Consider the following 72089-nt stretch of genomic DNA (forward strand, 5'->3'; position numbering starts at 1 on the left):
GTTAATATTCTCATCTAACTTGCAGTGAGGTGGAAATTAACCAATTTTATGGTATTTCCTACAGACTCCTGAACTCAAAAGGCAATATGGAGGAAAACATGAACATAATTATTGAATGCTTTTGCTTGGGAGTTGTCCTGCTGGACATTGCTTGTAGAAGAAAAGGATAAGCAGTAAATAGACCATTAAATGGTGGTAGTAGTAATTCTCAGTAGTAGTAATTCCCTCTAGTCTGACTTGGAGAGCCCTGAGACTTGGGTTTGCTCCAACCAGATTAACAAAAGCTTCTGAAAGTTACTGCCCTGTGGCTGGATTTTGGAAAATCTTGGGGAGATATCGTTCAGATCTTTGCATCTTCAGCTGGATTTATTCTATGCTATGCAATTATTTGTGTGCTGACTGGATATGCTATGAAAGAAATACTAAAGTGGATCAGTCTAAAGTCAACAATCGTAACAGTATTCAAGTGATCAAAACAGTAATGTTTACTGTCTCTGTTCACAGGCTAAAAAATAATAACAGGCTATTTTCCTAGACTTCTCTCTCTCTCTCTCCAGAGCTTATAATTAAAAATCAGTTTTCCATGCAGTTTCTACAGTTATTAAATCTTATTCTAAATAAAGGTAGCAAGCAAACAGCCAGTTGCTTTTGTTTGCCTCCACCTCTTTCTTTATCCAGTCTCCCCAGCCTTATATTCCTCCTTTCCTTCCTTTCCCTCTGTGGGTCTCTTTCTTTTCCTCTCCTCTGCCTTGGCACTGGGGCAGGGTCTGATGAGCTGAGATTGCTGGTTCAGCTGGAGTCAATCTGCTCAGGGCGAGCAGACTCTATGGAGATGTCACCTCCCTATGGTCTGACAAATCTCCTTGAGACACTTCCTGAGATTTTTCAAAAGCTTTCAACACTGCACCATTTGGGGGAATTTCCATGTGAGCAGTGCTCTTGTAGTTCAAAGTGATTCTGTTCCGAAGAATATGAAGTCTTTCTGCTAAGATGCATTAGTGCCAGAGGGCCTCAGAAGGAAGACAAGGCAAAACCAAATTCCTAATCTTGTTCTTTGAAGTGGCTGAATGCTTTTCTTTGATGCCAATTTATCTCAAAATCATTAAGCTAAAGGCTGAAAGTTAACATGAAGGAAAAAAAAAAAACAAACCAGATCCAGTATTAAAAGTGTCTGAAAACTGAGAAATAGTGTCTCAGAGAGGACAATGGTCGAGCGACTCTACCTGCTGCAACAGCAGCCTATTAAAGGCTGATTTTAAAACATCTGGGAACAGACCTCCACTGGGGACTATGGGAAGGGACAGGGAAGATTTTCTTTGCTTGTTGTAGAGGGAGATCATTCATTTTTCTCCAGGAATTGCTGCTGATAATTTTTTGTTGGCTGCTGTGGGCAAGCCAGGTGGGGCGCGAACTTGCACTTTATTTTGCTGAACTTGGTGATTTGGCAAAGTGGCTTAATCCTGCCAACTAGCTGTAGCCATCAAAGTAATCGGGGACATTTTGCAATGGAAGCATACTTTTTCAATGTTTATTCTGTTCTTCCAGTGTTCAATGGAAGCATATGTAGGCCAGGGTAGGTTGAATATGCTTTTAAAATATTATTCATTCTGGAAGTGTTCTCCTTGCTAGCCAGGCATTGTCTGTCTTTTGTGAGTTTGACGATTTTTAATTACTGACAATTTACTTTACATGAAAAGGGGAATGATATGGTTGGTAAAACTGTATGAAACTCTCAGAAGATATTTAATGTCACCTATCAGTGTTTTTTTTTCTGTACAACTGTATTTATGCTGCCTAAATGAAATACTGGATGGGTGTAGACAAATTTTTTTATTGAGGAAGAGTAGCTAAGTTTATCAGGTTAGGACAAATTTGATACTCCAGAAGGTAAAAAGTCCAAATTTGAACTAGGGAAGCTATTAATCTACCTTATTTCATACTGCATCTTCTACACATGTCTATATCTGAAAAGGCAAATACGTATATAGTGGAAATTAAGTTTGGATCTCATGGTGAAGAGATTAGTAGCTATATGTTCATAATTTAGTTGCAGCAGGATTGATTGAAAAGAAAATATTTCATTTCTGCTGAGTGTAAAATGAAGAAAGACAAAAGAAAAAACTTGCTTAAAAAATAAGAATAGGGAGGATTTAATACCAGTGCAGTCTGGGGAGATGATCATAGGAAGAAGAATATATCCGCCTGTAGTATTTTAGAAGCAAAAATATGTGCATCTCCTATGGTAGAAAGAGACCTATGGAGCCAACTATTTAACAGTGAATAAATTACTTTGGAGCCATTTTTAAATTCTGGTTTAATATCTGATAGATTTTTAAAGACCCCAGGTTTGTACCTTTACTAAGAAGAGTAATTTATTATTTGGAAGTTGTATTTCATATCTATGGTGGTTGCACCTTACAGATATATCATTGTCAGAATTAAATATGTTATCCTTTCTTATTTTCTTGTTTTCTTATTTCTTGGTTGCACTGAAAAGGTCATAAGGCTAAATCACTTTGAAGATTTCCTCTCGCATGTGTCAATTCTTACTTCCTATGAGACCTTTTTCAAACCACAAAGATGTACAAAGTCTCGCTTAGGTTTGATAAGATTACGTGCAATTCATTTACCTTCTGGGAAGTAAAATGAAAACTAGAAAGGCAAATAGCATATTTTTGTTTTTTATATTTGTAATTAATCGTTGCTTATATCTTTCAAAGGAGCATAGCAATGCAAGTGCTAATTATCAATTATATGTGTACTGAGTATATTTTTTATTTGTGGAAACAGGTTTGGTTTTTTAAGACTGGTAGCTGAGGCTTTGGTTAGCTGCTTGCACTGTTGTTGCTGTTTCTGAAATTATTCTCGTGCACGCTAATTAATAATTCCTTCTGTTATAAAGTTACAGCTCCAACAGGATATGGCTTTTATAATAGTAAAACTCCTGTTGGTCTGGAGTTGAATGGCTCACATAATCCCTTTCCTTCTCCTGCATGGTAAGGAGCCTTATTGAGACTATGAGAGAGACTAATTTCCTTAATATACAGGTGGTGTGAAATACTAAGTATAGATGTTTCCACATGGTGTTAGGCATGCTTTTATTTTCTGTCCTTCTTATTGATCTGGAATCAGAGAAAAATAATCCACTGTTTTAAAAGACCTGTCCTATGGGGCCTTACTAACAGGGCTGATTGGACCAAGTCCTGCCAGCCTCTAGTAGATAGTTTTTGATAGAGATGGACTCACAGAGGGCTGACAGGTCTGATGCATAATTATCCAGTGCTGTTAACACAGGGAAAAGGTTTAAGAGGAATGTCAAGGAAGCTTGCAGAAAAGCCAGATACATGATCTTGTAAAGGAGAGGAAAAAAGAAAGAACTTCTGAGTCTGATTCTGGCCCTCTTATCGATTCCTTCTGTATGTCTGGAAGCACAGTACAACCTTTATGTGTTTTCTCTATGCTACTGATGGTAGGCCTTTTTACTGTATTTGCCTCACAGCAGTATTGCAGTGCGTAAGCCGTTTGTAAAACACCGTGTTAGAATTAATCAGAACACACAAAATGCAGAAAGTTCCCATCAGCAATGGCATTTTCCTTCTTCCTCCATGCAGGGCTGGTTCAGATAATTTTGCTGGCAGAATTTATTTAATCATGTCCACAAAACAACAGGGAAATAAAAGAAGAGTTGGGGGATTTAAAAATTCTCTATCTACCTGGACACAAAATTATGATGAAAATCGTTTTAGTGGAGTGTACCCCCAAATCCATTTAGTGCATTACTATAAAGCAACATGGGGCAATCACAGAGGGAAAGCAGTATTTGTGTGTATATATGGTACATTTGTTCAAAAATGTTGAACCTGGATCCTTTCCCAGACCGGCCTTCAATTTGTTGAAATAAGTTGCTGCAGAAATGGTGTCTGTAGAAAGCTCACATTATATAGATAAGATTAACATGTCACCTGATTATCACTATCTTATTACCTTAGGTGTGCAGAAATTGTTGAGTTACAACAGTTCATCGTTAAATATTTATTTTATTTCTTTATGATTTTTTTTTCCTTAATATATAGTTGTTTGGTATAACGTACTAACCTATAGGGGTAAACTAGCAGCTATGGAGTAGGAATTACAGGGAGAATGGGTGACCAGGAAACCCAGCAGTTTGAAGGGAGGGCTAACAAGTCAAGGCAAACCACAGGCACATAATACTAGTGTCAACTGAAACACACGGCAGGTCTTCACATTAATCACAGTGCCAAGGGACTGTAGGCTTTTTGAGCTGAACCGCCAGCTGGTAATTGCACAGTAAAGGCTTATCAGAGCTGAGTTACTAAGAAGCTTCCATGGCAACATCTGCAAAAGAGGACCTTCATCTAAAAACCTGGAGTGCCTGCGTGAAGCACTTCCAGGGGTGGTGCGACTGATCTTGCCTTCGGGGCTGGGCTGAACAGCCAGGATGACCATGAACTCTGAAGATTCCTGGTTATTTTGTTGCCATAGACACACAAAAGAAGAGAAAATCTAATTATAAGAACAGCTTATCTGCTTTTTTCCCCCCAAGACACTTATAGAAACCCAGGAATGTAACTCTCACAGCAGTGTTGGGCTCATTCAATCTTTTTATTTCAGAGGCAACAAAGATACAAGAGCAAAGCCCTCTGTTTGATTTTGTCTACTTTCAAATGGTTCATTCTTGTATTGTCCAGACTATATACAAAATTTAGAGTGTCACCTCTCCTGTAGAAGAATAGGTCTTCCCTGTTCTTTCATCCTGTTTGGTTCCTAAACCTGTATTTTTGGTATTTCTAAAAATGGAGGGAAAGTTAATGACAAGAAGTCTCCTGCATTGTTCTGAAAACTGTAAAGAACACCTCATTATGACCCTTTGCACTCAGTAGACCTGTCTATAGAACCCAGACTCTCATTTCCTTGGAACCAGGACTCATTCCTGTGAACATCTAAGATGATCTCTGAAACTCCTTTCTGAGATAACGTGTATGTTGTTATTTCTGATACAATATTGTTTGGGTCACTGCCATGCAGTATGAGAAGGATATAGATTTTGCAATGGTGCAATAAATGCCGTAATCCTGTTACACTCGCCTGACTATTCCTGAAGAGTAGGATATAACTTGTCTTAAATAAGTTTTTCTTTAGAACTTTTAGCCTCTTCCATATAATTTTTAACATCATAAATAATAAACCTATCTTGCTAAAGGACTCATAATTGTGCCTGAATTTATTGCTGACTGCTAACACTATAAATTTAATCTGAATAGTTTTTGAGAGTTTCCTATCTCTTAATCAGTTTAAGAAGTGTAATAGGCATTCTACAAGCATCATGTGGCTTTAAACTATACAACATCCTATAAACACTTGGTAAAATTCAAGGTAATTATAATTCAAAATCTACAGTCAAAACTTCAGATTTGAATGATGGGAGTAAGACACTCAGATTCACACCTAAAAATATAGTGAGATGATTTTATAATTTCTGTTGAAATATTTAAGTTTTATTACTAGAATTTAAAGGTTAAATTGTTATTGACAATTTAAATGTGAATGATCTGGGTGAAACTAAACACATTACTGATGGAACCCAGTAAGGATAGGCTCACTTGGCCAGCATGTGGCAGATCAAGACAGTTATTGTTATTATACTTGGTTTGGAGCAAGGAGGTGAGCCTTGGCTTTCTACATGTCTAGCAAGAGTTTTGGCTACTAGGCTAGAAAGCAATCTGTCTTTGAATATTTGTTTATCTGCATTGGACTGGCTCCAAGAGGAAAAGCTAAAGCCTAACAATGGGTTGTTTCTGTAACCCTAACCGCTGACCCATTTGCCAGCCTCAGCTGCTGGAGCTCCCTCTCGCTCTCTCCTTCTCCGTGTAGGTGTATATATGCATCCATCTTCCATCTTTGGCAGTAATAAAGCGCCATTGAAATAGATAATTTCTACAAAAACTGTGTTCAGGAATGGGTATTTGCAGATCTTGAGCTTTTGTGGCTTAAGGGGAACCTGCTATACAAGACAGTCTGTTTGCCAGCTGATCACAGCACAGGCTCGAGGAATTTGTCTTTGTTGTGCAAAATTACTTAAAGCCATTGGATGGCACACCTATAAAAAGCATTTACATTCTGGTTACATGTAAGTAAATTTTAGGAGTAACATCATCTTTAGCTATGATGCAGATTATCTTAGAAATTGCATAGCTGCATAAGGAGCTGGTTGCTGGCCTCAGTCCCTCTAAGGTGTATTTTAGGAGAGTTTCCTTCTGTAGGCTGTCAATGAGCCAAAGGGTTACACGTTGTCAGGGACATTGCAGTCTCTATGCATGTCTCACATTTTCTGAAGCTAATCAGTGATTTCTTTGCACCATATGAAATAAGCACTTCTATGTGTGTTTAATGCCTTGTCCTTTAGTAGCCTGTGTGGATAAAACCCAGATTGTTCCATCTTTAGCAGCCAGCAGTGTAAAATACTTGACTGGCCAACTCTCCCTGCTGGTAGAAAGCAGCAGTTTCCTCCACTTTGCATGACAGAGCAAGTAAGAAGTTACAGGCAGTAAAGAGACACTGGTGTCTTCACTTAAAGCATGCTATTGAAACAATAAAAATAAAACCATTGGGCACTAAAATACTTTCTATTCTTGAGGTTTCAAAGGATCTTTGCAGTCACTAAAAAGATCCTTCAGTACACAGAGCAATTAGTAACCTAAAGCAATTAGTAATCTTCTTTCACCGCAATTGAAAAGTACTTCGGAAAATTAGCTGGTGTGGGATTCTAATTTATTCAAATAAAAAGGAACTGCCTTGATGCCATTTACATTATGAATATGCTGATAATTTGTAATAATAGGCAGTTATATTAACAGTAAAAGAGGTGGAATCAGAAAAAAGGTGAAGACAACCCAATCACGGGGTATACTTCAGTGTAATGTCTGAGCCTTCGATGATTTGCTTCGTTCCCCTGACAAAGTCTTAATTTACACTTGATGTTTCTTTTTTGTACCACTTGCTCACACAAATGATACCCAGTCAACACTTTCTCCTTCTGCAGGTTTTGTTCAGCTTGGGTGGTTCTTGCAATTTTCTGTGTTATACTTCCAGTAATATTTTTTTCTTTCCCTCCTCCTTGTGTTTCAGAAATGAAATTTTTAGCCTGATATTTTTACTCCATGAGCAGTGTTACTGAATTTAGTGGCACTAGACACAGTAAGTAATGGCAATAAAATTGGACTCTGGCATTTTATCTGACCCACTTTAGTATCCTTCTAAGTGAAGCATGAATTTTCCAGTTTGATACCCAACTTGGCTGGAAGCATTGACAAATTGATCCCAGGCTCATTTTCTTCTTGCATCGCTCATTTAAACCAATGCCTCAAAAGGCGCACTTCCATACACTGCAAAACACAGGCACGAGTTTTCAGACACATTTTCACACTAAGTAATCTGCAATTTAGTAACAGTGTCAAACAATACAGTGTAAAATGCCTGTTTGTCCTCGCTGTGACATTTTATACATAAGCCTAAGTGTCTTCTTGCCTGTATCTTCCAACAGATGTTGCTATTTCATACGCTGAAGCAAATGGCTGCAAAAGGCTCAAAGTCTGCAAAAGCCTTTCTGTTACTTGGTGCCACTGAGTCGTTACAAATATAACCAGGGGAAAAAATGTATACGGGTAGATGGCAGTGCATTTGGGGCTTCTCCCCCAACCCTTGAGTTTGAATAATCGCTTGCCAGTTCTTAACCCTTTGTTTGGTGGGGCTCAGATAAACCCAAACAACCTCAAGTAATTCAGGGTTTGTTTTGTAAGTAGCAGTGGTACATGTATATTTAAGTAATCCCTCTTTCGCTTCACTTCACTGCTGCTCCTGCACTGGGGAAAGCTTTGTCCACCTGATTTCTCTTGATTCTCTTCACTTTCAGCATCACTATTAATACACTGTTCACTCCTGCAGCTCAAGCAGGTTCTCTGCGTTATTGGCTGAGCAACTAATAGGCCTTGATTAGTGGAGGAAAGGGAAGGGGGAATGGCTAAGGGGGCTTTAGCCTTCCCCACTCTATCCTGGAGTCAGCAGAAACTGGCTTAGTCAGCTGGTGCAGGCACAACCATTTATTCAAAGAGCTAAAATCACCCCTGTTTTATCACAACACTGTTGTGTGCAAGCAATTAATTATGTATGAATGAAGGTGCCAAAATCAGGAGGCAGAGCAGGTCGGAGGGGAGAGGTATAGGGGTTGTGTATGTAAAATTTTCTTTTCTCAAGCTCCAGCTACACCATTTGTTTTTGCTCTGATTCTTACTTCTGTCGGGCATCAGAACAAAATGAACAAACAATTCTATGTCTGAAGCAAAGAAGATTAAGATTTGGGTATCATTGGCATATTATCAACACAGTTCTCACCTCCTGAAAATGAATCATCCTTCTTTTCTTGTCAAAAAGGTAAAGAGAAGGCTCTTCAGGAGCTTGAGCTCTTTGGGAAGAAGTCAGTACTTATCCCACAAAATCTGCTGGGATCATCCCAAAAAGAAACAACCGGGCTAATCTTAAAATTAGTTTTATTTATTGTCATAAAACTTATCAATGGTGTCAACAGCATCTCATGTCTCAGAGCTGGAGCTGGGTGGAAGTTTGGGTTGTGTTAGCTGATCTCCGTTCCCTCCCTGGAGCAGAGTACCGGCTACCAGCAGAACTGTGCCTCTACGTGCTGGGAAGCCAACTTGCTGTGAAAGATGATTAACTGATTGTGCCCCATAGGAGAAGCAATTTTAAATAACAATTAAAAAGACTTTGTTTTGTTGGGTTTTGTCTTGTTTTTTAGTTAAAAAAACCCGACTGTATCAGATGATCTGGTCTGTAAACCAGGTATCTGTATCTCTTCTACAGATATCTGAGGAAGACTACAATTTTATCTTTTAAAGAGAGGCACTAAAAGTTGTTCAGCCCATGTTCAGCTGCTCTCAGCATCCTTGCATCTCCTCTAGGAGCCACAGCTGCAGCCTGCTCCAGAAAAGTGGGAAGATATAAAACTTTCATCTGGGGACCTTGACGAAATGAAACGGAGTCAAGATGGCACAGTGGTGACCTGCAATGACAACTCTGCCCCGGCTCAGAGGTGCTGGCCTGTGGGCTACAGCCAGCTGTGGTGGTAGTGCTGCAGGGGGGAGGCAGGGCGACAGCAGAGCAGAGCAGATGGCCTCCTGTTATGGCCTGCTGAATTCCTTAATCCCAGCCACTGGCCTCCTCGCTGCCGGTTAGCTCCTGTCTGTACGACACCCTTCCTTTTTCAAGTCCTAGGGTGAGAAACCTTTCAACACCCACCCAGTGCCTCCCTGCAGTTGGCAGTTTGAGGGTGGCTGGTCTTGCCCTACCCTCCCAAGAACTTCCTGTGGAAGATGGACATGTCTTGAGACAGGCCACAGAGGCTGTCCTGATGATCAGGGTGTCATTGGGCTGGTTTCTGAAGGTAACAATGGAGATCTGTTCCAGTAACTTCTTTTAAAATATGATACAAACTTCTGCCATCTACAAGTAAACAACAAAGCACAAGTCTTATGTTGTATATTTACAGTCTGCTATGACCAAAATATGTGCACAAAAACTGTTGAGGAAGCAGTATTACATATACTTTCCTGCCTCTGTTTTTCCCCTTCCTCTTCCTTGCTGGTCTTCAAAGAGGATAAAATACACCATTTCCTGAGATCTGTGTTCACACAGAGAGCTAACATTTCTGGATGCAGAGAGACAGGAGAACTTTGTTTCCCTGGCAACTGGAGCCACCAGAAAGCATTTCCAGCATCTCCTCCCTTTACTCAGGTTCACTATTATTGTAGCCTTTGGTCAATCAGGTAGTAAAAACAATTATGAACTAAAAAAATCATCCTGATAGCCTGCTCCGCTTAACTTATCTGGCCTCCCTCCCAGCCTCTAGAATAAAAAGTGACTTTGCAAATGATCCCATATCAAAGTATCCAGTGTTACAATTCATGGCTGAACTCCAAGATCTGCCCTATCCTGCACATTTAACTTAAATGTAGAAAGTGTCACGGTCTTCTGGGAAACAATGGCAGCAACTAAGCAGTTTTCACGCAAAATCTGCATGTGCTGGAGTGATGGAGCTGGGTCTCTGCTGCAGCAGGGTGAGCGGGTGCTTCACAGAGTCGTGCCAGTGATTCAGTGCAGTTCATTCTTACCTCTGAGTCAGGGTTGAATTAATGTCCTGGCACATTGTTAAGGTTTTGAAGCAATGTGCTGCTGGGGGAAGCTCTTTACTTTAGTTTTTGGTAATAAAAAAGGCAACGCTGAAGCCCTTCCCAGCTGCTATTGTTAAATATCACATGTCTCCCTCCCCCCGTGTTCCTTATTCATTCAAAGAAATTCACTAGGGTTGCAAATGAAAACAATTTACAGATACAAAATTCCCAATTTAGGGTTGTCCTTTCACTTAAATGTTGCAATACTGTGTAGCTGATCTGTGAATGAGACAGAGACGCTGGGGAAAAAAACTGGTGTGTAAATGCACATGTTTTGTAGTGCCTAGGTGTTGGACAGCTGAGTGTGGTATTTCTTTACTTTTGAAGGCTGCTATTCACAGCTTAAACCATGTTCCCTAACTACAGAATTTGGTATATGGGTTTGCATTCTAATGAAAAAAAGTGCAGGTGATTTCTGTTGTGTCTCCCAAATTCCAGTGAGGTGAACACTGACTACAGCGGTGTAGTGAAAAAATCCAGGGGCATGTTAGCCATAGGTTTGAAACCACAGCGCTGGAGGAAAGTTGTAGCTGAGTGGTGAGACTGTGCTTTTGTGCCATCTGTCTTCCCTAAATCTTTCCTTCCTTTCCCTTGAAAGAACAGGGCCTTTTTTCTAATGCAATCCCTCAGAGGGAACAGGGACATCTGGCATCGGTGTGTTGACAGATCAGGTTAGGTCACTGGCAAACCCTTTCTTTCTCTTCCCTCATGACTTCAGAAGATTCCTGTCCTTTTCTGCAGGACTATTGGGAAGGGCACAGAGGTACCGAGCAGTTACATGTTGAAGAAGAGAAAGATGGTGATGAAGCACTATGAATTACCTTCCTCTGCCCTTGTTTTTTCTGTTGATATCATGCAGGTGGTTCCAGTACCTGCGGTAAGACCAGTTACTGCTGATAATCCAGATATTAAAGTTTTGCTCAAGGAAGCAAGCACAAGAAAGGAAACGATTATTTTTAACAGTTTATATGAATTTGACTTGACTTTCAGAAGAAAAGGCATTTCTCTAGCCCATGTGTTTTCTTTCTACTGAATTGCAAAGGCCTGCAGCTACCAAGAGCAAGAGCTGAGCCTCCAATGTGGAGCACCCACAGACAGAAAGCACGAGGCAACTTAAATGTTGCCTCTGGCTCACCCTAGAATTTGCAGTGTTGTGGTCCAACTCCACCTCATTCCAGTCCCATGTAGTTGAAATGCACACTCCATTAAGGGTCAGTGACCGTAGCCATGAGCTCTTCTTTTTTGTGCTAACTGTGAGATCACTGGAGAGTTTCAGCACAGAATTTAACTAGAGAAAAAGTAGCTTACTGTCCAACCACTGGTGCTTGAAAAAGCTTTGAGTCTGCTATTAATCTTACTGATTTTTTACATTATCTGTGCTTTAGATTTAGGCAGAGCGATGATAGACTTTTCTTCCCCATATAGGAGTTTCTGGTCCACCTGCAGCAATTGCAGTGTGACAAACTGTTGTTTCTTTCTCCTTCACTTCAGCCTAACCTTTAGGACCCATTTAACTGAATATTTTGTGGCTGTATATGCCCATATTTAAGGTACTTATACAAGCAAAATAATTGCTTATAAGAGATAAATTATCAATGGATGTCAAAATATTGCTATCGTAAAGCTTTCCTGTATATTTTAGTTCCAGAATGTAGAAACGTCCGGGAAAGATGTGAACAAGAAGCTGAAAATTGCCAAGTAAAACTATGTATGAGAAGATATGGACAGAGTCTGGATGAAGGCCTCTAACTGGTAGTGTTCCCCTGGGGGTCTGTGCTGGGTCTGGTACTGCTTAATATATTAAACAGTATGGATATTGGGACAGAGTGTAACCTCAGCAAGTTTGCTGATGATACCAAGCTGGGAGGAGTGGCTGATACACCACAAGGCTGTGCTGCCATCCAGTGAGACCTGGACAGGCTGGAGAGCTGGGCCCAGGGGAACCTCATGAAATTCAACAAGAGCAAGTGCAAGGTCCTGCACCTGGGGAGGAACAACCCCATGCACCAGTACAGGCTGGGGGCTGAACTACTGGAAAGTGGCTCTGTTGAGAAGGACCTGGCAGTGCTGGTGGACAAGTTGACCATGAGCCAGCACTGTGCCCTTGTGGCCAAGAAGGACAACGGTATCCTGGGGTGCATTAAAAGGAGTGTGGCCAGCAGGTCAAGGGAGGTTATCCTCCCCCTCTACTCTGCCCTAGTGAGGCCACATTTGGAGTACTGTGGCCAGTTTTGGGCCCCACAGTTGAAGAAGGACAGGGAACTGCTTGAGCAAGTCCAGCAGAGAGCTACCAAGATGATCAGAGGACTGGAGCATCTCCCTTATGAGAAAAGGCTGAGAGACCTGGGTTTGTTCAGCCTGGAGAGGAGATGACTGAGGGGGGATTTCATAAATACCTATAAATATCTAAAGGCTGGGTGTCAGGATGATGGGACTAAGCTCTTTTCAGTGGTGCCCAACGACAGGACAAGGGTCAATGGGCACAGGTTGGAACACAGGAAGTTCCACCTCAATATGAGAAGAAAACTTCTTTCCTGTGAGGGTGACAGAGCAGTGGCACAGGCTGCCCAGGGAGGTTGTGGAGTCTCCTTCCCTGGAGACACTCAAAGCCCACCTGGACGTGTTCCTGTGCCCCCTGCCCTGGGTGTCCCTGCTCAAGCAGGGGGGTTGGACAAGATGATCTCCAGAGGTCCCTTCATTCTGTGATTCTGTGATACAGCAGTAGTAATTCCCTTAAGTACATCTGGAAGATCCCATGGATTTCAGAGGAAAAAAACAAGTTTGGGGTACATTTCATGTTAAGATCTCACTTTATCTTCCAAAAAATTATTATTTTGCTACGTCTGTGTGCCACCCTTAAAATGTATTTGGCTGAGGGGTGTTTTTGTCATGTGTTTGCTAAATTTTGCATTTTTATCCATATTCATTAAGGATGAAACTTTTAGACAGCTCTATACAGATGATAGTGAGCAGATGCTATTGTTCTGGAGCAAGGAGTGACTGCAGTCAAAGGCATCTCCATGTCTGCAGAGCCTCTAAGAGGTGGGATTCTGTACATTTTAAACCTCTTACATGACTTTTAACCCTACGGCTGACATAATTTCTCCTCTTAATTGTAGGTTTAGAAAAAAAAAGTTGTTTTAGAAACAGAAACTGCAGCCTGATCACAGGCACTCAGCAAGAGGAGTGCAAAGTAAAGTTTCAACATTAGAAAAGGATGAAGGAAACCCACAGCCCCTTTCCTAGCCATCTAAGATTCACCAAGTGCTCAGAGAGGGAAGACAGTCTGCTATTCCCTACAGAGACCTGCTTTCCTGCTGCACGCTTTCAGATGCAGCCAGCCTGGCTGCTCCCTACCTCTTTCAAGGGAGTGGGAGCAAGTCAGGGTCTTGCCTCACCTCTCACAGTTTGCCATTTAGAGGGACAAGGGACTCCTGGTGGGGATTTCAAGGTCTGTGTGCAAATTATGGGATATTCTGAACGCAGCTTGGAGTGCTCTCAGCCCCTGCTTGCTGGAGTATATTAGGGATAAGCTCTGAGGGCTGTGATTTCTGCACACACCATCTCACCAACTCGTGATTGCAGCTGGAGCCTGAGGAGAGCTGAGCTCCAGCAGTATTACAGGGAATTCTTGCTTCTCACACCATGTGAGAAGCCAGGAATTCAAATGGGCCAGCTTGAATAAACTAAGGATAGTAATAGGGGTGCCTTTCTCTGCTTTGGTAGCCAGCTTGTGACTTCCCTCCAAGTTGCAGGTGTAAAGGAACAGGGGCACAGCCACCCAGCAAGAACTGTTTTGGATGCATAACTGTGAAGCTGAGGCATGAAAGAGCTGATGGACCAGGCAAGGCATCTAAACTAAAAATTCCTGTTTTATTCAACATCTACTATTCTGTAAAAGCATGTGGGATTCAATAAGGCAGAGAGGATCATTGCTTGAGGCCTGGGAGTGCAGGGGGAATGAGGAAAGTAAACTCGGAAAAGTGTATTAAAAATAAGCATTCATTCATTGCAGAACTAATTTTTTGCTTTTCTGTTAATTTGTCTGCCTCTCATTGTTTAGACAGAAGTCATGTGAGCTTCTGAGCTGCAGGGACAGAGACAGAGGAGAACGTGTGCATCAGTGCAGAGTGCTGCCGGAGCCTTGGCAGAGTGAGAGGGAGGCAGAGGGAGCCTGAGAGGGAAAAGGCGAAGTGGTGGGAGCTGGAACAGCAGCAACTGCTACTACCACATCACAGCTCATGCCTGGGAATCGGCTCCATTGCCAGCACGCCTCTCCGAAGGTGCAGGTGCCTCAGGTTCAAAAGTCCTAAAGGTCGGTGGTACTTCCATGAGCCAAGCTGCTGCTTTTTTTTTTTTTTTCTTTCTTTCTTTTCCTGCAAAGAACATCTGTTTGAGGACTCCGCTCTTTTTCCCGGACTGAAAGAGGTATTTTCTGTCATTAATCTTTATCTTCTTTGAAAGCAGGTATGGGATTTGGAAAAAAATAACTCAGAGCAGGATGTCAAAGCAGATGTGCAGAGACATGGTAGGTTTCTCTCTCTCTCCCCCCTTTAGAGTAGAGCTTAGGCAGTAAGGAGCACCTGTCATTAGGATACTGTTTGATTTAAAATATGGAGGATGGGAGAGACAGAGTTAAAGTATGGGGGTGGATCTCAGCTGTTTCCCATCTGATTTGTTTCTCTGTGCATTCTCTGAAAGTGAAGGAAAACTTTCCTTGTGCGTCTGGAAGAGCAACACTTACCCCTTACATAGTGAGATGTAAAACTTGCAATTATTTAATATGAGTGTGGTTTGCTTAAATCTCTGCTTGGTGAATTACAGTTCCCATCACAGCAGAGCTCCACTTAACATATAAAAATTTGGGAGGTCTTAAAGTCCAGCAGCGGTGATAGCACTTCTGTTTCCTTCCCTCTCTTCCCTCTTTCCAGTGTACTTGCCTCCTGCTGTTTGCACCCTCCTCCCAGTCTCCCTCCTGCCCCTGGGGGCTGTGCCCCTATGGATGCCCCCGTACAGATTTTCCGTGAGGAGCCAGACTCCACCTGCTCCCCGGGGCCCTGTCGTCCCCCCAGCACGAGCAGCAGCTGGCTCCTGGGCTGGGCAGACTATGACAGCAATGCCACTGGGGCCTTCGGGGATACCCAGCACAACCACACCAGCATCTCCCCCGCCATCCCCATCATCATCACTGCTGTCTACTCGGTGGTCTTCGTTGTCGGCTTGGTGGGAAACTCTCTGGTCATGTTTGTCATCATAAGGTAAGGGGCTTTGGGGTACCTGTTGGAAGAGGTGCAAATGGCCATCCCTAAATTTGACAGTGGAGGGAGTGGGCTGGTTTATGGAAGTTCTCTGGGAGTGCTTACATGAGGAGCTGGAATAAAGTAACTGAAATGACCCAAACCTTTTCAGTCCCGGTGGTTTGCCCGGACATGCAGTTTAGAGACACAAGGGAGAAGCTGTTTAAAAGTGATAAATCCTGCAGCCTGCGAGAAAAGCTCTCTGTGCCCTGGAGCCACGTTCTTCAGGTGCCCTCTAGGGATGAGAGGCTGCTCATATACAGGGGAGAACTCCAGTGGAGGAAAGAAACTTCTGCATGGCAGCATTTTTCCCCTGTGAGGTGTCCCCAAGAGATGGCTTCTGTGCCTAGTTGTGTGGATGCATTGCTGCCTTGTCACCTAGTGGCCCATTTAAGAAGGTGGGGGAAAAAGGAGACGATAAAGATATGTGGAAATGCTTAATGTAAAGCAAGGGATGTTTTTTCTCTGTCTAATTGTGTTTAACTCTGGTTTTTGGTGTTGGATTGAAGAAAGCAAAGCAGATGATGAAACACTTTTCCTATTGTTTTTTCAGGAGACAGGAGAGAGCTGTGTATCTGTGTTTGTTAGTTTTACATATTAAACCACTTAGTGAAATGCACCAATACTTACACTTGCACTTATACTTGTGTACTGGTGTATGTATTAGCTTGCACTATGACTTCTTTTTTTGTCCTCTGCATTTGCAATTTAGTAAAATGTTTGGACAGTGCAGATCAGCAGGATGATAACGAGCAACCAAGGGGACTTAAATCATGCAACTTTTTGGACTCTTGCTTCACAGTCCATTTGAATCCTGCAAAAAATTCTGAAGAAAAATTGTGGAATATTCATTGCTCAGATGAAATCTGTTTGTACACAGAAAGAAAAATGGAGCTTTTGGAAGGGATCTTGTAAGTAAAGCATGCATGATAAGGGTCAAGCAATTGCAGGATGGTGAAATAACTGTCAGACTTGATATAAGGGGGAGTTAACTAGAAGCAGTGAAGTTGTTGATGAGGTACATCAAGAAGGATGAGTTCTAACTAGGTGAGTACTCTTGAATAATGGAAATAAAATCTCCTTTAATAGGCAGTGCAATAAATTAAGATGCTTGTGATCAATGTGGGGAAACTGGTTTCCTCCAGCTTTGTGATGCTGTAATTTTTATACCCTGTATGCCCTTTCACTCTTCATTCAGAGTAGAGATTTAATTCCTTTTTGTATTTCTCTTGCAAGAAGAGAGACTCCATACTTGATACACACAGAGTTGCAAAGGCAGAGATTTTCTAAGCCATCAGTCACTGACATTGATAGCTGATTAACTGGCATGGGCAGTGGAAATAAATTCAAACTTAGCTAGAGCCCTGAAAGTTAGCATGTATGGATTATAAAAATACATAGGTATTTCTTTTTTTTTTCTCTCCATTACCATCCTAAGATTATTTTTGTGAGGGTCTAGCTAGATATGGCTTGCTCTCCTACCAGTTCCTACATTAGCTTTTACTTCAGTTTCCTCTTGATCCATCTCTGATTACAACATCAAAAAAGTAAGTAAGTATGACAAAACACCTGTTGGGTTTTTTCTTCTTTTATTTTGTTTTCTGTATCCCCCATCCTAAGTTTTATCTGTGGTAAATGCTTTAAACACGTCTAGAATCATTAGCTGAAGTGCATGTATACACAAACCTACAGTTTCAAATATTTCTTATGATCTTGAAATATTCCAAATACTTGTGCAAGAGGTGTATTTTCTTCATTTTTGTCCTAACCTCTCATGTCCCTCTCTTTCCCTCACATCCACTCTGCTTAATTGCATCTCAAGATGGGTTTTCATGACCCATTGAAAAATGTAGCCTGCAGTGACATCCTTTTGTGTGGAAAGTCAAGGCCTGTGGGAAGTTTGTGAAAGAATGTGGCAAGGGAACGGGGAATTATGTCCCTTAGCCATCCCACATTGTGTCTCCTCCAGCTGCCACAACTGTAAAGGAGGATGGAGACAGACTGTGGCTCTTCTTTACCTTCCAGCAGAGCACAAGGTTTGTGTGAGGCCCCTCACTGCCATTTCTCATCTCTCTGAATTCCAGATCTGCTCTTCTCCTCCTAAGACTCTCTGGACCAGCAGGCAAGGCAGGCATGTCTCCTCCTCCCTTTGCTCTTTTAAACAACATCTGATATTTTACAGCTGGAAGGTACCTACAATGATCATCTAGTCCAACTGCTGACCACTTCAGGGCTGATGCTGAGTCACCTTTTGGTGACACAAACACGATCCCTTATGTTCTGAGACTTTCAGTGAACCTGTTGATGTGTCAATGCTGTGGCAGATTCAGGAGACTCCAAATAGTCCTGAGATGCCTCAGAACAGAATTCAGCCATAAACTGTGGCGTAGGCAGGCCTTGGCCTGTTCCTTGCTTTAATACCCCCTTGGGGAAGTTTTGATGCTTCTGCACAAGGGCTGCTGAAGAAGCTTATGGAGACTAGAGAGTCAGCACCTCAGCAGCCTGCGTGGAGAGCACTGGGTGTCTGAAATCTCCGTCAGGTGTGGTGGGGTGTGTTACCATTGAGAGAGAAAACCCTCTCAGAGTTCCCTCAGAGGGAAAAATAACAGGACAATGGCACTTTGACAACACGTACAAGCTCCTGAAAGAAAAGTTGCTGAGTGTGGTACAGCTCCCATAAATAGAGATTTGTGTTGAAGAAAGAGTGGGAATGATACTTTAGCACAGTGGTGGCAGCATGGCCTGTTAAACTATGTCTTAGGAGACCTGGATTCTTCTTGTGGTTTTGTTACCAGGCTTCAACACTTTGTCCTGTCCTGAGAAGGTAATTTCAAGGCCCTGTGACTTGGTTTTCTCATGTGTAAAATGGAGATACTGGTATTCACTCTCTTTAAACACACAGAAACTGATAGATTTAAAAGCCAAAGCCCAGTCACCAAAAGTCCTAACAGACCAAGGCCAGGATGATTGTAAGCACCCCAGACTCCTTGGGCAAATTGAAAATGGTTATTTTTAATGTGCAGAAAGATATCTGTATTGAGTATGCAGTGCAACCTGCACTCTTTGCATGCCCATTGCTGTTGGGTCTCATGGTGTGGGTGGTTTGCAGGAACGCTACCCATATTTGGATCAGCTGTGAGGCACATGTCCCAGCCCCAAGGGATCTGCTGTCAGGCCAGCAGCTGGCCAAGTGGGCTGACAGTGCCTTGCTTATACCAAGCCATGACACATGGCATGTAACACTCTCCTGTGGCTGCTGTTTTTCCTTGGGAGAGAGTAAGAGGGAAAGAGGGCACCACATTGCCTCTTGTACTGGTGGGAAATGCAGATATGGTGTGGGAAGCACAGTCCTTCCTTATGAAGGAGGAGAGGAGGCATGAAATGGGTTTGTAGAAAGAAGGTGAAATTATCTGACCTCACCAGAGTAAAGATATATAGCTATGTGTGTCTTGGCATGATCAGAAACTATCTCAACCCCAAAACTTTTCTTCTGAGATTAGCTTTACCTCTGAGGTCTTCAAAGCTACTTCTGGAGGTGAAATAGTTGGCTGAGGTTGATAAATAAAATTACTTGTCCTTGGAAGCAAAAAGTCTTTTTCCACTTCTCCTCCTCCCTCCTGACTTTATTTCTCTAAAATTTAGTGCTGGCTTTAAAGAAAATGGTGCTTTCTTGTGGCAGCTGGAATGGAAAAAAAATCTCCTGACTAAAGTTACAATTTTAACTATGGATTGCCCTTATCAAAGCCATAAACATACTCTCATAAAAAGTCTGAGAGATGCTACCTCTTACCCACTCCAGACTCACTTTTTCGATATATGTGCTGTACCCTCATTGTGCTGAAGTCATTTATTGAGAGCAGCTGCTATCATCAGGATCCTAAACAGCCAACCCTTTATTTCTTTTAAAATTATATTTCAAGCTTCCAGTGAACTGGATAATTTTCTACATTCAAAAACAGTTTTAACAAGAGGCTGTGTCACAGATATGTAGATTCATTCCTAAGGGAAAAGAGAAAGCTTGTATTTCTCTGCTTAGTGTAATGTTGAAGAAAAAGTATAACTAGTAATACACTTTTGTTCTTATATTCATCAAACCTAGTGACATCTTATGTAACAGGAAGAGTCTATTAAGAAATGTCATATAAAATCGACTCCTTTCCAGATTGTTTTTAAATATTCTTCCTCATTCATTCCAAACAAGAATGAAAAATAAAAAAAAAAGTATAAAAAATGAAATTAATTCAATATATTGGTTTAAATTAATAGTAGATTTTGATAACATCAAAATCTTACTTGTTAATTTGCTTTAAAATACTGTTCTAATTTTGTTAAATTATATTTGGAAAGAATATTGTTCTGAAATGAAAAATAACGCTCCAAAAGAGTCAACCTAACTGAATCACCTGTTACCTATTACTTGCAGTTTGTCTGATTTAATTGTTTTATGAAATCAAGGGTTTGGCTACTAAAAGTAAAGGCCAAGCTGTACTATACTTTGTGAAGTTTATGGCTTCTTGTCTTTTTTAACATGATCAAACCTTTTATGCCTTACTATTATCAATATAGAGGTATCAAATGGATTGATAGTAATTAATCACAGGACCTCAAAAAGCATCTGGCCTTACCTCACTGAATGGAGGTATTCTTGGTAAGTTCTGCAGGGTTTGGCCAAACTTGGCATAATTTTCATCACAACTCTGAAGTCTGATCATTATCAACAGCTTTTACAGATGGTACAAAGACCAGGGTAACAGGAAACATGGAAAAGGACAGGTTTAAAAACCAGTATTGGTAGTTTGACAAACACAGCTCATTTAAACAAAATTTGAATGTTTCTAATACTTTTAATACCCTGCTAGACAATGACTAAGTGAGACCCGGGGTTTATGAGCTGACAAGAAACTCGAGTTCCCAGTATGATGCTATGATAAGAAGACATTGAAAAAGCAGAGAGAGCAGAGGAACGGAATATATACTAGAGATAGTATTAGAGAGAGGCTATAGCTTATAATGAGTAATCAGTTTGGCTTCTGAAAAGTAATTTGGTATCCATCCAGACACTTCTGCTGGGCTAGCAGCCAGCTAGTCATTTATTTCAGAGAAAGGCGTAACTGGAATCAATGTCTGGAAGCAAGACAAATTACAGGGAGCCCTTTTCAACTGGCAGAAAGTGAAAACTTATAAGAACTTTCCAGTTTGGCTCCTGGAAAGGCAGAAAGCTTAAGACAGCTTGCCTGTTCTCAGCCAGGAGAGTGGTGGGGAAGCTCATGCTCCTGGCTGAAGCATGGGGAGGAAGCATGGCATTGAGATGGTGTTTTGGTGGTTGGGGGGGTGGAGGGACAGACTGGCTGGCTAAGCCCCTCTGGTGTGGGGGCAGAGTAAAGGAACAGTGGGGACCTTTCGTTTGGTTTTTCCCAACAGATAATTTTGAATTTGCTGAAAGGGTGTTGTGGCAGGTCTTAACTTGGTGACTTTGGATGCCCTGGGATGTGCTAAGAGCAAGGGAGGATAATCTTCCCGGCTTGCCTACTCTCACTGGGGAAGTGAAAGTACCTAGACAAACTGTGATTAGTTTTTCCCTTAAGTGAAATCCTCTGAAACAGATGAGTCCCCAGGGAGAGTTTTCATATCAGTTACATATTGCTTTCTAAAGGAAAAGCATCCAGAAAAAAACTTTGATAAAATCTACTGCTAGGAAGTTTATTTCATGCCTCTGTTTTTGTCCTCCCATCTGTAAGAATCAGGTAATTCTTGCAAAGTGGGAACCCTGTGCTGTTCTTCTTAAGGAAGACTTTGTGATTTGTTTATTTTTAGTCTCTTTTGTGGAGTTTGAGAGGCATGAGGAAACAGCAGTATGAATGTCATTTTGTGCACAGATGTGCGCACAAATTGAATTAGCTCTGGGGAAGGGCTGTGTACAGATGGAACGAGGACATGGAAAGAGGAGTGTCCCACCATGCCGGCATTCTGCAAAATGTAAAAATAATATAAATAAAGAATATGTAAAGGTGCATAGCATTTCCATGGTCCTATTGGGAAGTCTGCATGCTAGCCTGTGTATCATATTTGAAATATTTGTTTCTCCTGAAGCCAGAGGGTTCAGATCTCATTAGATTCACCTTCTAATCCCTAGGGCAGTGAAAATTTATTCTAGGCAGTTTGCTGTTTTCAGTTTTGAGACATTATTTACAATGAAACCTCTGTCTTCTCTGCATGAGTATGAAAGCCTAACATGATTTACTTCAGTGCATGAGTTTCCACTAATACCTGGCAAGAATACGTGCAGAATGTTTCTGTTTTCTCAGCTCCTCACACCAATCCACCTGTGCAACACATAGCGCTCTGCCTGGCTGCTCGTCTCTGCTCCAAAAGTCAGTGCATTATGAGTGAATAGCTAGGGTTCCCAATGTTAGCTATCATGCACCTGGAAGACAAAGGATTTTATATTTGCTGACTGACTATGTAGCTAAATCCGCATTGTAGGCAGCCTGGCCACTGTGGCTACTGTAGGACAACTGGGAAAGGTCTCCTTGAGTAGCGACAGATGGGAATCTGCATGGCAGGATTAGTTTGGAGAAGCTATTCAGTTCACACCCAGAAATTTTTTCTTTGCCACACTGCTGGCTAACAGACAGCATCAGGACTTTTACACATGCCTTTCAGAATGACTGTCTTGTTGAAGTGTGCAGGAGAAGAATATTTTTGCCAAGGAAGCTATCAGCTATGCTGTTCAATTGGCTGTGTCTTAAAGTTTTCTGCATTTCACTTGTATCATCTCCTTTGGGAAAGCATGTGCTTAGTTGCTCTGTGCTTCTCTGAGGCAGGTGAGTAAAACAGATGAATGTGGAGAGTCCAGAGAAAGGCTCCCAGCTGCCTCCTATGAGGGACTGATGACTTTTACAAGAACTTGCTCACAACTGATATATGCATTTGTTGCCTTACCACATAATCCTATACTTGTTATAGAATGAGGTCCCTTGTCTCCCATTCAACTTTATTTCAGGAGTGCTGACCAGAGATTCAGGTCTCCACACATCCAAGTGTGTAGTTGTCCTATAAAACACACCCAGCAGTGGCAGTTGTTATTCATCCCTGTGGCAAATTGAGACCAGGTGCCCTGTTATGAGAACAAGAGTGATACCCACACCCCAGACCCCTGCATGAGAGACTTATGAATTCTTTTCTCATTTCTCTCCTTCAGAAACCTCTAGGGGAAGCAAATGTTCAATAGTACTTGGCTGCTTCCAACCAACTTCTGCATACATAGTTACCTATGGAGATCAGAGCCTCTCCAGAAAATAAGAAGGAAAGTAAGACCCTGAAAAACCTTCTGCTGGGGCTGCTATCCCTGTCTCCTTGAGCAAAGAGATTTGTTCTCTTTGCCAGGCAATCTCTGACCTACTCACATACCTCTCCCACAAACACATAGGAAGAATTTTGCTCTGCTAAGGGAGCTCATGTTCTTCATTAAAAAAAAAAAATCCTTCCAAGAGAGAAGAATAATGGGAAAGGTGGATATTACCAGAGACAGAGACTCAGCACTCACCAGGGCAATGTACCTGTGGCAAGTAAGAAGTATTAGGGTGGGCTGTGTAACACCCTGGGGAGTCCCTGTAGCATGACTGGTCACTGGAAAACATCTGCAGCAGCATAGTTTCTCAAGAGACAGAGTCAGCTGCTTGACAAGGTCTAGATTCATCTTACTTACCAACAGAGGTCAAAAAATCAGGTACATAGTCTAAGCTAATTGTCTAGGCTCCCTAATAATAATAATAATAGACATACTGGTTTTGGATAAAATTCTTCATTCTCACTATTTCAGTTTTAGCCACAGTAAATCACAGCACCTTGACATTTCTCTGAGCTCCCCAAGCAAAATATTAGAAGCACAAATTTCACACTATTGTTATTTCTAACGTTAAGCATATTTCTTCAAAAAGAGGCTTTTAAGCTCACATAAAAATATTAAAAGTCCTTATCATAAAAGGAGGAAAAAAAGTTCATTTTTGCAAAGCTGTGTGAATTTTTCTTCATTTTGACCAGGATATATGTAGTCTTGAACTCCTCTTGTATAATTCATAAGCTGGTTGTTTAGCTCAAGAAGGAAAGCTTCAACATCTAATCTAAATCTGCAAGATCTTGAGCACGCTCAGTTTATGGCTAGTTCAGAGGAGTAATGGTAGTGGTAAATTGTAAGGATTTTAATGATACCTTCTGACATTCAAGCAGATTATGCTTCCCAAGGGGAGAATAAAAGACAAGATCATGCTTTTCTTCTTTAAGCTGGTTAAAAATAGGTACCTACAAGTGCTTATTAATGAAGAGAATTCCACTTTAGGATATTATTCTTTAGGCAGCATGTACAATTTTTTGTAGCCTCCTAACTATTTTGATGTTAAAGACAGGCAGCCTTTAAATATCTGCAGAAACAATGTTTGTCTTTAAATAAAGTGCTTTCTGAGGTCCTATGCCCTGCTAAATTCTGGCTGTCATTCAAAATGTGGTAATAACATATAACCCAATATGAACATGGAAACTCCAGCATATTGATTTTTACATTCTTTAAATGACCTCAGACTTAGTTTCATATTGGCATAAACCTTTTATATTGGCTTATGAAGATCCAAAAGATAGCTGAGCCATCCTTTGGACATGGTACGTGTTTTGTGTTTAGAACGATCCTTCTGGGTTAGTTTTTATATTTTTTTTTTTTTTACCCTGTTCTGATGTAGTGTGATACTGAGTGTGCCTGACTATATCCTTGAGATTTAGAGCTTTCCTGACTAAGCTTTTCAGCTGCTTGATCTCCCTATACTTCATTCAGAGGAACCTTGTGGAACAGAGCCTGCATCTTACCGATAGGTGTTTTTGCAGTCTGTTTTTAGATGTGCTTAAGCTTTCATTTTCATTCACTGACTCAGGTGTCTGCCAAAAATATGCGTTTGTTTTACCTCATTGTATTTCATGCTTTTGTACTTTCGTTCTGCTACTGGAGTATGTTGCAGTATATTTTTTAGTCTTGCTCCCCTCCCCACCCCTCATTTCATACTGCAGGGAACATTTCAGCCTATTACAGTTACCTGAAAAAAATTTGACCAGAGCCTCCTTCTCAGCTTTTATTAGCTTTACTAACGTTACAGTGTACTTTAGAATCACACTTCTCTCCTCTGCTTGAGATAATAGCTTTAAGGGACTCTACTGGCAGATTTAGTAGTGCATTTTGATTTTTTTCTGAAAGCATACCAACTTCTTAATAGCATGCTTCCTTTTTCTGTTACCACAATTTCATTGATAAGCTTAGTCTGGAGGTGTGATTTCTCCCTATTTACTTTCTAAAAAAAAAATATGTGCAAAGTAAATTCTACTCCAGAAGGAAAAATACAGTAATGATGAGTCAACTGAGAAACGGGGAATTTTCTAAGGTCGATCAGTCAGTTTCTGATTTCCTAAAGTCAGTCTCAAAGAACTTTTGGAAAGTGGACTTAGCCCAGATCATGGTAGTTTTGCAAATTTTACCTTTGACATGTAAGTAGACATCATTTAAATCTTGCTCCTTAAAAACTCTTGTCATATATCCATCAAGAAAACACATCCAAACCAAGATTTTATTTTTCACTGTTTTTGTGCAGGGTTTCCATATATCTTCTAGTTATTTAAGGTCTATAGAGGCTTGAGGCCTGCTTATAGCTTGACAAATAGTCTCAAGATCCACCAAATAGCTTAAGTCATGAGAGGTTTTTCTGCCTTTTGAAATTAGATTCTAGCACCTGATTTAAGAGAAGGACCTTCCATTCCTATGTAGCATTAGAAAAGCTGTCATCTTGTTATAAAATCTTAGTATTTAACAAACCATTTTCTAGACACTGAATTTCCCATGAACACTTTATATGGCAATGGTTTATAAATATTTTAATGCTGTTTGAAAGTTATATCTAAAAGACACTAAGAAAATCACCACTGTGCATTCCATACTGTAGTTATGTCCAGGTTTCCCCTATCTGTTCTGCTAGACTAATTAAAGCAGATAGCAGCATTTTTTCCTTACATGACATTCAGGTATTTGATTGGTACTTTTAATTTTGCAAAGGAAGATGAGATTTGCTGACATGATCACTTCAAGTTCAAGTTCAGATTTAGGTGAATGGAGGGTATGGTGGGAAAACCCCGAACCACATAAAACATTGCCTCCTATATTTCTGTGCAATAGAATGAGTTGTAGAAAAGCAGTTAAATCCCTCATCCCGTGTTTGAGTCAAAATTCTATCAGGGTCCACTTCAAAGTGTCTGACAGCAACAGCAGTCACTCCACTACTTTAACTGGACTTTTGATTAAGCCTTCAAGCACATATCTTCAGAGGCATGTAGGCATTTAATAATGTTTAGGTGTTTAATTAAAGCCATTGAAAGGAGTTTGGATGATTGAGTCCAGATTCTTAAAGGCATTTCTGAATTTTATGAACTTCTAAATGAATGTATGATTTAATCTATATTGCCTGACAACTTCAAAGGCCAACATTGCATTTACATGGAGGCCAATGCTTTCAGGTGAAAGTAATCAAGCTCTTTACATTACTAGTATGAGATCATGACTTTTAAGGTTCCATCAGAAAACATGTTTGGTTTTTGGAATTTTGCTGAGGTTAACCAGTGCACCCTTCTTCCCTGAGCTAGGTACATGATCCTTCTGCAGTGCCTGGGAGAACTGACTGCCTAAATGTAATAAAGTATTTATTGGAGCAGTATTTATTCGTCTCCCGCCTTCTTGTTCAAACTCTGGCAGAACAGGAGTCAGGTGCCTATTCTGGCTCAGAGTGAGTGGTGCAAGGAGGCATCTGTGGTCTGGGAACTGGGGTGCATTTGGACAAGACCAGCTACTCATGGGACCGCCAGGCTGGTGAGATGTGGGGAAGCACTAGTTGCACACCAGGTAAGGTTGTCAAAGCCTGGGATTGTTATGTGCATATGTGCCCCTGAGATGAGCTAAAGCTTTCACAGACCTTTATGGCAGGAATGGCACACTGTGGATTTTTTCTTTTCCCTATTATATTTTCGCCTCCATATACAGCTTTGATTTAGTTACACTGGAAGTTGTCTAAATGCTGATGCTGGGATGACTATACATTTATTACTATCTGTGAATGAGAAGACATCCTTCCTGTTGGATCAATAGCAGTGAGGAAAAATAATTTTCTTATCTGTGCATGTTTTGTACAGGCCAAAAGTTAAAAATTGCTTGCTTTACATGTACATAGGCAGTACATGTAAAGTGAACATGCTTTATGTTGCAGCTTCAAATATTTGAATTTTGAAGTTACCTAAAAAACTAGTTCTATTTTACAGAGGGTCTTTCCTATTCTGCTACTGGAAGGCAAGGGGGAGAAGGAAAACGGGAACTGGGAAAATATGATATATATGATCACAGTTTCATACACAAAAAAGAATTTAATTAAGGTTACAAGGGACAGGAAAGGCCATATATAAAATCTTTCAGATATTTGATTTCTCAAGGCTAATAAAACCCTCCCAGTTATTTTTCACTACTTGTCTAATTTTCTTTAAGGAAAAGAGGTCAAACTAATTCTTCTGTATGTGAAAGCAAACTTTCCTTATCCAAACCCTTAGGGAAGTTTATAAAGATCTACAGAAGTAATGATTCAGAAGAACTATTAATTACTTCACCTCTGCTTATCACAGGCCATTGCATTTCATTTAAATATTCCTGTATTGAGTCTAGTAACTTGTATTTGACTGAAGGACACCCTTTGCAAAACAGCAGACATTGATTTGGAGGCATCAAAAGATGGAAAAATTACTCCTTTCTTGTGTAATTTGTTCCCAATAATAATCACCTTAGCTGTTAGGAAAAATCTGTCGTTGTTTCTAAGCTGTTTGTCTGGCTTTGACTTTTACGTATTTGTCCTTGTTACGCTTTTCTTTGCAGTCTGAAAGAGCTCTTCAGTACCTGCTATTTTCTCCCTGTGGAGGTCTTCAGACACTGTAATCAAGTCACCTCTCAGTGTTCTTTTTGATAAACTAAATGAGCTGAGCTCTTTAAGTTACTCAAAGTAAGATTTTTTTTCCAGTCCTTTCACTTATTTTTGTGGCACTTTTTATGCATCCTTTCTGACTTGTCATAGTCTTTTTTTGCAATATGAACAAGACAACAATTCCAGATATCATCAGTGATGTCCATAGAAGTAAAATCACCTTTCTACTACTCCTTTTCAGACATTTAATGGAAATTAGTCCATTTTAGCAGAGATTTGCAGTCTGAGTGTTTAGTGAGTTTTTACTCAGCCTTACAGCCGAGATGCACTTGGAACTGCTTTTTTTTTTTTTTTTTTTTATGAGGAGGAAAGTTCCTAGTCCGTTAAAGTGCCTATATTTGTTTGTCCTAGCTATATACTCTCATATTTGTGTTTGAACAGTGCCTTATGGGCTATAATGTGCCCTGCAGGACAGACTGCCTCCTCTGCTGGAGGGCCTGTGAGGAGACTGATCTGGGAGGGGGCAGAGCAAGTGCCTCCTTGCTCTGCCTTTGATCTCAGAGAAGCTCCAACTGGGGCAGAGGGACCCTAGGCCGCAGGGGTCATGCCATCAGTGTAGAGCTTTTGTCACTGCTTCCTTTTGGATGTCTTGGCCCCAAAATTTCTAATGTTCCACTGGCTATAGCTTTGTTCAAGATGTGAGCCTGGGTATGGTATCTGGGTGAGAAGGGTTTACTTTCTTTTCCCTTGCAGTTCTCTTTTCTATGCTTTGAACCAGTGTTTGGTTTCATTTTCTCAGTAAGTCATAATTAGAGTATTTTAGAAAAACCGATGCTACTTTTAACATTCCGTGTTGGTCCTAAAATGATGTTTCTGACCATATTTTAATTAATGGCTAATTTAGTCATTGGGGATTTAGTCAACACTTTCAAATTATTTTTTATTTTATGGATCAAAGTTTTAAAGGCAAATAGACACATTGCCCTACATGTTCATTAGCTGGACTGATCAAATCTTATATGTCCACTATAAACTGTTAATGCTACATGTCAAAATCTAGGTAGACATGTTTCTGTGTGTGTTGCATGTGTACTTTTTAGTTTGGACACACACTGAAAATATGCACGTGAAACAGTTTTGAGAAGGAAAAGCTGTAATTGAATCTTGAAATAAATTAACAGCAATGAACAGAAGTAACTAAGGGGAGGAAGCATTTCAGAAAAGCGAGTTAGGTATATCCCTATGTTAACAGGCTTTCCTTCATCTGTTGTGTCCGTGGCAGAGCGGGAAGCAGTCCTCCACATCCTGGGACCAGGCTGCGCCCCAGAGTCAGACTGTCATGAGGGCAGAACAAAGCAGGGTGATGTCTCAAAAAACCCAGATCCTATTCTTCTGTGTAGGCTGAGGTTCTCACCAGCTGGATAAAACAAGTGCTTCATTTTGGTGAAATTAAAGGTTGCAGTCAAAATGCTATGGTAATTTTTTTTACCCACTGTGGTATCCTACTTAAACAATAGTCATCTTTTACATTGGCAGTCGTAAAAGAGAGGACTGGGAAAAGCTGAGGATAAGAAAGGAGGAGAAATTGGAAATGAAGGAGCAAAGAAGGGAAATGACTAAAATTTATCTTATACAAATCATTGCAGTGAATTCAAGGAAGAGAAACTTTCATATAAGAGGCAATCTAGCCTGGCAGGTGTAACAGTTAACATGGACTCTTACCACAGAATGGGATAACTATTCCTTCCATAAAACAAATCCAGAAAGATCACAATCACTATTTAGCTACAAGAAAAGGAAACACAAAAACTTTTGATCACTTGCAAATGTAATAATGATATTTTCTTGTTGAAGGATTTGAGAAGATAGAACTGAAGCCAGCATTTGCCTAATTAAATTAAACGTATTCTTATACCTGGTTTTGCCTGTGGTGAATAGTTCTAGCTGCTAATGCAGGTGCTTAGAGACTGAGTCAAATGTGTTTGCTATTATCCCAAAAGTCTTGCATTTGTGAGCACCTCTGTCATAAATTAAAAATTACACAAAACCCCCCAACTACGGCAAAGCCTGACTGATAAGCTGTTACATATCTGAACGTGTATAATCATATTTTGAAACAATAAAACCTTATTTTTTTTGTTCTTCAGGTACACAAAGATGAAGACAGCAACCAACATCTACATTTTCAATCTGGCTATGGCAGATGCGCTAGTTACCACAACTATGCCTTTCCAAAGCACTGAGTACCTGATGAACTCTTGGCCCTTTGGTGATGTGCTGTGTAAAATAGTTATTTCAATTGACTATTATAACATGTTTACCAGCATATTCACGCTGACCATGATGAGTGTTGATCGATACATTGCTGTGTGTCACCCTGTGAAGGCTCTGGACTTCCGTACGCCTCTCAAGGCAAAGATAATCAACATCTGTATCTGGCTATTGTCCTCATCTGTTGGTATATCTGCAATAGTTCTTGGAGGTACCAAAGTCAGGGAAGGTGAGTGTGAGCATTCAAAATTAAGTCTATTTGTTTCTCAAATGACGTAAAATGTAGCTTGGAATGCTGACTAAACCCAACTGATTCCTTTTTCAATAATCTGTGCATGCTCAGCGTGTTCATCTACATTCCTTGATTCAAAAAGTATGTCTAAATTTCTGACATTTTGAAATATATTGTGGAACGTTACAGTAGATAAATCATTTAAGTGCAGATGCCTTTGCCAACTAAAAGAAAAAAATGCACTTTGAAGCATTGTCCGTGCTAGAATAAGGCTATCAAAAGCTAGTAGCAGCTACCAGGGGAAAATAATCAGGAATTTGATCTCAGGGGACAGATCAAAGATCAGTTTAGGAAGAAACTTGAAATGTGGGCTTAAGGTGGTTTTTTGTACGCATTTTGTGAGAGTAGTTCTGCTGAAGTTCCAAAAGCAGAAGCTAGGTTTATTGCCACTAGTATTACTATTAAAACTATAGTTAGTATTAAGACGTGGGAGCTTATAATCAGCAGCCATTTCACAGAACTTGAAGGAGTGGTGAAGAAAGGAAAAAAGTCAGTAGCTGGAGAGAGAAAATGAAGATAAATTCGATGAAAATGACAGTATCTCAATTTCTTGTATAAAAGGGATGGGGATGTACATGGAGACTTGGAAAGGCTGAGAGTCAGGATCAGCAGAGGAACTGGGAATGCAGACGATGGTAGGGAAACAACTACAAGAACATGAGGTCAGAGATATCTGTACGCAGACCACCTGTGAGCTCTGCTTGAAATTTATAATCCATGAAGGGCTGTGGATTTAGCCCCTTTAACTGGTGATTCATTACCAAAACTGCCCTGCTACGGAGTTAATCTTATTTTGAAATCCTCCTTGAAAAGGAAAAGGGAAAAGCATTCTCACACACATATACTTCATACCCACAAGTGGTGCAGGAGCACCTCAGTGTCTTCAAAAGGCCTGAGGCCTCTAATGATGTTGTTGTGTTCAGGCCATCTGTTACGGATGGCTCAATAAAATACAAGGCATGCATATTTATTTGGTGGTAGTCGTCTTTGAGATGTAAATAATCTTTTGAAGAATGATTAATAAGTTCCTGAATTAACAATGTTTTCTATTAGAAAGACTCCATTCCTCCCAAGAGAAATGGTAAACTTTACATAAGGACACTGTTTTATCTGGCAGAGACAATAAATGCTGTGTGTTAAACTGTTTGGCATGGATCGATGCAAAAAAAACCCCTTTTCAGTAATGGCTGCTCAAGGGCTGATTGATTTGGCTGAAGATGTGTAGATTTTGTTCTTGCTGTTGGTATTCTGGTGGGTAGGTGACAGGAGAGTCATCTGGGAACTCTTCTTTTAGCCCTTTGGGGGTTCAAGTGTCTTGGTCTGCAGTGCTGTAACTCTTCTCCCCAGAAAAGTTTTGACAGGCTCTATAAAACAATGTCTAGCTCAGGAAACATTCACTTCCAGGCATCTTCATTTTGGAGGTATAGTTATCTCACTGTGTAGGTCTTGAAGGCCATGGGACATTGGCTCGGTCAGGTGTTTTGTGGAGCGTGCTTAACTAGCAGAATACTCCTGTCATTCACTGTAAGATCACATTTAGATCAAGGGGCTGCTTTGAGGCCAGCAATGATTAAATGCCTTTTCTACACCACATGGCAGGCAGCTCTTTTTTTTTTCCCCCTGAAACAGAGACTAGTAATACACAGCTCAGCTGGGCCAAACAAGGTTGGAAATTATTGGCAAATCCTTGTCAGCCCTGCTTGTCTGATCTAAGGTGTCTCTTGAGCATTCACTGCCAATTATCTTGTCTGGTGTGTTCATGAATTGCGCTGATAAATGACGAAGGGGAAAAGCAAGGATCCTCCCTTTGTGTGAGAGCTGGAGCTCAGGACTGACGCTTTATGTTATGTTGGTCAAAATAGTTGTTGTTTATATGCTACAGGGCCTCTCTTGGATTCAGATTTAAACAACAACTGAAATAAAATGAAAAGTGATTATATTTAAAGTTCACACCCCATGCTCAGTTAGTAGCTTTTGTTCTCACAGTACAGGATTGCTCCCAGTGGTATCCTTCTGGATATATTTTTCCTGCAGAACAGATTTTACATCTGTGTAAATATTCCCTCTCTGGCCTTAATGGAACCTTTCTTGCCAAATAATTGTTCACTTGAAAAAAAAAATCAGAGGTATTCTTAGTAGACCCAATAATATTATGGAGGCTGTTTGAGTACATTGAGTACAGAGGAGTATGGATGCCTGAAAGTGGCATAATGAATAATGTACCTAACAGAAAAATGTTTCCTATGTCAAGATTAAGATTAATCTTAAATGGTATCTTATCAAACACATTTTAACATATATTTACACTAAAATACCATCTAGAATGCAGTATTTTTCCTTAAACATATCAATGTATTTGGAATATTTGGCTTTCAGAGTGGAAAAGGTCATCAGCATGAAATCTTAAGTATTCAGTTTGCAACACTTAGTTCTGCATCTTTTCGGGCAACAAGAATAAAATATAAATTTGATTTTATTCTCTTCCAAAGTTCCTGAAAATTATGATAATACTGTACATTATAACAAGGATCTTTTTTGATTGTTTAGCAGTTGTAAACTAGGAAAAAGTAAATGGGTTCCTTACAATTCATAGGATTATATATGTCACGTGAAACGCATGAATACTGATGAATTTAGAATAAGATTTTCTATAGAAAGTAAACTGTAATGAGATGTAAGACAATCATTATATTTGTATTCAATAACCTGGCATTGTAAAATACCATTACAACTATAAATTATATTAAAAAGTAGCAAGTATGACTTCATTATTTTGATAAACATATGAAAGTATGTCAGTAGATCTGAAGAGGCAGTTTCCCTTGGGAGGGGGTTTCAGTGAGTAGCTGGTTGTGGTCTGGAACAGTAATCTCTGATCACACCTCATTTTTATCCAGAACTGCACATCTGGATGCAGCTTTACTAGTCTAGATATTATAGCTGCTAGGCCATGATCTATTACAAATAAAAGTAATAATCAATGTGAGAACTTCTTTGAAGTTGATTGTTGACATTTCTAGAATAAAATTACGTAAAAGACACTATACTTATGAAAACCTAGATCACAAAGGATTTAGAAAAATTGACTGTCAAGATCCTGTTAAGTCCTACTTGTGCTGTCAGCCTAGCATCCTCCATTAGGCTTGAAAGATATGTCTTTTCACTCTTCAGCTTTCAGAATCATCCATTAGTTGTTATTTAAAACAAAACCTCAAAATATTTAGCTTTAATTTCAACTTTTTTATTTGAATGTTTTGGTATTCAATATCACCTAGTAACAGCTTTGCGATATCTAACTACGGAAATGTCTATATGACACCATAATGATAACTTCCCCCCCAGTTGTTTTTCAAAACAAATTCTCTACAATATCATCTTGATTTGTGAAGCATTTCAATGGCAGGGAAATATTGCTTGATGGAAATTTTCTGACTAGTTCTGCTGGAGACAGATATGAAAAAGTGATGTGCAAGAGTATATTGAATCATTCCACCCTTAGATCTGATTCAATAAAAGCCAATACATAACAATTTGTAGAGGCACAAGAAACTTGATGGAAAAATGAAAAAAAGTCCAAAGAATAGTGCAATGCTTAAGAGGGTAAAATCTAAGCTACAATTCAGAGTGAAAAATCCCTGTATTACCTTGTCTGGTATTTAGTAGAGTTTAACTGCTGATAGTAGTTGTAAATTTGCCCCTTCTCTTGCCCTACCATTTATCTTGTTTCTTGGTTTTCCACATGGTTTATGTGCTAGAAGGCTCCAATGAGGTCAGCAATTGAAACCTCAAGTATTTCATTCCTTAGCAGCCTCCTGTCAGATGGAATATTTCTGGGAGATAAAATCAAGTGACAGCCCGTGACTCTGAATCCTGGCATGGGCAATCAGAAAGGGAGTGGGCTGGTGTCAGTGGCCCAGATCCTGCCATCTCTGTGCAGGCTGAATCTTCAATGACATGATCTGCAAAAAAAGCAGCTTCCATTTGACTCCACTCACACACATATTTTATTTGCTTCTATTTAACTGAAAAGAAGCTGCTGCCAGGAAAGAAGTTTTTCTGAATGCAAGCACTTATGTGTATTCCATTTGTACTGAAGAGGGCATGTGGGAAAAGATTATTACACAGTTATCATGTATTGGCAAAATATTCCTACGACTGAAACCTCATTTGGCTCCCACCATTCATGATACCAAAAATCTGTCTCCACCCACAGACAAAAACATACGTAGTTTGATAATAATTACGAGATTTCTACTCCACTGAATATGGTACTCATTCTGGCTTTAAATTTCAGTGAGATTCAAATGGAAACATCTTTACAAATTTTTATTTTTGTGCTCTGCATTTTTAGATCGTCCCATGGGAAACAAATTTTATACAACATTATGCATTTTAAAAAGCCCCTATCTCTCTAAGTATTTTCTAGAGACAGCTGCATAAAGCCAGTTTCAATGGTAATTGAAAGATTTCCTTGGAGTGATTTAATGATAACTCCATTTATTAGTATCACATTACATGATAATCATTTTTCCTAGCTTATGCTATGATAATTACATTGTTTAGATATCTAATAATAAAGCAATTTTCTTCTTGCTTCTTTCATTCCTAGATACTGCTAGCACTGAATGCTCCTTGCAATTTCCAGACAGAGATTATGTGTGGTGGGACATCTTCATGAAAATCTGTGTCTTTGTCTTTGCATTTGTCATTCCAGTTCTCATTATAATCGTTTGCTATACTCTGATGATCCTCCGTCTTAAAAGTGTACGGCTTCTCTCAGGGTCTCGAGAAAAAGATCGAAACCTGCGCCGCATCACCAGGTTGGTTCTTGTGGTTGTGGCAGTTTTTATTATTTGTTGGACTCCTATTCACATTTTTGTGCTGGTTGAAGCATTGGGGGATGTGTCCCACAGCACTGCTGCTATATCCAGCTATTACTTCTGTATTGCTTTGGGTTACACCAACAGCAGCCTCAATCCAATCCTTTACGCTTTTTTGGATGAAAACTTCAAGAGATGTTTCAAGGACTTCTGCTTCCCCATTAAGATGAGGATGGACAGGCAGAGCACCAGCAGAGTCAGAAACACTGTGCAAGATCCAGCTTATATGGGGGAAGCTGATGGGACAAACAAACCTGTATGACTAGTCGTGGAAATGTCATCCTACTGTCCTCAAGAGAGAGAAGAGTCCAACGACCTAGGACTGACACAGATTACTACTGCAGTTTGAGCTAGAATCACCCAGACAGGCTTTTCTCGAATATTTCAGAAATCCTAGTATTTTGAATTAAAGCAAGTTAATTAATGACAAACAAGAATCTCCTGAAAATAAGCTCATATGAAAAGGACCTGGCTGATGGTCAGGTTTTGGCACCATGTTGGCTGTACTTGAGCAGGTACTAAGACACACTTTTCGGGAGATAGGAGGTAGGTTGTACCAGCTGATTCTGGATAAGGGAAGTTCTGGCTTTTCTCTTCACAATACATAAGGTTATATTAAGCAACATTTGGTGGTAACACTGAGTTACGCCAGCAACTTTTGCCCCAACAGTGATTGCTTCTGAGCTATGTGGTTGACAACTCAATTTGTCGTACTCTTTTAGAGTGAGGAGTGTTGTTTATGTTTCTGCAGAAGAATGCCAGAGCTATAATCAATATTGTCCTCAACTAATATATCTGTAACATTTGTCTGTGCTGTGGAAATCCAATTTAAGCATGATCTGCCTACACACCAAAGTGATTCTGTGTCTGAGTATGGTAACACATTTTGACATTTAAAAATATTGGGATTTAAGGAGAATTGTTAGTATATTTTTAGCATGTGTTTAATCACCTGTGTGTAATGTTTTCTATGTGTGATTTTCCAAGACGATTGTATATTTATTGATTGTGAATAATATAATATGCATTTTCAGAGTGTATTTTGAACAAGGGGCTAGAAAACTTCAAATACTTCACTTGTTACAAAACTGATTAAAAATTGTGCCACGTCCATTACATGGGGGGAAATAATCACATTCCATTTTCAGTAAGGGGGACAAACAGACATACTTAAAAATAGTGCTGTATTTGTTTTTCTGGACAATTTGTAAGCAGACTAAAATAAATATTTGATGAATTAGAAACTAGTGAACTAGCACATGGATTAACTGGATCGATACAAGGGAAATGAAGATTAAATATACTGGATGCTTTAATGGCATTTGATTGGAAGTTCCCATTTTATTGATGATGATACATTTTCTTTGATACAGTCCTATGAATTCAGTAGATTTCTCTGATTTCCTGTGAAGATGGAGATGCCAAGGTGATGCCACTGTGAATAAGGTGGGTGCCTTCATTGCACAGCAAATTTTCTCAGAAACACAGATTGGTTTGGCCATACTGGACCAGAAATCCTTTATGCACACCAGTATAAATCATGAGATTTCCTCTTGTAGCTGGCAGGAGAGTTTCTGTGGAAATGCTGTAGAGATTCAGCCCTCTGCATAATTTCCACGTCCTTTATTGTTACTACAGTCGTGTATGTCAAATATTTTTGATACCATGTTGATTAACACAGTGCTCCTACATTCATCTTGTGGTACCAAACCAATCCTGAACAGTCAGTGATGTTCACAGCCTTTCAGTAGCGCTGCTGTGGGGAACAGAGCTGTGAGATTCACTCCACAGAATCTGGTACTTGAGAACTAGCTGCTTTAACGCAATTTTCTTTGCTAATGAAAACATTAAAGATAATCCTTTCTGGACAAATCTAGCACTTGCTGATTGTTTCCCTGCGATGAGTGAAGAGCTGACCTCAGGATACTTGATTTTCCTGGGGAAATGAATGATGTTCGTACAACTGATTAAGTCTAACTTCCTACTCTCTCCCTCTTTCTTTTTTTACATGCATACACCTTTCTAAATAAAATTCTGACCCTTAAACGGTCACAAAAAGAAAATGTTTAATGTAAAAATTGACAATCCAAGGTATTTATCAAGTTAGGAGCGAGTGAACTGTGAAAGAACTAGGCCCTAATGAACTATTTTCATTCCAAACAATCTGTGTTCTTGTTCATGACTTACCATTTGCATATGTATATCTGTGTTTCAATAGAGTTATTACTCAATATATTATGTGCAGTGCTCCTCACTGTAATGAAAAATCAATGTCTTAATTTGTAAAAAGGAGCTTTATAGTAATAAATTTTTTTTGTCATTATGTTTTTAGTAAGGAGATCATCTTCTCTATCATAGTGGGAGGAAAATATGAGATCCTAGCAATTTTTCTGTGGTATGGAAATATTAGGCTTGAAAAGTGATATAAGAATGTGTTTAAAGATTTATTTCTTTCATGGAACATTAACAGCTAAATTAGTCTGGATGCAGCAGAAAGGAGTCTTGGAGTTTTTCTTCTCACATTAAGCAGCTTACCACACTTCATTGAACAACAAAAGAAAGTTGGCCAAGAGTTTTTTTTTATAGCTGAGGAAGTATATTAAAATACAATATTATGCTTTTGCTCACAGAATCTGCTTCCAGATGATTAAATTCCCATTGTTTGTTCAGCAGTTCCCAGGCTGGAATGACTAACAGGCAAAACCAATTATTCTCACAGGAACATGCATGGTGACTTTGGAAACCTGTATTTAAGCCTTGTAAAGCACCTCACTTTCTCTGTAACTCCAGACAAATTACTTGCCTTCACTCCTGTGTAGCCACCTGGCTCCGTGAGGCAGCGCGAGGTGGAGGAAGGGCTGAGAGTTGCCTGGCCCAGCCCTGGTAGTGCTGGGTAGGGGATGGGGCAGCAGGGACAGGCTGTAGGCTGTGCTGTCCCATGGGTCCTGGAGGAAGGCCACATGGGTCAGACACGTGCAGGCAGATTGGGAATCAGCAGTACTTGCTGCAGCCAGTCTTACCTCTCTTCCTTTCAGGGGGGTCCAAAAATTCGATATTGCAAAAAGTGTGCTACATGGTCATTTGACCTGCCTGTGGGGTTAATTTTCAATCAACCAGAAACCTTTTATGTGGGAAACATACCGGTAGTTCTGGATCAGTGCTTTTGTTTCCGCTTTGGAGAGCAGAGCAGAAGGGCTTTACCACAGAGTTACTCAGGTTTGCAGATCAATTACCTTCTCTGAAGTCTCACACTTTTGCAGTGTAGAGGTACCAGATTAACTAGAGAGTGGAGGGCTGTTTCAGTCCCACCTCTCTCTCCACTGTAAGTTTAACGACCCTTAACAATTAGATACTCTACAGATTCCACTAGACAACCCCTATAGTTAATTTTGTGTACTTTTAAATGCAGATTGCAGAAGAACAATCAAGTGTAAAAACTAGCTAGAAATCTTATTCAAATCTCTTTATTCCTGTGGATTTAATTCTGTCTACACGTTTTTTAATTCTGTCTATTAGAATTGCACCACAACAACACTGTGTAAAAACCAAGGTGGCCACAAGGTGTTCCTTTTGCCTTCAGCTGCAGTTACGCAGTGCATTGTTTCCTATTGTCCAAGACAGCATTATACCAGATTATTTTTTTTATTTATTTAATTACAGTCATGGTTTCCTCCTAACATAATGAAGGCAAATGAGCACTAAAAGAGGCAATTCACATAACTAATTTCCAAGACAGAAAGAATTTCCAGTCTAGAAAGAAAATACAATTAGTGTAATGCAAAAGCAGAACATCTCACCTGTGGTGCTGAGAATGTGAGGTTGTTTGTGTGCATGAGAAATAACTTTTCTTCCCATGTATAGGTACATACTTGTGCACGTGGAAAACTCTTCAGTGCCTCACTAAACTGAAGAGGAAACAAATATTCAGCATTATGTTTTCTAGCTACATGGATAAATACAAGATTAAAGGAAGATTATGTATAATTTCTCAAATGCAAAAAAAAAAAAAAATGTTCTACTACTGTTTGTGAATAGGAAGACCTAAGTTTTCAGGTAGTTCCACCTAGTTTGAGGTGATTAATGCTTAGAGATGGTATCTTGTTTTGGATTGGACTTAAACATTTTTGATTTAGCATCTTGCAAAGTAGCTAACTTAAGCTGCTACTCATACTGTCTTACACCGAACAACTGGACACAGAAGGAATCTTTAGAGTGGCATAAAATACGGGTGCTTTCAGCTGAGTGAGTGATACAAGTTTGAACCTCAGTAGGTCTCAGAGCTGCATTTGAGCTTGGTGTAGACTGCTCTGTCCCCAGGTTAATGCTGTTACTACAGTGTTTTTTTCACCTGCTTGAACACCAAAGGGTGGCAGCTGCAGCTGCACTTTATGTTGGACTCCAAGAGGCATGTGGGAGAGGTTTCCAAGCCACAACTGTCAGGCAAAAGCATGAACTAAGCAAGGAGTTGCTTTGGTTGGGCACAGGCTCGGCGTATACAAAGCAAAAATTTGGACACATGGAAAACAAATATGCCTATAAGTTTCTGGAGTGTTAAATGACAGCTGGGCAAGATACAGAAAGGATGCCACTGGCGTTCAAAATTCTGCTAATTCTACCTATTCATTAAAGAGAAGCAGGCCTTTCTTTTCACAGGCTTTGTACTGAAAGTAATTGTTCTGTGGATGACAAAAAGCTCTGATAAATGAATTTTACACAGGATATAAAATACAGTTAAGTCACATAGACCTAATGATAACCCCATGAATATCACAGCTGCAACTCAAACCCCATTAACATCAGATTACTAATTTAGAGCTGTTTCTATGAACTTACAAGCTTAACTCTTCATACCAGTTCTGGCCAGGAGCATACAAATTTTGAATCCTATCCAAGTAATATTAACTGATGTCACATATTCAACATATCAGATTAGATTCCCTCATAGAACCACTGTGCAACACATGTATAACATTTCTGTTCATTTCTTAACCAGTATAGAAAAGGTTGAAAGGTTTTATAAAGGGATATTTCTCATTTATATAGCTTAAAAAATTGGATGATAGTCAGGACAAGCATCATGCTGTTCTGTAGCAAGCATTTTGATCTCATCAAAAAGCACAGATCTTACAAATAAATTAATAAAACTGAATCTTTTTATAGCCCTTTTCATTTGGAGGGATCCCAGGGTACTCTACAAAATACATACAGTGAATAGAAATTTCTTTCCTGCTAAAGAAATGCAGCAAGCTATTTGGTTATTGAGAGAAGTGAAAAGATATTTTTGTTTAAATGTAAAGCCAGAGAATTTCAGGTAGGTGGATTGCCAGGCTTATAACTGGCCAGCCCCCTGAAGGAAATACTATGGTTTTGCAGAAAATGAGCAGATGGGGTTTCCAGCCAGTCTGATGTTCTTCACAGCAGAGATGTTCCGAAAAGGCACAGTGGCTCGTGACAAGCGAAAGCAATTGGTTTGACCCAAGCACAAGGAACCAGGCAGAAGACAGGACTGGAGGATACATTGGTTGGAAGATATTTAGTCCCTCAGATGGTACTTTGAGGACCTCCTGTTTTACGGAATAACTGTGTTTTGTTAAGGCACTTCAAAGGCTGAGGCACCTGCAAAGGTATTGCTGGAGCGGCATCTTCTTGTAGCCATCACAGGAAATGCAGCTGAAAGCCTTGGTTTGTACTTCTTCCTACACAAAAAGCTTTGATTATTATGCTCCACCCCAGTGAGGATGAGTTTCTGTGTTGGGTGTTGTTGATTAAGAAGGTGCTATAGGTAGGAGTACCTTGGGTACATGGATACGGCCATTCTCAGGTGAGAAATGGAGCAATACCATTTGCATCCTAACAATCATCAAGCTTTTAGTGCAGGCTTTTGCTTTAATTGTGATACATTAATCACCTTACCTTGTCCTTTGCCACCATACTGTTCATAAATGCTATAAAACTGCTTGTTAAGCTTATATAATTACTAGAATTAAGATTTTTTTGTGTTTGCTAGAGGACTGTAGTGAAGTAATAGAAATAATTTTTTATCTGATCCGGTCTGTTAGAATTGATTCTAGTCATAAATCATTGAACATTACACACCCCAGGAACTTATACTTTATTTTATTTATTTTAGTTTATTCTATTTTATGGCAGTCTAACACACTTTGTGACAACTCATGACAAGATACAAATTACATGTAAACATGCACAGAAAAGACTATGCTGTCTCAACAGGCACTGTGAGCAATTCAGTCAGCTAAACCTAAAAATGTTCCTCATAAGCTAAAAAATAGTTACACCACTCTTTATTTAAAAAACTTCTGGTCTTTTTGCAAACACTTAGATGACATTTTTACATATTGACTTACTTTTTTCACTTTTTATCTGGTTTCCTCCCAAAACAAGTGATATGCGGCCCTACTTTTGCAAAAATATCTTGAAAGAAAATATATTTTCCACAAATTTGTTCTTTAATTTCTCTCATTTCTGCAATGAGAGATTAAAAAGTTCTGCCTTTTAAGAGATTTTAGCGCCTTCCAGAGCCAGACAAAGCACTGATATTGATGGGGACATTTGCTGTTTGCCAGCTATGGCACTACATTGCTGGGAGCATATGCCTTGCTAGAAGATGCTGCAGGAGACATTAGGGCAGGCCACAGCATTCATTTATCTGTTCTGTTGCTGCCTATCCACTATTTGCTAAACATTTGTTTTCAGAATAAAGCACAAAGTGTGTTCTATTTTAGCTCCACCACCTGCTTTTATTACTCTGAAAGGCTTGGAATAAACTCAAGCAAGGCCTAGAGAGTTATATTTTTAAAGTGATTGCTTGGGAAAAGAAGTCTTCATGAGATGAGTACTGTGGAATGAGCTTTCTTCTCTCTGCAAACAAAACTAGGGGTCAGAATCTGTCAGTGAGAAAAATATTGGTGGATTATTATGGTATTAACAGTTTTTTATGAATTTGTAAACTGTCTTGAGGCTTGCTTTGATTTGAACATTTCACTCATACTGGGTGCTTCAGCCTTATAGGAAGTCTCTGAGGTATAAAATGAATCATCGCTTTAATAAATGGAGGAAAGAAATGTAAATTTCTTAGTTGCTTAGCAGGGAAGGAGTTGGTAGATGGGGAAAGCTGCCTTATTTATTAATACTGCTGACCTGAATATGGAATTCCTTTCAGAAAAACATTATGATGGATGAAGGGGAAAAAAAGAGGATAGGAAAACAGACATTTTTCTTCTTTTCAGTGGAAAAATAGCATATGCTGGTGGCCTGGCACTCTGGTCCCCAGTCCCTGAAGAGGCTTGTAGAGGGCAGGTGTTCTTGGAGCAGGGAGGAAATGGCTCAGGAGCTAAGAGTTGGCATGAGACTGTGGCCTGTGGGCATAGGCATGGTAGTTCTCTTACTGGCAAAACTTAGCTTTAATTTTAAAATTTGTGTCTTTTGGAAAGACCAAGTTAAGGCAAATGATAAAATACTAAGCTTTATTTGTATTCTGTATTAGTTTCTTAATTGCATTCACAACACTTACTTATAAAGATAGGACAATGATTTGAATGGAGAAGGTGGTGGGTTTGAAGGATGAGGAAGAAATCATGATATTGCTGAGCAAGAGGAGTCTATTAACAGTGCTTTTATGGCATCTGGGCTGCGTTAGGAGAAGCGTTGCCAGCAGGTTGAGGGAAGTGATCTTTCGCCTCTTTTCAGCACTGGTGAGACACACCTGGAGTGTTGCATCCAGTTCTGGAGTCCCTAGACCCCAGAGAGACATGGACATACTGGAGAGAGTCCAATGAAGGTCCACAAAGGTGATTAAGGGGCTGGAATGTCTTTTATATGAGGAAAGGCTGAGACAGCTGGGACTGCTTTGCCTAGAGATGAGAAGGTTCAGGGGGATATTATAAATGTATATAAATACCTGAAGGGAGGGTACAAAGAGGATGGAGCCAGGCTCTTTTCTGTGGTGCCCAGTGCCAGGACTAGAGGGAATGGGCACAAACTGGAACACAGGCGGTTTCCTCTGAACATCAGCAAAAAAATCAACATTTTTTACTGTGAGACTGACTGAGCATTGCCACAGGTTGCCCAGAAAGCTTGTGAAGTCTTCACCCTTGGAGATATTCAACTGGCATCTGGATACAGCCCTGGGCAACCTGCTCTGGGTGGGCCCAGCTTGAGCAAAGGGTTGGACCACATGACCTACAGAGGTCCCTTCTATCCTCAGCCATTCTGTGATACCATCTTTTTCTGGAGGCCTGAGTCTCGTTGTTGCAGGCAGAGCATTTTTCACTCTTAATACCAAAATTGAAATGTGATATATGGTAGAGACACGTGGTATCATGGTGCTAATATATGTAAATAAAATAAATCAATTCATCAATTCAAATTCTTAAAAGGTATTTATTTAATTAATGGTGATCAAGACATTCTAATATTATAAAAGATGGCACTGTTAAGTATAATTTTTTGTCTTGTGGTTATAACTTGTTTTAAAAATTATTTTTCTGCTTCTAATTACAATAAGCATTATCACAAATTTTAATTTTTAAATCCCTTCTTTACTCACATATTCATAAATATTTGTTTCCTACTCTTGAAACATATATAAACACTTCAGCCTCTAATAACTTTTAAACATTTTTTAACCCCATATCTATCCCTACCTCTGACTATCTATAAATTTTTTCATATCTTCTTCTGGACTTTTGTACCCTTGGTGATGGAATGGGAGACACATCAAATGAGACAGTCGCTAGCAGGCCACATGTCTACTGGAAACAACAATCTCATAGTGATGTCTATTTATTTTCATGTGTATAATTGTGAAAAGCTCTTTATATGCTATTTGTGTAGCAAACTTTGTTCCAAAAGTAAGACAACACCTTTGATAATGTCTCTCCAGGCTACATAGACTGAAGATTTCTTATTAAAGGAAAATGACTCAGGTTAGTCCCAAAGTTGGGACTTTGCAAGACTAGATGTGATTTGAGGTCTGTCCCTTTCATTGTGGAAAATGGGTTACATCAGAAATGTCCGTACTACCAGCCTTATGCTTCTCTTTGTATGCCCTCTAAGGAGCTAATCTGACAGCATTTTCTGTTTCATCTAAGAATTTTTTTTTGCCTCATTACCTTTCTCTAGCACATATTTCAAAGCTGGAGCTTGGCAGGCTGACACATCTGATTTACATGTGTTTATTTTAGCCTTTAAATGGCTTAGGTAGGTCAATAACTTTCTTCTTTCTAACATAGTGCTAGAAAACGGAATTCACTTAAGTTATTATGGCAACTTGTCTAAACACTGAATAGAAGTAGAACTCCCAGTGTCCCATCCCAAGACATGATCAATGAGACTTATCTGACATGTTCCCCTACACTGTTCTTGGGGCACCTCTAGTGATGTTCATACTCTGTAGGCATGTGGTTTCAGAGTTTCACTCTTCCTGATGTTGGTAAGTTTTATCTACATGTCTAACAAACTCCCTCGCTGTAACTTAATCTTATTAACTGCTTATCATGGAATCTCAGAATAATTCAGTTTGGAAGGGAAATCTGGAGGCCATCTAATCCCACCACTGCTTAAAGCAGAGACAGCTGTGTGGGAGCCACATCCAACATAGTTTTGAATATCTGCGAGGATGGAAATCCCACAACTTCTCTGGGAAACCTTTTCCAGGCTGATCCCTTACTGGAATTTCCCATGTTCTAGCTTGTGCTCATTACCTCTTCACCATGTGCCTCCAGGATGAGCCTGGCTGCACTATTTCTACAGCCTTTTAGGCAGCTGAATGAAGTAATACATTGAGTCCTGTACCTCCCCTCTGCAAGGCTGAACAAACCCGGCTCTCCCAGCTCATCCTTCTACATCCTGCGCTCTCCCTCGTGGTGAATATGAAAAAGAATATATGCCCTTTGCAACTACCTTTCACCCACTTGAAAATTTTTTAAGAACTTTTTAAAAATTGCCATCACATTGACTAAGCTCTATAAATGCGTTTTGCCAAGCCCAGGTGAAACAACTATGGAGAACATTGTTCCTCTGCCTGCTTCTTATTCTGATACTAGTATTTACCAAACTGCTAAGGTTCTGAAAGATTAATTTTCATCTTGAAAAACACTATTAATTTCCTAGACTCATTACATTGCTCCCATGCTGAGGATACCTCAAAGGAAGTTTCAGTGTTTGCATGCTACATATGAATGTAAAATTGTTTGGACAGTATAACCACATGAAAAGCTGAATTAAACAGTCCAGAAGAAAGTATTCATGGTAAGCTTCTTCCTAGAAAGAGCTAACTAGAGAGGGTGAGGCAACCTGAAGCAGTTATAGGCAAAATGGCCATTTGAAATAGCCCATCTAAGCAATGCTGCATTTATAACCTCTGACTGGTAATATGTACTGGTATGGCTTCTAGGCAGTTTCCTTCTCAAGATAAGAAAGTACTTTGGAATCAGAAAGTTAAGCATGAACATTGTATTTGACACAGGTCCTGGAGTCTGAAGGGTAGTGATGGGGAATTTTTCAGAAACAATCTTCTGTCATCATGAGGAAGGCAATCAACCAGTTGGTCGACATTTTTGGGAGCTATACTTTTTTCCCCTTTATCCCACCCTAAGATCCTTCCTGCTCCTTCCATGTCGTTCTTGGGCAGTAGTAGCTGATGGGTAATGGAAATATTTTCCCTCTTAATTTGTTCCTCAGAGGGGCATCCATTGTTGACCTGCCTTTGGGAACCATCAGTATTGTCTATATCCTTAAATCTGAAAATCCATTCAATCTAGCCTCTGAGAAATCACAATATTATTTTGAGGAACAGAGAAAAGCACACATATTAGCAGGGTTAGATAGTCAGTCTTCTCCCTGTTGATATTCTCCATGAATAACACCTACACTGCAAACTAAATGCACCACTTAGGAAATTTCTGGTTTATAGTGTTAGTCTGTTATGAATCGTCCAAATGGTTCCCTCCTTGCTTTGGACATCAAAGAAGGATTCATATGGGAATATAGAGCAAATTTTTCTTTATGAGGAAAAATTGCCTACTGAAGTGTGGTAAGCAGATAATAAAAGCTGTTAGAGTATTCATGCCATCTCTTAAAATAACCTTGCTGACTTTCGATACATAATTGTCAGATACCTCATCTTGCATGTGTCTGAGATGCGACACTCTCTCCATTTCTTGACCCCACCCTTCTGTATTCATCTGACACCCCTTCTCCCTCATCTCAGAGCAGGCATGTCTTGTCCTGTTCCTTGTTACAGCTCTGCCATTAACAAAAGGAGAGTTGTATAGCTCTGAAATAATTTTGGATTGCTTTCATGCGGATTGTTATTTGTAACAATCATATATTGTATGTGGCATGTATTCCTAACATATCAAATACTCTCAGTTTGAAGGCTCTTTATAGCTGTTTTCCTCAGTAACATATTCTTGCTGTAGTTACATATGCTAGAAAAATAGTATTTGATATCATGCTTCAAAACATTTAGCGGCGGTGTTAAAAGTCAATGAGAAATATGCAGGATAAATGTGAGTTTTATAGGCAGTTGTTCAGTTAAATCTGGGCTCAGATATATTGCGCTTTTCCCCTCTGCCAAGTCATTTGTCACTGCACCTGTGGTAGAAGTACGCTGATCTTGCTAGAGCAACAGTTCAGTTTGACATGATGACTCCTACAAACTTTTGTGGTTTTTTGATTCAGTCTCTTCCAGTTCAGCATTCTTCATTGTCCTCAGTGGAAATAGAAACGCTTGTGTAGCAAGAGTAAGGTGAATTCCCTTAGTGGATATGCAAAAATGGGCAGATAAGGAAGGGCTTCCACTATAAGCTATATCAAAAAATTTCCAGCTTAGTAAACAAGAAAAACTGGATGCTTTAGACCTTCCTGCAAATTCCTATAACACTTTTCTCCTTGTCAGCTAATCTCTTCCCTTCTTTCTCTCTTAACAGATACCATTTCTGTTTGTTTCCACTTCACATATATCAACTCTGTGTAGTGAAACCAAGCCTTGCATTAAGCATTCTTAAATGCTACACTTGTTTTTCAAGTCTGATAAATGTGCTCCTTCTGATTTTCATTCTTCTGGTTGACAACTTGCCAGAAACTGTCTTCAGTGAACACTAGTTTCTTGCTAATTATGACAGCTGACAGAAAGAGTTCATGCCTATGCTTTCATTTTTGTAAACAGCAAACAAAAGCTTACCACATCCCAGTAATTAGTATACATTGATGCACTAGGATGCAACTGAGAGCTATACTTATAACTAGGAAGTACTGTTTGTTAAAACTGAAATTCTTTGTAAATGTATTTGCTCTGATAAAAGTTTTCTAGGGGAGGTTTCTTAGGGAAGGGTGCAATTTTTAGTGAAAACAAACACAACAGCAGTCTCCAGAAGGACCGCAGTTCAGGTGCTGCATGCTTACTGGGGATGCAGGAGACAGGGTTTAGCACGGCTGAAAAGGGGCGTTCAGGGCCTGTGGCATGGATGTCCCATGTCCTGGATAGTGGCTTCATCCCTGGACTAAATGAAACCTTTTGACAGTCACCTCCCAGTTGTGCAGACCTCTCCTCTGGAGACATGTGCGACCCAGGAATGGCTCGTGCCATGGGAGAGATGACCTGCATGGGAGGCTTCAGACAAGCTATGTTATGGCAAGGGGCTGTGAAGGCAGGACACTCGGACTTTTAGCTGGGCTCCTTAGGAAGTGGGCCATGCCCAGGCAATGTCAGACCTGCTGTGTTAGACCCAGATCCCCAAGGCCATGCCTGGCATGGAGCAGGAGAGGGGCCATGTCACTGAGCTGCAAAGAAGTGGGATAAAGCTCTGTTCAAGGAGGAGTGCAAGATGGGAGCAGCTGCATGAGTGTCTCACCAAGTGTGGGAAGCTTGTAAGGTCTGTATTTGAGTATTTTTTCCTCTCTCCCTGAACATTTTCAAGTGGTTTCAGATTTATTGCTACAAATTGAGATCTCATTTTTCAGATGGCCTGAGCAGCTGCTTTCAGCTGAAAAGAGAGTTGTTCTCTTTTTCCAGTTATTTATTTCCTTACTCTCTGCTTTGTTAGCAACAGTTCATGCAGGCAGTGCTTTGATTGATCTGAGATGTGATCATGTAAGCATCTATGTTTTGACATATCATATGACAAAGCTGAGGGTGCTGGGCATAAGTTAATACGCAGATGTTAGCTCTGTTCCACACCATATTGTTAAATTGTTTTCAACAAGTGGAGCTAAATAGTATCCACGGGAAACTTGCACTGGTGGAAACTGATTATGAATTCCAACTTTCCTTTTAACAAAGCTACTAAAATATTTGAGTTGCTGATAAAAAACCAAACCAAACCAAACCAAAAAACCCAACAGGTAATATTTTGTCCCTTACAAAGTTCACAGTCTAGTTCTTAGCAGCTCCAGGAGTGGAAGGAAGATCTGGCAGATATCCTGCACTGAGACTTGGGAAACTGGAGCTCACTCACAGACACTGTCACAGATATTTGTTAGAAGATCAAGGAAGTCAGGTGGACAGATTTTGCGAGGTAGTTTCAAGAAAGATTAATTTGGAGAAGCTAAGGCAGCTGAATCCCTGAAGGAGTTGGATGTCAGTATGTTTTGAAAATAACACTAGAGGCATATCTGCATTTTCAGATACCTTCGCAAAGATGGTCTATAGGATTTAAGTAATTTCACAGCTGTAATGGTACCACCTCCTGTTGGCTGAAGAAACTGTCTTGCTATAGGTCTGACTGTGATGAGGAGGTCTGGGTGAGGAGCCCTCTGCCCCGGGGTATGTGGCTGCAGAGGGAAGTGGTTGGGAGCACAAATCAAGACCCAACATTGGAGACACAAAGAGTGGATCATGAACAAGCCTGTTTCCACACATGACAATCTTCCATGACTTAGGTACTGCAGTGATGGGATGGGGGTGAGTTTCTAGAAAATAGATCTGACGATTTTAAAACCTGATTTTTTTAAGTAACCCAATTAGTACTAGAAGTGAGTATGAGGATATAGGTAGCATATGATGGGATAAAAAATGGTGAAGGGTGTATCTGCATAACCTTAATTCTGCCCAGAAAACCTGCGGAGCATGAATTCCCCATGTAGGACAAGCAGTGGTTCAAAGGCATTTGAAATACAACAGAAATTCTGTTCTGTAATTCATGCTTGGGACTGAAACGGTGTTTGAATATAACAGCAACTTTTGCAATTCTGTTAATAGTTTGAGATAAACAAATATCATTTTATTCCTTTTAAGAAATCACTAAAATCAAATGACAGTGCAGTTTTCATGCAAGTACCTTGATATTTATTTAAAATGCAGTAAGACACACATCTCCTTGAGGGCTCTTGGTGCTTTTGGTGCTTTTGGTGTTTAGTCTTCCAAATGCTGATGAATTTCTTAGTTCGTCATAATTTTTTTTATTATAGAGCTTCAAAACTGCATAATTTTATAAAATTTTTTGGCTCCTTTGGAAGAGGTTCTGCCATATGTTGTAGGGGCATGAAACAGTTCAGATGGGCCACATGTGTAACCTTTGACCTTCCCAAACACTGAGGTGGCTGTAGGTATATTTTGAGTAACCCTGAAGTCTTCTGCAGGCATGTTATGAACCTTCACTCTTTAGTTTTATATCATCTCTCACACTTGGCTTACCCTTCATATGGTATATGAGGATTTTGAGATAAAGATTTCAGAAGCTGGCCATTAGATATTGCACATGGTTAGAGAAACCTTCCTTAAAACTGAGGGCTTTAAAACACGTCTTATATTCCTTACCTCATGATCAAGATGGGTAGATGCAAGTGTGGAGGTAAAGATTTGGCTAAGCTGATAAAAATCATACAGTTTAGACATATTGTAGAGAATTGAAAATAACAGTAACACCCATATTTGCAGATGAAGACCTTATTTTCATTAAAATATAAATCTCTGTAGGCTCTGTAGCCTCTACTGATCTTTGACATGAGAATATAGGGATTAATGCTTTTTAAACATGGGAAATGTACTCTTCTAAACCAGAACACAGTTCACACATTTACAATGAGCTGTTTCCATGTATCTCATATAGAAGCTACTCTACCTTGCCTTCTTTTTAATTGTTTGATTGTTTTTAAAAAATATACCTGACTGAAGAACCAAAGGATCATCAAATGATGATTGGCAAGGACTCAGAACAGCTTCTCAACTAAGCAGAGCAAAGACAACAGTTACTAAGAAACACCTTCAACACAAACCTGTGGTTCATCAGCAGACCAGATATTGAAAACCAGGATCTTTGATTTTTTTTCTCTACAAAACTATACCGTCATGAATCTCCAGTCATGAAACTGAAATTGACGTAATACGTGACATATTAATAAAACTAATTCAAAACCACTTTAAACCTACTTGCTTATTTTTGTACTGCTTTTTATGGATTTCTGAGATTTATCAATGTTAGAGGCATGTCAAAAGTGACATCCAGAAGCTGATATTCAATGATAAAATAAATGTTTATTTTTTCAATCCTTCCACCCAGATTTTACATTTATCAATAACTTATCAGAACACTGGAAGAAAGTTATCCTGGTAATTTTTTTCAGTCTTTCAAATGGTATTTTATGCTGCATTATATATATCATGAATGATACTGACTCATTTCTTTATTCAGCTTCTATGCTAGAAAGCTTTTTAATTTTTATCCACTATGATAATTTCTATCTCCTGACAAAGATACCTTACTCAAATATTCATTTGTATTTTGGTGTAAGAATTTTTTTTGCTAACACTTGCTACTGATGTCTACAGTCCTCCCTGACTATTGTCCTATTCCTATCTTGGGCAGTTTCTTCCATAGTCCGCACCATCAACGTTCTTGGGATGTTGGTCCGATGGAGGCAATAAGGAAGGAAATGTTTCTCTTAATCTTTTCACGCTTTTTAGTCATAAAGTTCCTATTCCTCACAAAGACAAATGTAAAACCTCACTAAAGCCAAAATGAGACCTCTAAATAGGCAAAGGGAGTGGAATATGAGAGAACAATATAATTAGTGTAAAAGAATATTACAGAAGACAAAGTCACAGTCATATCTCCAGGGATATTTTTATTTTAGGGCAGTAGAGCTTATCACTGACTGTGCTTGTGATATTGTTGGTCGTTTTTTGCAGGATCAAAATGTCACTTTAATTTCTGTGAATTATTAGTCTGTTATTTAAACGTCCTGGACTGAAAAAACAACCTTCACACTTGTGAGAACACTGCCAACCTAATTCAAGCTCTAAAGTCTTTGTCCAGGATTTGAGAACTTTGGTGATTTTCTTTCAATAAAATACGAATGTAATTGAATTTATTATGTCCTAAGAATAATTGAATTTTAACCTCTGTACTATAGGTTGGTTCATCTTAGATTGCTGTAGTTCAGTACTGTAACTCGTTAATTTCAAATTATGTGGGATTTATCTTGACTCTAGGTACTGAATGCTAATTTGATAATGGAAATTAAAAATGCAAACATAACCACTTATAACTGGGATTTCTTCTGAGAGTAGACTACATCCACAGTACTTGTTTTTCTACTTGCCATTCATTCTAGACTTATCTTCTTGCTTTTATTAAAAAAGTAAATTTTCTCTTACTTTTGCTATTGAACACTGTAGAATTCTAAAAGTAAATGACTTGGATACTGCTTTTACTTCTGGAAAAAATCCTAAATACACCAATGTACTACATGCTGAAAATGGTTATACCTGTGCAAACACAAAGGTAATAGACTATATAGGCCAATGCCTCACTGAAGACCAAGATGTTTCATGGATAAAATCAGTATATATCAAGGTGTGGTAAATTAGCCAGTGCTCAAATCTGCACCTGCCTGATTAGGCAGTTGTGATCCTTGACTTCTCTCAGCTTGCTTGGGTAGCTGTTTGATTTTGTCACTCTCATGATTATTGTCTGGATATGCTTTCAGAGTAGAATTTAACCTGTTATTAAAGATGAGGTGGAAAGAAATCAAGTTGCCTTTCTTGTTTCTGGTTATGCATAGGGCTAAAAATCAGAGGAAACTTACTTTAAACATATTGATATTGAAAATATTGCATTGGTGAACGTGGAGTGGCACAGAACTGACTGTGCTATCAGTTTTCAGAAAAAAATGACTAATTTAAGGTTATACAAAGAAAATTCCCAGTTGGTTTTCTTATCAATTGTCCCCTGAGAATGGACTTTTTGAAAGGGGTTCATCTGGCAAGGAAAGCTTTAAAATCATTCTCTGTCAGCCATGGGAGTGAGCGACATGAATGACAGGCTTATCATACTTTGCTTGAATGGAGACTGGGATGTATTCACAAAGGCTAACTTCAGTATGTTTGGGCTCACTGGCTCAGGCTTCCTCAAAGGGCAGCAGAGGCAGAGTGACTCTCAACCATCTGTAGGACGAACATGCCTCCCTCCTTTGCCTGCAAGGGCAATATAAGGAGACCAAGCTCACAGGGCTAATGTTAGCCTTGGCCAGCTTGTCTACACAGGCTGGAGGTGAGGGTCAGAGCTACCGTCTCTAGAGAGGGCAATGTACTGTACAGAGGCAAGGCTATCTGCTACTCATGCCTAAAGAAGAAAGTGATTAAATGCAAGCTGTCAGAGCCAGTAGTACTGGAGGACTTCCCGTGTCTTGAGTAGTTGCAGTAGTTGCAATTGCAGATTGCCTAGACAACTTTAAATTATTATATATGTAAGAACAGCTGGCACTTTGATGAAATAAAACATTTAGTTTTAAATTATGTGGTTCCTTTTATTAATACCAAGAAACCATGGGTGAGAAAACATCAAAACATCCATTTTTCAAGGTCTAAGTAAAAATAAGTTCTTAGGAAAAAAAGTGTACATGAGGGGAAATAAACCTGAGCATACATTTCCCAGCCAAGTGGTTTAGCAATATGTTTTTGTGGTTTTTGTAACGAAGATCTCTCCAGAAGAGGGTATGGCAAGGCAAGATAGCCCTCCTCTCTTCAGGATAAGGTAGACCTGAATACCAGATAATTCTGAAAATTTCCGACTCCCAGGTGGTTCAAATACTGGTTTAACATCTAGGACTAGTACATGTTGCTGCATGTGTGTAAGGTGAGTGACATGAGTAAAAGGCCTTTAATACAAGTGCTAATGATCCCTCTGAGACTAACTGTGATGATATTGTTGTTACTGTGACTAGGCTGCTGAAGTACCTCTTCACACATAATACAGTACAATGCAACCTGGGAAATTTGACTTTCACAAAAATTAGAAATTTGTATACCAAAATCAAATATATCTGAATGCTGTACATTTTTCTAGGAGGAAATATAAGTAGATCTTCAATTTAACAATTGCATATCTATGTTTTCTGTTGTAATATAAAAACATTTTTTCATGTGATAGTGTGGATATAAGTAAGCTCACACTTTGCCTGAAGAAAAAAATTAGTTAAATTTTCTGAACAGTTGTAATTTTATTCATACAGTATTTAAATATGAAGAGACTTTACATAAGAAGAAAAAGGACATACTTTAAACAGATTTTTTTTCCAAGCTCATGTACCAAAATGAAACAATCATGTATGTGAACTTCTCCTACATCTAAGTACACATCATTATTAACCAAATCCAGACTGGAAAACAACCAGCTAAGCAACTGCTCTGAAGAAAGTTCTAGGGTTATAACAAGTCACTCACTGTATTTCACTGAGTAACGCAATGACCTTGAAAAACGAGGCATAACTCTTGCAAAAGAGACTATAACCTGATACTATTAAGAGTAACTCTTCTTCCTCCAACAGCGATAAAGTTTCCGCTGAGGACTGAGACTGCTCAGATTACAGTAAATAGCTACAGGGATTGTTTTTTTTAGAACTAAGAAAGCCTTAATTTGGTTTGGCTTAATTCACTTTGAAAATGTGATATACCATACCATATTGATGTCACTTTAATTTTGAACGAAACTGTCCACTCAGATATTTAATTCTGTTTAATTATTGTATTGAATTTATCTGATCCCAGTTACATTTCCTGAGTAGCATTGTTTAGTCCAGCTGTCTTTCAAAGCTGACTGTGGAAAGTCAGCAATAATTTCTGCAGAAATTGCTAAACATAATGCATATTCATATATACTTTTAGATGACCTTGGAAATGCTTTGTTATCTCTGGTACCTGCTGTGATATTTGCAAACTGCGGTTTGTCAGGTTTCATCCTTTTCCTCAGTATGAATAACATTACCCTTAAGAGGAATGTGAGCTACAAACTTTATTGCCAATGTGTTATGTTATTATGAAGTATACAAAAGCATTCTCCATAGTCCTTGACCTCCTTTGTGGATGCGATGATTTGTAGGAAAATCAGCACGTGTCTGTTTCTAGAGTCTCTTAGTCTTCTAGACTTTTATGAATTTCTTTTATTCAGCCTTACTTTCATTCTTAGTTCCTGTAGACACATTTTTTCTGCTGTTTATTGTTTTACCTTGAACCAAGCAGAGTAACATGCACTCAGAACTTCATCTTTATTTTGCCCCTTGACCTGTGCCAACTGCAGGTCCTTACACAGGCCTCACAAATTCAAAATGCCACCTGCATAAGCTTGTTTATATAAACTGCTTGCAAGTAAGCTTATCCTAAATATTATCAGTTTTATTCTTCTATGATCCTCAGATGTCTTATTTTGGTCCTCAGAAGTCTTCACTATGTTCAGTTCATTTCAGCATCTCTCTACAGCTTGGCACTCAGGTCTCTCTGCCTACCACAGGCAGAGAGACCCAAGGCTGACTGCCCAGCTGGCCTGGGCAGAAGGGTCATGTAGGGGCTTGGACTCATGACTTCAAGGTGAAGGAAGGGACTAGAGGAAACAGACTTCATGACTGCTGTCTATCACATTTCCCATCACGTATTCTGGGAACAGAGCAGCTCGGCAATACTCCTTCAGCACTGCGTACTGAGTTGACAAAATATTGTATTGGTTGTGACATTCACTTCTAAGCTTACTTAGTATGGCTATTTAAAAAAATAACAATATACTAAGTCAACAAATAAGTTTTTCATGGGGGGAAAAATGATCAGTTGTGAGCACACAGAAAGATTATGCCATCTACTTTTGGCTATAATGTTAAGCCAGAGCCTAGAAGGACTAAAAGTTGTCTGCTGTAGTAGACATATTCATTTCTCAGGTAGTTTACATTTTTGTTAATGCTAGATCTGGCATGGCTACAAATGGCTTGATTAAGTTAGACTTAAGTCCAAGATATTTATATAGCAAAGCATGGGGAGTTTGTTGCAAAACACCAGTTAGTTTAGATCAAAGCTCTTTATGGAAAAGGATTTTTCTCACTGACACTTCTTCCTTTTTGAGTTATTAATTTATTATCATATTTGATTTCTGATTTTTTAAAAATGAAATAAAATTGAGAATCAAATGGCTTTCAATTATAAAATATAGTCCTTGGTTCACCTTTTCTAGCTGTATGTATTTAAATATTACTTTTCTAATCAAAATTGCACTTCTAGGCTCCTTCAGTAACCAGCAGAGTAGATCTTCAGGGGGTAATCTATCCTATCCTACAGCCAGTGTCTCAGAACAGCTGGATAAATCACCACCTCAAGCATGTGTTTCTGAAAGCTATCTATCTTTTATGTCGTTAAAAATAAATGAGCTGAGTCTCACTCGCTATTTCTCACATATAGAAAAAACACCAAACTCTCCCACAGAAACATCCTCAACCAAACTCAAGATGAAACATTTTATTTAGGTAATTTCAAATATAAATAAAAACTGAGTGGAAATATTTTAAAGGATCTAAATAGAATAGATGATTTAATAAATTTTAATAATTTCTGACAGATTTTTCAGGATCATAAGTTTTCTTTTAATATGAGAGAAGAAATTCTTTCACATCTGGTTCTAGAGTTAGCTATGTCTGCATTAGCAAATGAAGTGGCTCAGTATGGCTGGATTTATAAAGTGAAACAGCTGGTGCTGAGAACCCAATGTTCACAACGTATGTCTTTCAGGGACATTCTGCTTGGATTTCATGTGGGATTCTCACCTGTGGCCTCTGCACTCTTTAGCAGCTGGAGCAGAGGGGAGATTTGCTTCTGGAGACATCTGGCAGGCTGGTTGCCAGATGCATCTCTGCAAGCCTGAGAGCTCTGTGATGCCTCTGTGAGGTGAAGTAGAGGTGTGACAACAGTGATACTATCTTAGAAAGCACACTCCTCTCAGGAACTGAAATGCAGCATAGTCATGTCGGCAATGTTTTCCTTATTGAGGTCTAGATACCCTCTGCTTAGCTCTAGGCACACCCCACAGTGTTAGCTGTATGGGCAGCCTGAGGCAACCCAGTTGTGTGCCTTCAGTTAAGCCTCTTGGATCTACGCATATAGATTGCTTTATTCCAGACACTGTTGTGGAAAAGACCAAAATCACAGAAAATACAACAGGTTTGAGCAGCAGAGAAAGGCTGTGGCAGGCCTGTGGAAGTCCTTCTAAAGATGCTAGCATCATCAGGTATCCCCCCAAAAACCTCAAAATCTGCCTTTTTCTTACATATAAAACTCTGAAGTCACCCAAAGTAAAGTGTAATTCAGTAGACCTCCTTTTTCAAAAATTGGGCCCATCTCATGTTTCTATTACAAAGGCAAATCAGAAAATTATTAGTTTTAAGATACAACAGGTTTGCGGGTTTGTTCTGGGGTATAAAACCTCATGCAATGATCAGCAGAGAATGGGTTCTGAAAAGCTATCAGATTCTTATTTCAAAAAAGGAGTTTTTTTTGACCTGACATCTGAAGTGTGAGGTTGAGGGAGCTGTTAAATCCCATTTCTAACTCCAGTAGTTAGCACTGCTGTGCAATCTTGTTTTCACCAAATCTTGTTCACTGCTGACTCAATTCAAGGGGAGTTTCTCAGTGTACAAGAGGCCTTCTCAATCCATCTGTTCCTCAGTTTCTCCATCTGCAGAGCTGAAATAAAACCCCTTTGAGCTTCTGGGTCTTGTTGTTTGAAAATATCTGAATGCTCTGAAATTGGCAAACTTTCCTTGCTTCTTTGCTCTGAATTTCCCAAATGCAGGAGGTAAAGTAATTCAGCAAATTAAGCAACTACATTTTGAGAGAATTTGGAAAAAGCTTTGCTCTACGTAAGAACCAGGATGTCTGCATGTTTGCTATTCAGCCATCTGTCATGTCTCTTGGTTATCAAATTCTCAAAGATCCTGATGATCAGTTGACTTGTTGATTTCTCATGTCTCTCCATATTGTGTTATGACTATGGTAGGGTTTGGGGGTGTGGGCTTCTTTACTGATTTTTAGCAGCATCCTTACATTAATTCAACTAAATTCAAATTAATTCAATTTCTACCTTACTTTGCCATAATTTACTTGCTTCTGTTTAATTTTTATCATCATCCTTCAAAGAAACATGAATTTGCAAGCCCAGATTTGTTCTTTTTCATCTTTCCTAGCCTTTCTCCTGCTGAGTAAACTTTCTGAAGTTTTTAAAAAGTGATTTATGCATTGTAGCTTACTTTATATGGTGGGATTTTAAGTTTCTGTAATACTAAAATGGTAATTTCCTCAGGAAATGTTTTAACAACTGACTGAACATATGAAAGAATTTATTTCAAAACTCTTTAAAATCAATGGGAATCTTCCCATAGGTTAGTGGGTTTTAGATCAGACTCCTTGTTGATCACCTTTTCCAAGTACCTCTTCATTTTCCAAGCACATCTCTGGTATAAAAATGTAAATACAGCAGATGGCTTGGCAATCCTGATTATCTGCATTTATAGACATATATGCACATTTTTCCAGTATAATCTAAAACGCTCTGTCATCAAATACAGAAGTAGGCTTGATCCTTCCTCCAGTTAAAAATAGCTGTAAAACAGAAGTACAATGGTGAGGTGGAAGAACAAGATTTTGAAACAAGGAATATTCTACTGAATTTCTAAAAACAAGCAGTGCACAAGACACCCAAGACCCTCCTGAAATGGGACAACATGGAACTCTTTCCTTTACACTACAGGAGAAACTCAAGAGTTTCTTCACCAGAGTGACTTCACCAGTGAGGAGAATGCAGGGCTTGTGGAGGGGCTTGTGGATGGGTGTAGGCATGCTGTGCATGCAAGATGGAGTGGGAGTGTAAAACACAGTGTATGAAAATTATAAAAAGTCTTGCTAAAGACAGGAGCAAGGTAATAAGCAGAAACATGGCAAAGAACTTGTTATGGGTAATTTGTAACTATTGTGATACAATATACAGATTCATGTATTTTTATTGTTTTCACTCTGATTTTTTTAGTATTGTTAAGACTGTAGTAACATTTCATTAAAGACCTGCAGCTTCAGTGTGTATGTATTACTTTAGTTGTTTGTTCTATGGTGTGATTTCTTCTTGCTCAGTCATTAAAGTCATCAGAAGATTATAGACTATATAAGATTTGTTGAAAGCTGTGGATATGTAATAAGAAATAGGAATCTCTTCACTGCTTGCTTTCTAAGGGAAACATATCTTGAAAGTCCAACTGCAAAAACATTTCATATTTCTCTCCTGGAAGGCCTTTTGGAAAAGCAAAGTGCATTTTTGCTTAAAGCTCCGTGAGAATCATTATTTGCTTCTGTGGTCTTTGAACAGGGCAACTCAGACTCGGGGATTTTCAGGAGTTATATTCCGTTGTGAAAACCCAGCTGGTAATGGCCCTGCAGAACTGGATCTGGGGCAGTTCAAGTGCTGTGCTGGAGAGGCTGCTGCCAACTGTCAGCTGGGGTTGGGGGCATTCCAGGTTTTGCTTACATTCCCTGAAAACTTGTAAGTGGATTAGTGTATTTTTGGTGTTATGCAAACCCATTATGAAGACGATTCCGGGAACAAAACTAGAAAACCAAGCCCTCTACTCTGAGTCTAGTGTTTGGTACACTGTGTTCTCAACAGTGTTAAAAGCTTGCAGCCATTCTCAAATGCTGTTCTTTAAGGTTGGAACAGAAGCTCAGGGTCTTAAAAAATTGACCTTTTCTTTTCTCAGATGGATATGTGGCCAGACTGAATTGCAAGGTGTTTTTTCAACAGAGTTAAAAACCTAAAAACTCATAAGGGCATCTGTTGGTGAATGAAGACATTGATCCTAAAGAAGTATATAATCCTATTTCTGTGTGCATTTATATCCATGCTCTGCTTTATATGAGAGAGGAGATGGAGTCACCGTCTCTGGAGGTGTTCAAAAACATGTAGACATGGCACTTCGGGACACGGTTTAGGAGGCATGGTGGTGTTGGGTTGACAGTCGGACTTTATGTTAGAGGCCTTTTCCAACCTTAATGATTCCATGATTCTAAGATCTTCTGATGTTACAGTTGTTTGATATTCCAAATTAAAAGAAAAACACTCCCTGCTCCCTGTTCATTAGGGCTTTCTCACTAACCTGCATTCTAGATTTAAGTCATTCGGCAACCTTGCAACAGCATGCCAGTCCACCTCACCAAGCCTAAATTATGATCCAAAATGTAAAACTAACTTTGAGAAATGCTTAGAACTTAGGACATATTTACCAGGTCTTTTTAGGAGAAGAACCTTTAAATAGAGTCACTGCTTGATCCCATAGTTCGTTCTTAGGAGAAGGCAGCACAGACCTCTGGGCTACCACATCTGTTTTATAACATAATTGAGGTTATTTTTTTTCATATGTCATCTCCCGGACATCTAAAAAGGGGGTTAGGCATAGCAGGGATAATCCTTGCACCTGTTATTCCTAGGTACTTACCTTGCACAGTGAAATCTCAAGTCCTCTTGAGGGTACTTATGCATTATGTGGTGTATGGAAAGTAGAGTAGGGAAAACAAGCCACAAGAAAACCCTTTGATGTCGGAAATGTTTAAAATCATTCCTATTTAGAGCTCAAGTATCTAAACCTGGGCTCCGTGGAGTTGTATCCTCCTTTGGTAAACCTTCTCTTTAATATGAAGGTCCACATCAATTCACTTTTAGGAAAGACTTGAAGCGTTTCATCCCCCTTCTACCTGGAAAGTAGGATTCCTTATTTTTTGTTTTGCCATTGCCTGAGAGATCTGAAACAGCTCTCGACTCCCAGGTTCATGCAATATGCAGTGAGCTATACACCGGGGATTCTTTAGGGATATTTTTTTGCTAGGGACTGCATATTAGCTAATGATTGAGTAGTACAAGGGCAGAAACAGACTTTAAAGTAAGGATGGAAAATGGGGTTTGCCCTTTCCCAAAAAAAGCTGCCTAATCACTAATTATAGTCGTGTTGCTTTTCTTTTATTCTTACTGGCCATTTCTGAGTTAACCTTTACAAGACAATAGTTTTAGATTTGCTGGGGTTTAGAAAAGTCCAATTGCTTCACCGAGGTCTCTGATCAGAAGGCTAGTGAAGAAAAATTGTGGGAAGAGAGTGCTATTCTGTGTGAAAACACGTATTTTTGCTCCCTTCAAAGACAACAGTTATGATCTGATTTTAGATTAACTTCTGAGCTTGTCTGGTGAATTAGACCCTTTACAGTAGAAGGTCCAGCTGAAGGCATGAAGTAGCTGCTGAGCAGAAAAAACTGGAAATCTTCTAGGTCTCTGCACAAACAGAGCTTACACGCTTAAGCAACTTACCTAGTGAAAATACAGGTGCTTATGGGTCAATTCAGAAGCTCTGAGGATCATGCCAGTTCATACTTTGGTGTCTAAATTATGCCTGCATTAACTGTTGGAAACCTTCCGTGAATCTTAGAGCTCATCTACTATGCAAAGCCTGGTAAATAAAGTGATATAAACACTAATACATTCAAGATACAGCATTTCCTCTTGGTGATTTTTCTCCCTCTAACCAGCTGCCTTACCTCATGAAATTTGTGGGAACGTCATACTTTCAAGAAGCCAACCCTTCTGTCATATTTGATTGACATTTGATCACCACGATTAAAAGCCATTAGGAAGAAATGACATCCAGAGGCACATGTACATACACAATGATTTCATCCCTTTTCCTGAGACATACTGGCCTGTCTTGTAACAAATGAATCATGCCACACCACCGAGTTCTGCAGTTAACAAAATTATTTCAACAGCAAGTGAAAAGCTTAGCATAGGAAGATTTTGTAAATATGGAAGGTGCTTTGTAGAAGATGTACGTGACTATTAAATGCATGTTTCTTCAGATTCAGAGTTTTTGTTACAATAAAAAAAAGACAAAGGAAGATGTTTCAGCTAAATGCACTTGAAGTCTTGCTTCTAGCTGAGGTACTCAGTGACTAGTTGTGCTAATTATGGCATTTAAGACCATCTGGTGTCCACATGAAATAGGATGATTGGCAGCTAATGAAGGGGAGAAGACAATAAGATCAGAGTCTACAGTCTAAGAATAATGGAGAACTGAAACAAGCAACATATGACAGTAATGAAAAGAGTAATGTTTTCCTAATACAGACACAAAAGAGTGACTTCAGACCTGGCAGAAATTATTTCAGCTGCATTCTGAACTTGGCCTCCTATCTTTTGTTTGGACAATGTCTTCATATAAGAATAGATATTATGATAGTAATGAGAAAGATTCCAGGCAGGAAGAAAATAGTTGCTTGTACATTAATGAAGTGACAAAATTACAGTTAATAACTAAAAACATGAGCTGCTTGAATTCCTGATTGGAGTTTGAATATTGGCAAGATGGGTTGTGAATAGGAAGAGAAAGAGAGAAAAAAAATTCCAATATTTTAAATACTCAGTAACATATGTAAGGAAAATTCAGTATATTTCTGTGATTAGTTTGTAAAACCAGACACAATTGTTTCCCTCATGCTAACAGACTGGACCTCAAATACTTAATTTTGGGAAGCTGATGCTTTGCAGAATGTGGTGCTGGAATCAAAGGAAAGGAAGCAAAATGTGAAATCTGACTTCTGCCCGTGGTAGATAGTACTGTGGAGCTGAATTCTCCCAGCTGTAGCAGAGTCTCTCAGAGAGATATATATTGTGCAGTGCTTCATTTAAATTTGAAAATTCTGAACATTGATGAATGTCCTCAAAGTTACTAGCTGGGCATGCCACTGGCCTCCTGAGAACCAAACCTGGGAGTCCGCACCTGCCTCAGAGCAGTTTGAGAGTGTGATGGCAGAAGTGAAGGAAATGAAGCAAAATATGAAATCTGACTTCTCCCCTTAGTAGGCAGGTCCCTTGACTTCTGAGTATCTTCTGCCACATTTCAGCTGCAGTAATTACTTTTTCTGAGAAAGTAATTTTCTAAAGTGGTATATTCAGGAATAATAGATTTACACAAGCTCTTACCTATACATAGGGTTTTTTAGATATAATCTTTCTATATTTATTACTATATTTTTTGTGAAAGGTCAACTCTGCTAAGAATGGTAGAAATGGTAGGATCAAATAAATGGTTCTCGGCATGCTTGATATAGAAATGCAGAGTGTCACAGTTCAGTAATGACAACACTCAATTTCTGATGTATTTCATTAAAAAATCATCACCTTGCAAGTTTCTAAGCTTTGGCCTCACTCAAAAAGCAGTTGCATTTCTGGTATTCTTGATAGGCTGGAAGCAATTACAATTGGCTTTCCATCTCTCTTGACGTAGCTGTGAGGAGCAGATGATCAGGGGCACACCAGTTCCAGAAGATTGCTGTACAGAGGAGAAGGGGCCAAGGAGTGGTGGAAGCCCAGAGACAGCTTTGCTGCTCAGTATTGATCCCACAGGTTCTGTCACTGCCATTTCTGTCCTCCTACTTGGAGCTGTTCAGGCCTACCCACACACTGTCAGCTACAATTAAATATATATACCAGGCATGACAAACAGACAGGATTTATCACACTATGTGAGAAACAGATTTTGTGTACTCTTTTCAAGTGACTGAATTACTGGAGGCACAATAAGCCATGTAATACTGTAGCCTGATGTAAATAAATAAAAAGACTTTTGCAGACCAATAAAGATGGGGACTAATTTTCCATCAGTGAATCTCACAATCTCTGATACACTGGGTCCTGACATGTAGGGTGTCACAGATCAGGAAAGAAAAACTGAATTTTTAATGTATTTCATAAAAATCATGATTGTCCAAGTTTTCAAGCTGAGGCCTGGCTCCAAGTGCTGTTGAGTGTCTGCTGAGCACATGAGGAGGTTGGAAGTTGCAGGATTTTGCCATTTTGAGAAACCAGGCCTGGTAAGAAAAGTGAGTGACATCCTTTTCATTTAATGCCATCTTAGTGAAATCATGTTAAGAAAACAAATTTAGGCTCCCTCAATTCATATGTCATATTGAATATAGCAAAAAAGCAGTCCACACAGAAGTTGTTTCTATAACCTCCCTACTTTTGGCGTGAGATATATAAAGCAGGTTCTTAAACTCTGAAGGAACCAAACAATTAACTGTCGCTGTGAGATAAATGAATAGTTTCAGCCCAAGCCCCAAGCCTACTGTGTTTTATTGTCTGGAATGAACCCAAATCTGACGCAGAAGCAGAGACAAGCCTTTTTTAAACTGATTCAAAGGTGTCAAGCTCTTGGACCTTGTTTCTGGAATGAAACTGGAAGAAGAATCTTGCCGTGTAGCAGAAAAATATGGCCAAGAAAATGTTCCGTCTGCTGCAAACTGATCTGCAGCAAGAAGACATGGAGCATGAGAAGCTACTTCCTTTCATTTATTGTGTATTCAATAACAAGAATAAAAAAAAATTCCTGAAAATATAGAAATGAACTAGAGTCAATTGTATAAATTACATTTAATAATGGTTGTGTATCATGAACTTCTGTAATGAAAAACTATATAGCATTTGCTTGGAAGGACAAACTTTCCACAGCAAAGCAATCTGAAAAGATGTAGCTGATAGCATATTCTACCAAATGCTTTAAATGAGAAAAAAATATCTTTCCCACAAATGTTCTGGTTTTTTTTCTGGCAAAGAAATTCTGCAGTAAGAAATCTTAATGTTGCATACCTTCTGTTTCCAATGATATAAAGAGGATTATAAATGTCCTGAAGTTTATGCAATCCAAGACCTAAGAGACCTCAATTTGTAGATTAAAGACCATTCCAAAGTTAAAGCTATGGAAACGTGAAGTCGGAACAGGAGAATAAGAAAACCTTGCAAAAGCCAGGTGTGTTGAACCCACAAAAATTCTAATTCTGTTTGTGGACAAACACTGTATCAGCTTTAGGCTTTTTTGTGATGATCATACACCACAGAATAAATTGTTGCAATCTGACTGAAAGCTACCTAAAACAAAAGTCACTCTGAGTAGACCTGGACTTAACAGGAACAAATTGCTTACGTGTGTAATGGAGAAAATAATACCTATGGATATGGCCTTTCTTGTCATTTTTGTTGCTGTCCTTTAAGTTGGTAATGTTAGTACAGTGGGAAAGGTCTGTTATTGTTTTCTATGCTGGTAACATGATTTTATTTTCTCTAATTAGATCTCCACTCACAAGCTCATCTCACCCACAAAATAAGAAGGATGTGATGTTTTTAGAATCTGAGGTATTGAAAATGTACTGAATGATTTCAGAACATTTTCACAACAGTGAATCTGCCTTGGCCTTTGGCAAAGTGAAATATTTGATTTTTCCCTTATTGTTTATGTACTTTTCAAAAGACATCAGGTATTTACAAAAGATTCTTGAAGATACCAGAAAGAGAAGTGAATTGAGCGAATTTTAAATGCTACTTCTCTAAAATGTAAAATGCTCATAAAGTGAAGAGACACGACAGAGAAGGAAACAGAAACAAAACAGAAGCACAAAGAGATGAAATGTTTGCCCTAAAAGCTGTGGGGAAAGAAACCAAACCAAAACTAAAGCTCTCAAGTAGCATTGTCAGGGAAAAAAGCAATTTTGGTAAGCAGAAGAGGAATCTCTTGGTATGTTGTACAAATGTAAAATTAATTGCTGTTTACATGATATAAACCAAAACAATTGAGTCAACATAACATGATGTTGAGTCTCCTTTTTATTGAAATATGAAATCATATTTAAAAGTGAATCCCAGAAAGAAAAGACTTGGAAGAGCATCCTTAACTCTCTGCATGGGAAACGATTAAAGGAATCCTGCTGATAGTGAAGGGGTTACACAATTGGTCATAAAATTATCAATGGATAATTATTAAAAAATCTAAAACTTTATGCTTCATATCTATTGAAAATCTTTTGGGTTTATTCCTCCTTTTTGTTGTGTTGTTAAGTAGAAATCCTTAATATTCTTGTATTCCAGTGTAAAGCGTGTTGCACACAGCTAATTAACTTTGAATGAAAAAACCTGATCTGTAGAAACAACCTTAATATTTAGTTATTTAAGAATAGCTCTTTTGTGAATTGAACATCTTATTTGCTAATACTGGGATAGCATTAAATGACATGAAATTGAAATGGCTTTCCATCTCAAAATTTAGTAGTTTCTTGTGCCTGGAAGTGACCAGCATGTTCTGTGAAAGCTTCATCGTCTAAAACTGTAGAAAAAAATGTTTTGCTGAAGTTCAAGAGATCTTGTAGGGATCAAATGACATTACCGCTAGAGTCAGAGGAACCATATGCTTTAGATCCACTTCCATTAATTCTCACTATGTCCTACTTCTCACTTATTTTAGAAAAAACTTCAACTCCTACTGTGTTTTAAATCTGGCTGACTTGTTTCCCATTCACGAGTTCACCTTCCTTGTTCTCCTTCTCCCGTCTTTTTCTCAAGCCTTTTTAACTTCCACTGATTTCTCTCTTAGCAGGTGGATGGTTTACTTGACATTAATAGTAAGGTTTACTATTCCAAGAGGAACATCTCCTCCTTAATATAGCCTTTCTCTCTTCCCTTTAGGACCTCCACATACTATGGCTGTTTGGGCATTCTTTCTCTTCTAACTACTGCGCTCCATGTTTCAGGAAAGGAAGAAGAGTTGCCAGTGCTATGAGTAATTAAATAGTGCCATTGTCTAATCCCTTCCTATATTGTAATTCCAGATCCTTAGCCCTGAAAGACATTTGTTGCAATGAAAACTTTCTATAAGTAAATATATACTGCAGGGAGTGAAAAAATATAAGCATATTGCAGATCTGTTGAACAAGTAAATCCATTTAAATTTTGTTCAAATGCAGAGAACCACCATGCCCATTTGCAATGGACAGTCATTTTTAGGTGAGTATTCCTCTGACTTGGAATAGTACTCCCATTTTTTAAAAGCTTAAGATGTTCCCCGATATATTTTTATTGCAAGGGCAGCTGAGATAGCCTGAAACTAATACAGATGATATAGGCGACAGATTTACTTAATAATGCTGATATAAAAATCCATTCAGCAATTTCAGGATCCCAGTTTATTAACCACGCTTTTGGCATGCTGAGATGGCACAGTGCAAGATGCCATTCATTACAAAATAAGAGAGTTCAATCCACAATTTGTTGAAGTCTTAAAAGCCATTGCTTACCAGAGAGAAGGTAATTTTTGTGAGAAATTGTTTATTATTGTATCACTTACGAGGAGTTGAGAAATAATTATTTAAAACTACACAATTCTTTAGTGTAATTTTGCCATACCAGTGGAAGCATACCTGACATGCATTTGTTTATAATGTTCAATATTTCAATATAACTGCAGAAAAAGGTTAGTTGTACACAGTTTTAAAATAAATACTTTTAAAGAAATATTTTGCTTAGTTTCTATGCAGTCTTCTAAATTAGGAACTTTAGTTAGGAGTCTGGGTTATTCTTTGGAGTCTTATTGACCATATTAATTTAACTATTGAAATTAGTTTGTCTGAAAGACTCCTCCCTCCTCCTACTTATTTTCCCTTTCCTGCTATTGCCTAACACCACCTTTATCCTCCTTAAGCCATTGCTCTTTCCCCTTACCCTTAGTATAATTCACCTATTTTACCAAAGCTTCTTTCTGTATAACCTTTTAAATAAAAACAGGCAAAGACTAAAGAGATTAAACTCTTTTTAATGCACATCTTTGAATATTCAATGAGTTCACTGAAGGGCAAGCTGTTCTGTCCCCTTGGGTTAATACTGCAGTAACACCTTGTGGGCAGGAAGAATAATAAAAGAATGCAATGTTTAAAACCAATTAGTAAACCACAAATTTTATCACCATCTATTCCCTTTTTGACACCTTTGGAGGTAGTAGTTGTTTTCAGGCAAGGTGGTGACTGAGGATATATATATTAATGTCTGTTGGGAGTGTTGACACCCATCCCATTTCAGGCTGTCTGTAACAAGTCTTCCTCCCAAGAACAGAGAAAACAAATAAGCATTTCTTCTCAGGATATTTATTGTAAGACATAAGAATGACCAGGGCATGGTAGTGTTAAAATAAGTTTAGACTGTCCTATTTGTGCAAAAAAGACACACTGTTAAAAAGAAAAAGGGGGAAAAAAGAGTTTAAGTAGCAAATACAAAAACCATTATGGCATTTTTTTGGTCAGAAGATGAAGGGAAAATAAAACATACAGTAAACAGAAGTAAAAGTGCAACAGAAGAGCAGCTGCAGTTTGCTGGAAGTTCATATAAGTGGTATTGGTTAGGATCAGTAATACAGAGTTATAGTAACTTACACCTGGATCTATGGGAGGTATCATGGGACTAATTCTCATTGAAATTCAGCTGGAGATAGATGTGTTACATTCATGTTCTCTTTTTTAACAGACATTTTTTCAGTCTTGGTAAAAAAGTGGTGGGAATTTTTTTTTCATCCTGTGAAAACAACCTGGTACTCAAGAAAAGAACCAGCTATTATTCAAACAAGCATTTAGAAAGCGATTGTAAACAGGGACTTCTAGCTATGGCAAATTATCCCAGCTGTGGAATTACTGCTTCTCTCAACTTCAAGTGATTACTATCACTGTGCAAAACACAGCAATCCTAAATGTCTGAGATTTCTAAAGGCTGTGCTCTCCTTTCCTCTTTAAGCTCTGCTCTGGAAATATTTTAATATTGGGGAGAAATAGGGCTTACAGAAAGGACAGGACATGAAATTGAATCATGTCAGGTAGGCATTAAGAGAAACGGTATTCTCTAAGTGAGGAGGAGATATTATGTTATGATTAATATTTAAAAAAAGCAACTTCCACAGTTTATGTGAAATGGCCTTTTCTGAGGGCAAAAAACCAAGGAGTACTGACACAAGGAAATGTCCAGTCTCTAGGCTTTACAAACATATCTGTTAAGCCAATCTCAAACTACCACCCCAAAATAAATAGCTAGCATAATGATACACACAATATGTGTGCATTACTGGGATCAGCACATTTGACTGATGCCGTAACTGAGCTGAAGTCTATTACCAAGCACCTGCCTTGGGTCACTGTGCTTGTGGAAGGTCTCCACTCCCCATAGCAGTTACACTGCTGGCTGTGGGTCAGGAGCCTTACCATCCTGCCTACCAGCAAAGTACCTCGTGTGCTGGCCTTGCTTTCCTCCTGGCGACATTACCCAGGTAACAGAACTACACTGTAAGGGATGTTTGCAGCCTGTGTTGTCAAGGTGGAAGGAGTAAGGAATTTTAATGCACTTTAAATTAGTTATGTGTACTGTTTACAATGAGGGACTTCAAAACATCAGCAGGGATGGCTGACTCAGTCGCTTCCAATTAGAAACTGTTATTTTTTACTGAATGCATAAACCTCTCCAAAAGACCCAAGCCTTTCCCTTGTTTCCCCTTTAGTCTCCCTGTGAGCAAGCAACAGATAAGTGGAAATGCTGCATTGAGAAGACAGAGCAGCAACATATTCAAGCTATATTTATGCAGGGGAATAATAATGATGGCAGAAGTCAGAGAACAGAAAGTCCCACCCCAGAACAGCGCTGCCTGGCTCTGTTGCACAGTTTAAAAGAGAAAAATGACTCAAGGGCTCAATTTTGCAGTGGTGCCTTATTCAATAATAACAAGAGATGACTCCAGCAGTTTTACTAATAGACTCCAGCTGTTTCCAGCCTCAAAAGACAAATAGAAATCAAGGATGGATTTACCTGGGGAGAAGGGGGACAGCTAAAATTAGGGCCTTTAACCTCCTCTGCCAGTTAACAGGAGTGGCCATGCCTTGCTGCCAGCCCCAAGTGTCCTTTCTCTTGCAGTCAGGTAAAACCAGCATTTTTCTCTGAAAAGGGAGCATTTTGCTAAAGGAGAGAGCTACTCTCAGCTTAATAGGAAGCTTTTGTCTTCTAAACCCATCAGTTCAGGAAAATGAATCAGCTACAAAGTAAAAATGAAATGGAAAAGGGGACTATTTAATTAAACCAGGGAAAAGCCAGCAGTGATTAATATTTTCAAAAACTGAATTCAGTCTGCAATGAACTGTGAATTCTAGCTGTAATAATTTTGGTTGAGTTATAGTTTCTAATCAACCTTAATAATGACTTTATTTAGAAAGTGGACAAAAGGGGAGAGTATTTTAATCACTAACAAGCTGATTTATCTGATGAGCCCAGTGATTTTTATTTTTTTATTTTCCTTGCCAAGTATTTTCTGATTGGAACTACACAAAAATGCAGTTTTGTGCTGTTTCATTGCAGAAAAGCAGAAAAATATGTGGGTTAAATGTACTGTCCTAACTGAAACTAAACACTGTCATAAATTTTCTGGTTGGATAGACACTGCCATTTTTTAAAAAATAAAATAAATATTTAAGTTATTTTAAAGGAAAAAAGGAAACATTTTATAATGTCTATATTGTTTGGGGTTTAGATATTTTTGATTTTGATTAAGACAGTGTGAATTTGCTATAATTTCTAATAATTGTGAATATACATTACTGGTCAATTTATTTTTCCCAGCTATATGTTTATATCAGTTAAGGACCCATTGTATTGAAGGTTAAGAGAAAATTGAAACTCTGTTACCAGAGAGGTTGAATAGCCTCAGTAACACTGCAAAGCTACTTTGAAAGAGATCCTTTCAGCTGGGGAAGGAGGGTAGAGACCCCTAAAACCAGCTCTGTGTGTGTGTGCCTGATAGATTGAGCCAAACAAAAAAACTCGTTGGAGTTATCCTGAGGTGTGAATTTAGCTCAGTGCATTCCACGTTTTCTCAACATAAATACAGAGGAATGTGGTGTATCCTGGCCTAAAACTGCAAGCTATGTCCCCACAGCATGGAAAAGATGAGCAGCACCCTGAAAAGCTCAGCAGGAAAGCATGTGGGAGTACTGAGGATGTTCGAGGCAAACAGTGTGCAGCAGAGGGAAGAGAGCACAGAAAGATAAAGTTGTCATTACACCTTCCTTCAGCCAGCAGTGCCACTCCCCTGAGTCCCTGCTGTCACAAGACATAGGCAGCTATTGCTTCGAAGCAGCAATTTCACAGGTACAAGTTTCTAGGCATGGAAAAAGAAGAGACATACTTGTCCGAGAAATGAGAATAGTGTCTTTTCTGCCAAAATATAAACAGTGTTGGAATAAAGTTAAGGCAGAGATGAAAGGAAAACATGCGTGCCTTACCATTGGCCAACACTTTCAACAGATGCTTTAGCAACAGGCCAAAACATGTGAAAGATTGTATAGAAAGATGAGTTCTGAGACATTTTTGAACTGAAGTGGGATTCAAAAGTTAAGTGAGAAAATAAAATTAGACAAGCACTGATGGGCTGTTATATAGATGGGAATCTGTCCATCTATCAGCATTGACCCAGTAAATACTGTATGTTCAGGACTGCTCATTATAAACTGAGATCTTGCTTTAATGACTGTCAGGTATCTGTCTAGGAGATACAGTATAGCTGAATTTTGAATGGAGAGATTACAGTTTCCTTATGTAGATTAATACACATTTTATTCTACAAGGAGTTAGACTGATTTCAATGACATTTAATCTCCAGAGCAGGTGAAAGGTATATTTTCCTCATTGCTAGTAGAACTATTTTATGTCATGATGCTCTAAAGCAACAATGTAATTGAAATACAGGTAAAATTGTGGTCCACTTTGATTTAAATTAAATCAATATTTATTGACATTAGATTAATCAGAATATTACTACTTTTAATAGGAAGTAAGCATTAAAGTTGGTGCTTGTGTCAATGTAACTATATTGTTTCAAATTCAAAGTTAGATGACATTAGATTATACCTTTCAAGAGTCTGCCTTAAGTTAAGACAGAGCAAGGGAGAAAGCGCTTTTGCTCCTGGTCTTGTCTCTAGTCTTGTAGGTTGTTAATATGTTTTTTTAACATCCTTTACTTAATAATTTATCAAATATTCTGATAGCATGCCGGCAGGCATGAGGTTAACTCCAGTTCTATCCATATGCTTACAGAAAATCAAGTAAAAGCTTTGTCGGTTTGTTTTGTGAAGGTGATGAATTTGTTGTAAATAATTTATTAGTTCCAAAAGCACCAAACTAGACGTATCTTCTACTTTGTCCAGCCTGGTGTGGCTTGTGCTAAACAGTTGGTGTAGGTTATGAAGAATACCTTCTTCTGGCCAAAGGCAATATCCTGAGCATAGAGGCATTTCTAGGCATAGACAGAGACATTAGATTTTGATCACCATGTTGCTGAAGTTACCTGCTGTTGATCCCCAGGTTGAGAGGCTTGCTCCAGCTGGTCACCGTTTCAGGTGCAACATTCTCATGTAACATACATGAATGTGGGTGCTTAATTGTAGTCACTGAGATGCGAGAAAAGGTCTCTTTAAGAGAGCAAAATGCTTATCCTCAGTCACTGTAAACACATAACTCTACAGCATATTAAATATACTGATGTAAAATGAAATTTTGGGGACTCAGCTTGTTATTGTTCTCTTTAAGAGGTTAGAAACAATACATGTTTTTGGAACAAAAATAAGAGAATAAAAACCCCACTATTCATTAATGATTAATTAAACCTGTGAGCAAAGCCAAAACCTTTCTTAGGCTAAATATTCCTTCACAGGCCAAATTCTGCAGTTCTTTGGGCAAGCCTCTAGCTGAAATGGGAAATCTCATGGAAGTATGCGGGATTTGCTCAGAATTTGCAGGCAAAAGACTCATTTGTTGAATACTGTGATCTGTGTGAAAGGTGTCAAGTTTTTAAGATACGCCATAAACTGAATATACAGTAATGGATAACTTTGCTATTTTGTTCACAGCAAACCTGTTGTTCATTGCAATGAACCTGCAAAAACTGCTGAAACTGTGGAA

General features: G+C 39.0%; 1 protein-coding gene across 1 annotated transcript; it reads left to right on the forward strand.

The window, feature by feature from the left end:
• Positions 1-15157: 15157 nt before the first annotated feature.
• Positions 15158-36195, forward strand: OPRK1 (opioid receptor kappa 1). Its single transcript, XM_009508169.2, has 3 exons — positions 15158-15517; positions 29691-30043; positions 34716-36195. Exons 1-3 carry the CDS (start codon positions 15258-15260, stop codon positions 35246-35248), a joined length of 1146 nt encoding a protein of 381 aa, XP_009506464.1. The 5' UTR covers positions 15158-15257; the 3' UTR covers positions 35249-36195.
• The last annotated feature ends 35894 nt before the right edge of the window (positions 36196-72089 follow it).

The sequence above is a fragment of the Phalacrocorax carbo genome, chromosome 2 (genome assembly GCF_963921805.1).
Source record: "Phalacrocorax carbo chromosome 2, bPhaCar2.1, whole genome shotgun sequence".
Taxonomy (NCBI): Eukaryota; Metazoa; Chordata; class Aves; order Suliformes; family Phalacrocoracidae; genus Phalacrocorax; species Phalacrocorax carbo.

Excerpts from the sequence above, each read along its gene's own strand:
- OPRK1 (XM_009508169.2), top strand. The coding sequence starts at position 15,258 with ATGGATGCCCCCGTACAGATTTTCCGTGAGGAGCCAGACTCCACCTGC. Across the intron at positions 15,518-29,690 it reads GTCATGTTTGTCATCATAAG|GTACACAAAGATGAAGACAG; the intron begins GTAAGGGGCTTT and ends TTTGTTCTTCAG. Across the intron at positions 30,044-34,715 it reads AGGTACCAAAGTCAGGGAAG|ATACTGCTAGCACTGAATGC; the intron begins GTGAGTGTGAGC and ends TTTCATTCCTAG.